The sequence below is a fragment of the Zosterops lateralis genome (assembly GCF_965231275.1).
Source record: "Zosterops lateralis genome assembly, chromosome: 31".
NCBI classification, from domain to species: domain Eukaryota; kingdom Metazoa; phylum Chordata; class Aves; order Passeriformes; family Zosteropidae; genus Zosterops; species Zosterops lateralis.
The window spans coordinates 4,098,404-4,169,808 of record NC_139791.1 but is presented as its reverse complement, the minus strand read 5'-3'; the positions used below and the strand labels follow the sequence as shown (position 1 = coordinate 4,169,808).

Genomic DNA, 71,405 nt, shown 5'->3' with positions numbered 1-71,405 from the left:
ACACAGAGGATCAATACAGCACTGAAGGACAGAGCCTAACTGATGAGTGTAAGCAGTACTTGCAAGCGATCCTAAAGGAGCAAGAAGCTCCAAAAGGCATAACAAACCAAGCCCAATATGACTGTCAGAGTGATATGGAAAGAGGATACTGCTCCTATAATGGCACCCAATATAAAGTGTGTAAATTGGAAGGGGGGATAGTGTCCCACAACCCAAAGGTGAAATCTAAGAACAAGCAGTCAGAAGCTTCTTTCACCCATGCAATACACAAAAAGGGATACAGGAAGAATCACTACTATTCCTATTTGTAACCAATGTAATCGGCCTGTATGGATAGGAGGTAAAACAAAATCAACATTTGTGGGATACTTTCAAGTCAATGACTTACGTTATGACAGCAGTCAGCTGGAAATGTGCCTAATGGGTGGAAAAACCTACTGGGTAGATAAGAATTTGAAACACCGTGAAAAGTCCTCACTAAAGAATGAGCCCATAATGCTTGACCTCCTTAGAAATGATGATGACAGAACATGCTTGCAGTATGACAAAACTTTTTGGTTTTCAAGGAACAAGGAGGGATTAGACCCAGAGAATAGAATGAAGCAGATATCTCAGGAATGGAAAAGACAAGAATCAGAAGCCAGGAAAAAGAGGATGGAGCAGGAAAGGTTAAAAACTTTAAGCCAGCACTATAAGCAATTAAAAAAACAAAATAGTGTCTGCGGTCTTCCTGCTTCTAATCAGAATCTGTTCATAAACTTAATGCAGGAGATTGCAACTGAACTAGGTTTGTCTAATTGTTGGATTTGTGGTGGACTTAAGTCAGCTGAAAAGTGGCCAGCGAAAGGTGAGAGTTTGTGTCCAGAACAACTGCTAAAATGGGATAATGATCAAATTTCCAAAACAGTGCAGAGACCAGAAGGGTGGATTATAGATCAGAAAATAATTGGGATGATTTGTATTAGTAGAGAAAGGAGAGAGTACACTGAAGTAGTAGGGTACACTCCCTGTATATCCACTTTAGCAGTGAATTCAAATAACAAAACCAAAATTTGGCAACCTGAACCCCTGACGAGGTATTGGAGTCGGATAAAAAAGGAAGGTTGTGAGTGGATTGACTCAATTGGATTGTGTTGGCATAAAAGCTCTAGAGCTAACCCTTACCAATCTTTGGAAAATTTAAGAGATTTCTGGAAGGACCCTGGGAATGTGAATATAAAGTGGAAGGCTCCAGATGGAATATACTGGATCTGTGGTAAGAAAGCTTATAGTGAGTTACTCCCCAGGTGGAAAGGATCTTTTCCTTTGGGAATGATCAGGCCTGTCTTCTTTCCACTACCCAGGTGAGAGAGTCATTTATTGGGAGCCCCCCTTTATGAGACATTAAACAGGAAGAAAAGAGGATTGAAGAAAGAACTTCCCACAGCAGAAAGGAGTCAAAGATGGGGGGAGGAAGAATGGCCAGCAGAAAGAATAATAGAATATTATGGCCCAGCAACTTGGGCCCATGATGGCAGTTGGCGATATAGGACCCCAATCTACCTGTTGAATACATTAATAAGACTTAAGTCTGTTGTAGAAATTGTATCAAACCACACATCAGATGCTCTTGCATTATTAGCCAGACAACATTCTCAAATGTGGGCCTATGTGTATCAAAACTGCATAACATTAGACTACCTGTTAGCTGAAGAGGGAGGTGTGTGTGGAAATTCAATGAGTCTGAGTGCTGCATGGAAATTGATGATTATGGAGAAACGATCAGGGGTCTGTGTCAGAGTCTGTCCAAGGATGTGATATGCTTCACAAGTGTCTCCGATGATTGAGGACTGAGACCCCAGACTCTGAAGAGAGCCCCTGGCCTGGCTGAGGTGGAACGTTTGCCAAGTCTCAGAGGACTGGTGTGCATCTCCATGAGAACGGAGTGTGAGAACAATGGAACTGGTCACAGTGGACTGAGCCAAGGCTGCCTGTCTGTTCATACCAGAGGCACGGCTTGCAGCTTGTTCCTGAGCATCCAACCTCAACACAGGTGGTTCCTGCCTTGGTTCTGTGCCCTTCGCTTTGGTGCCCACTTTAACCAATCTATAAAAACTCTGGAGACCCCTGCTCACTTTTGTGATCACCCCACTGGAGAAGATCACATCTATGGGCATCTCTTGGCCGCGAGGACTCATCCCTCCACGTTGGTAGCTATAATCCCCTTCCCCCCTTTCTCTGTCTTTCTCACTATTCTTTATTTCTCTCCCCATTGTCGCATTTGTTGGCACTAAATAAAGGTACATTTTTGATTGAGCAAACTGAGTTGTTCCCCGCTGTGTCTTTTGTGCTCTGAGATCCTTAAAACGAACCATCAGGTTCCCCGCATATGTTTGCGGACTCTGACATTAAATTGGAGTCACGGACAGGATCTTGATAGACTGTGGAGTTGCGGGTTTTATATAGTTTGTAGAAGGGGAAGGACTCTCGTCTCAGCTGCACCCATCACGCCACTTCGGTGAGCGCTGTTAGAAAGGAAGGGGGGTGAGGGAAAATTCCCGCAAACTGTATACACCCAGGCGAATAAGCACTCCCTGTCATCAGGATTTCACAAATGATCTCATTGTGCAAAAGATGGGACTGTAGTTAGTTTTTATGTGTTTTGAGCTGCTTGGTGTAGTTGAGGAGAAAATTATTTGTAATTAAGGATTACCTTCAAGAAGTTTGGGTCTCCTCACCCATTCCAGGGAAGCGAAGGGAAACACAGTTTTAGCTGTGCTTTTGTGTAACTTTAAGAATACCTCCCTGAGAGTGGTCTTGGTGCCTTCACAAAATGACTGAAAACTCTAATGCAAAAGATAAAACTGCATTTTATGCTCCGTTAGAAAAACACAGTGCTAGGCCCTCCCATGGAAGGGAGCAGTGGACACAGGATAATTGATTTAATCTGGAGAGTGTGATTGCTAGAATATGTTTTTTACAATGTGAGACAAAATTTAGATTTGGCCGAGACAAAGCCATAGTTTGTTCAGTTTTAGGGTCACATCTTTTGGCTGCTATTGACAACCGCTTTAAACAGCGTAGTGAAGAAAAAACAATTACAGATTCTTTCCAAAATTTAGTGGAAATTTTGCAAAAAACAATTAGATGAAGAAAGAAATGAAAATCATATGCTATGGGCTGCCCTGAGAGATGAATATTCCAAAAATTTAAAGAATACTGACTCCTTAAAAGAGCCAGAGGAAAAAGAAACTCATCTCATAAATTAAATATATCCTCACAAGGAATTAAAGTTAGTAAATAATCATGGGGAAAACTGCTGTCCTTATTTGAGACCATTGGTCAAAACAGAATATAATTATATTAATGATGAAGATTTTGAACCACATATTACAACTAAACAAATACCATATAGTGCTATTGAGTTGGCTGAGTTAAAGAAAGAATACGGCCGGCTCCCCTAAGACCCAGAGACAGAAAATGTCTTTCGAGTGTCCCTCACTGGAGGAGACCAAATTAAACTAACTGAACAGGAGGCCAGTGGATACTGGGGACATGGAGTTTTCTTAACAACAGGAGACAAAAATAACACGTGTTCCCTGACACAGTGAGCAGCTTTTTGGGCCAGGAGAATTAATCCTTTGGGAAGGGGAGACTCTTTAACTATAGTCAGTACCCCTGACCAACTTTTGGAAAGTTGGGAATGGACTGCTTCTCAGGAAGAAGCAATGCAATTACTGATTTTTGAAGCAACTGCTCACCAAGCCCTTGGCCCTATTCATCCTCCAGATCCCTTCCAGGTGGGACGGGGATTTGCCTCCTCAGGGTTGTCAGTACACATATGGCAAAGGGGTCCTGAAGGCCCGATTAGACCTGTTAGCTCATACTCTTGTGGCCTTAAAGATGCTGAAAAGAAGTACACTACCCGGGAAAAAGGCTTGTTTGTGGTTAGCTTAGCACTCATAGAAGTGGAGAAAATTGCACAACAACAACCAGTTGTTCTCAGAGACCCCTTCAAAGTTAAGTCAGTCACTACTGGGACCCCCCCACCTGACGGGGTGGCCCAGAGGGCCTCAGTAAGGCAGTGGTCTGTCGCCCTGAATTTCTTGCTAGTGAAATTTTGTGCCTTTGCAGCGGCTTTCTCACGCTGCTTCACATAAACAATATTATATTATTAGAACTTTATCTATGTGTTTACATATTTCTTCTCTAGGAGGAGGAATGAGATTGATGGTCAAGCCCACCAATGATGTTCATAAGGTGGTTGTAGAGAGCCTGACTAAAGAATGGCTGCATTCCAAAGGACATATACTATGCGGCTAGTAAAAGTTTAAAAGGTCAAAGTGTCATTGAGGCAGACCTGGTTTAGTTAACAAAATGCAGAAGCTTCCTGAGGAATGAAGAGTAAGCCATAAAGATAAGGATAACACTAACAGTGGGATTAAGACTTAGCAACGTGTGCGTCATTGGCTGAGAGCCAATAAGGAGTTATACTTTTGCCATATGTATGAGCTAGTTATGAAGTGTATAAAAGTGTAAGACAAATTGTAATAAGACGAGATATGCTGACCATGAAAGCATGAGGCATGTCTACCACGGCTCAATAAATCCCTTACAATTGGCGCCCGAATAGCCAATTCCCCTTTCCCTCTTAAAAGAGCTGTGATGGGTTCGGGTAACTAAGATGGCGGATCTCGGCGCTGCGCCTTGCTTCATCGGAAGAAGTCGTCAGGCCACTCCGCCCAGAGGGGTACATCGGTGCACTCTGCCGATACGCGCTGCCGAAGCCTGAGGGTTGCAACGGTACCGAGTAAGCATGGACAGGCAAGCGGCGTATGAACTTTTTACTACTTTTCTTAGGAAGCGGGATATTAAGGGTGTAGATTTAGATAAAGATCTGCCAGCGCTTTTGGCGCATGCGCTCTCGTACGGGTTCTTTTCAGACCCTCATAGTGTTCATGATTTAGCTGAGTGGCGCAGATACGGAGATCGTTTGTGGGATTTAGTGTTAGATGATGATAAGCCAGCAAAAAAGATGAGTAAATTTTGGAAAGTAGTGCAGAATGCGTTACTTATGGTTCAGGCGGAAAAAAGAGCGGCGGAAGGCGCTCGGTTAGCGCAGGCGCGAAACCGGGACTACGATCCTTCTGCACCTAATCCCCCTATGTTCGCGTCGGTAGAAATCCCAGAGCGCCCCCCGCCAGCTCCCCCTTTTCCTGATAATCCTGCCGCTCCTCTGTCAGCCCCCCCCTTTTCTTATAATCCTGCCGTTCCCGCGCCGGTCCCACCGTCAGCCTTGTCCGGCTTGCCGCCGGTACTCCCATCTGCCGTTCCGGTTCCGCTCGGACCACCCCCCTCTCCCAGTAATGCCACGGAGCCGTTCCCCGGTACCCTGTCGGATATCGCGGAGGCTAAGGCAAAAAGGAGAAGGGAGGCATGGGCAGCGTTGGCTAAGCAAGGCATTAATGACGGCGACTTAGATCTGGCAGCGGCGGCACAGGAGCAGGTTCCTGCAATGTCGCTGGCATTCCCTGTTATTTTTCACCAGCGTCAAGGGGCGCCCCCGAGAGCGGACGTGACACAGTTAGATTGGAAACTGCTAGCACAGCTCCGTGCCACTGTAGCTCAGTTTGGGGTCACCAGCGAGCCCGCAAAACAGATGTTAGATTATCTTTTTAACTCCACGGTCTTGTTGCCCGGAGATATTAAAGGCATAGCTCGTTTAATATATACCCCCCACCAGAAAATACTTTTTGAGGCGCGCTGGAAAGAGGAAGCAGCCGCTTCTGTGGCTTTGCCGCGCCCTGCGGGAAATCCTCTTCAAGGAATTACATTAGATGAGCTCATGGGCGATGGTAACCACATTCCTTTAGAACAGCAGGCTGCGTTAGGACCGGAAAAGCTTAGAGAGGCTATGACGGTTGCAAAAAGAGCTATGGATAAAGTTCGGGATCCGGGAGGTCTCCCCATCTATATGGGAATTAAACAAGGTCGTGAGGAACCTCTTGGTGCATTTGTAGATAAGATTATGACTGCTTTATCCAAAGCAGGCGTTGCTGATCACATGCGTGATGCAATCCTGAAACAATGTGTTATTCAGAATGGAAATTCATCCACCCGGTCTCTTATCTCGACTGCACCAGGAGATTGGTCTGTTCGTGACTTGTTAGACAAGGCTGCAGCACTCCCGGCTGGCAGTCAAGTTTTTATGATACAGGCATTAGAAAAAATAGGGGAAAAGATAAGTGAAGGTCTGAATAATCAGGCACAGGCTCAGCAACAGGTATTAGCTGCCCTTGCACCCCTTCAGGCCCCGGCAGTGCAGCGCCGTCCAGCTCCCACAAGAGCTCGGATGAAGTATTTTCGATGTGGACGTACCGGACACATACGTCGTGAGTGCACCGCGACACAAGGCGACAATGGACTGGTATCTTCTTAATTCTTCAGAACTTGCAGAAGCCCTGCTTAATGCCCCTAGCCACATCACCTCAGCACCGCTGGCCCCGAAGCATTTGCAATGGTTAGGACAATGGCAGTGGATTGTTAAACCCCTTCGGGAGGATAAGCCTATCCCGAATGCGCTTACTGTTTTCACTGATGCTGGACGACGATCACGAAAAGCAGCTGTCACATGGAAGATCCAAGAACAGTGGTATCATCACATTATTCAGGCCACTCCACAAGACAACCTGCAAACCTTGGAATTAGTGGCGGTCATTTGGGCCTTTCAAACTTTTGCACAGCCCGTAAATGTTATCTCAGATTCAATGTATACTGTTGGAGTTGCGTCAAGAATAGAAGATGCGAGCATCAAGGAAGTCAAGAACCCACGGCTAGGAAAACTCTTCATGCAGCTACAGAGAACACTACAGAATCGACAGCACCCATACTCCATATTACACATCCGAAACCATAAACTGGAAGAAGGTTTAGGAGAAGGCAATGCCAGAGCAGATAAACTAGTAGCAATACAACAACCAGCTCCTCTCCCGCGCACGACGGCAGCACGAGAAAGTCACAGCATTTTTCATCAGAATGCCAAAGGACTTGCTCGCGAGTTTAAAATTTCACTTAACGAAGCTCGAGCAATAGTAAAAGCATGTCCCACTTGTAGTTTCCACAATGGAGGCCAAGGAATTGGCCTAGGAGTCAACCCCAGAGGTTTGGAGTCTAATCAATTATGGCAGATGGATGTAACTCATTTTGCAGCATTTGGGAAACTGAAGTATATTCATGTTACAATTGATACCTATAGTCATTACATTTGGGCAACCGCACAGGCAGGAGAACAAGCAAAGCACGTTGAGAGACACCTGCATAGCTGTATTGCAGTTATGGGTGTTCCTAAGGAAATCAAAACAGACAATGGGCCTGCCTATGCCAGTCAGAGATTTGCAAAATTAGTTAGTTTTTGGAACATTAAACATGTTAGGGGAATCCCTAATGTCCCTACAGGTCAGGCAGTAGTAGAACGAGCCAATGGCACCCTGAAGCGGTACTTAGAAAAATATACCGATCTACACATTCCAGCAGAAAGATTGCTTAGGGCTTTGTTTGTATTAAATCATCTTTGCCTGTTTGCTGACAGGGATGTGCCCCCTGTCATGATGCATTTTCAGAAGGACCCCGCACCCGTCCCTCCTGTATATGTTACCTATAGAGACCCTAAAACTGGTGTGTGGCAAAGCCCTGCTCAGGTTCTTTACTGGGGAAGAGGTTATGTATGTGTTTCCACCCCTACAGGCTCTCAATGGATTCCTGCTAAATGGACACGTCCTGCAAATCCACAAAAGCAGTCCGGAGGAAAGAAAGCGTCACAGGCTTCAGACAACACTTGCACCATTGCTGCTAACAATACAGAAGCAGTTTGGGATTTCCTTCCACATCAAATCTGAGGAGGACGTGCAGCTCCACGTCATTCCCCTGTTGCATGAACTTAAAAAAATAACTCTGGGTCCATCCATGCCAAGATAAAACAATTGCAGCAGCATACTGCACTGTTACGCAGGGATGATACATTTTTTGGACTTAATCTTGGAGACTGGGGACTTACAGGATGGCTTAAGGGTTTGGTTCAATTTATACTTGTAGGATTAGTTATTCTGTTTATGTTATTGTTACTTTTGCCTTGTATTTTGCAATGTTTGCAGCGCATGTTAATGTCAGCATTTACATCAAAAAATGTTGCCTTACTTGCTGTAAAAGAAAACGGGGGAGATGTAGAGAGCCTGACTAAAGAATGGCTGCATTCCAAAGGACATATACTATGCGGCTAGTAAAAGTTTAAAAGGTCAAAGTGTCATTGAGGCAGACCTGGTTTAGTTAACAAAATGCAGAAGCTTCCTGAGGAATGAAGAGTAAGCCATAAAGATAAGGATAACACTAACAGTGGGATTAAGACTTAGCAACGTGTGCGTCATTGGCTGAGAGCCAATAAGGAGTTATACTTTTGCCATATGTATGAGCTAGTTATGAAGTGTATAAAAGTGTAAGACAAATTGTAATAAGATGAGATATGCTGACCATGAAAGCATGAGGCATGTCTACCACGGCTCAATAAATCCCTTACAGGTGGTGACCCTTTTGGACAATCTTTGGCCTTCTGTACAAAATGTATATAAGGATGGAGTCAGACATTAAAATTTAGTCATAGCTGCTTGACCTGCTGTGGCCTGCGTGTCTTTTGTGTGTCCGACATAGCGACATCTGGTGACCTCGCGTGTGAACTGCACGTCGGGTGGACCCTTCTGTGTCCAGACTGCGCTTGTTTCCAGTGTGGAGACTGCATTTCCTGTGTGGTTGAGGTAACGAGTGGTAAGAGAGATGTCCTCAGAGGACGATGCCCTCGTGCTGGACCTTTGGTTTGAGGTCCTGCGGAAGAAGGGAATCTATGTACCCCAAGAGGACGTTTGCGGGTTGTTTTTTTATGCTAGAACCCATGGTTTCTTTTGGAATCCTGAGGTCGCTTTTTTGACAGCAGAATGGCAGTCCCTGGGAGACGAGCTGCTTCAGGTTTTTACTGAAGAGGGGGGCAGGGAGTCTGTGAGGTTGTGGATTACTTGGAAAAAGCTGGGAGGGGCGCTGGGCATTTTGCAACCTCCCGGTTCTGAGGCCTCAGAGGATGACTCCAGCCTGAATTTTTCTTCCGGGCTGGAGGCCAGGGGAAACGGTGAGGCTGTTTCTCCTGTTCCTGCTCCTCGCAGGCGGTGCTGGAGTGCGGAGGCTTTACTGGATACCTCCCGCGCCCCTGCGAAGTTAGCGGGAAAACCGATTCCCGCTCCACGCAGGCGCAGCAGTGAGGGCAGCTTGCCCTCTGTCAGTGTAGCTGCTGAGGTGGGCTTGGAGTCCCCGGTGCGGACTCCACCTGTACCCGCGCCTCGTAGGCGTTTGGGTGCGGGAGATTCCGGGGCTCGTGGACGCCCTGCGGAACCGACGCACCTGAGTTCTAAGCCGCGGAGGCGGCCGGGGGCTGATCCCTCCACTTCCCCTCCCCGTGCGTTCCCGGCGCTGGAGGCGCCAAAGGCGCGCTTGGACCGGGAAAACGGGATGGTGACTGCGGACTGTCCGCATTGTGGTATCTCTACAAGATACCCGGTGGAGGAAGGTGGCGCGGCCCCGGAGGCGCGCGGCAGGGATCAGCAAAGCACGCGCAGTTCCAGGCAGCCTGGAGCGCAGCCGCAGTCCGTGCGGGGGTTGCAGCCTCAGAGAGGGAGACGTCCACCCCGCAGCGAGGGCGCCGGACCACCACCGTTGGAGTCCGCACAGCCGAAGGGACCTTGTTGGAGGCGGTTCCAATACCCCCCCCGCCTCCTTGCGGCTGCGGCTCCGCCAGACAGGAATCCCGGGATGAGGCGGCATTCAGGTTGCCTTTGGGCAGTTTCTCCGAAGAGCTCATCGCCCTCCCCAAGCCCCCCTCATTCTTGTGGGGATCGCAGCCACTCCCCCATGATTTCTTCTCCCCCCAAATGGCCTGTGCCTGTGAAGGCAGCGCGGGGCAGTGCCGTGGCGAGGCGGGACACGCTCCCCCCAGTGCTGCGCTCCCCCCCCTGCCCTGAGCCGGGGCAGCGCTTCGCGCGCCGCCGCCTCTGACACTGAGGTGGCAACCAGCCCCGCAGTGTTCACTTTTAAAGGACGGGATGGCGCAGCCGATGATAGACAGGTGTTCTCCCGTGGCACGGGGTCTCGAGATGCTGAGTCCCCTTCAGCTGGTCATTGCACCCTGCCCCCATGCCGGGTGACGGTCCGGCCGCGAGACCGCGCACAGTTTTGGGAAGATGTCCATGCCAAGGCTGAAGCTCTGAGCGGCCATGGTTCGGCACAGCGCCCCCTGCAGGGCAAGGATGGATCCTCTAGCTCTGCAGGTGCTGCGAGACGGGCTCTCGCCCCTGTCCCTGTGGAACGTGCGGGACATGATTCAGAGGACGATGATGGTTCACCAGCCAGGCTGCAAGCTTTCCCTGTGGTGAAAGATGCCGGCCGAAAGAAACATGCGCATTTGTCGTGGCAGGCACTGATTGATCTTTGTGATAGGATTGGTAAACACGGTCTGGGGTCTCCGGAGATGATGCAAATGCTACGACTGATAGACACAGACGTGTTACCTCCCTATGACATTTGGTGTTTGGCCAGGGTTCTTTTTCAGCCGGTCGAATATGACATGTTTGAGTCTAAATGGACTCAACTGACTGAAACTGCTGCAGCACAGAATCGGATGGTTCATCAGGATGACCCTAGGTATGGGGTTGGGCCAGACATGTTGCTGGGTGTAGGTGAATTTGTGGATGTGAATAAGCAGATTACCTATGAGCCCTTGGTGCTGGAGCAGTGTCAAAGAACTGGCATGGCAGCCTTGGTACAGACAATGGAGATGTCTGTACCAAAGCAGTCATTTGCCACGATTTTTCAGGGAACAGACAAAACTTTTTTGAGGTTTGCAGAGAGGCTGATGGCTTCAGTTGAGCAACAGGTGAATGATTTCACTGCCAGAGGTGTGTTGCTCACCATTGAGGCAAAGAGCAATTGCAATGCAGAATGCCGGAAGATCATTGAGGCCTTGCCAGGCAAGCCCTCATTCTTGCAGATGGTTGAGGCCTGTTTGAAGATGGGCACCACTGGTCGTAAGGTGGTTGCCATGGCTACCACCCTGCAGCCAATCTGGAAGGGGCAGCAGGATGGGAAGTAGAAATGGGCAAATGCTCAGGCTGGCAAGAAGAAAGGAAAGAAAGGGAAAAAGGGGACCACTGTTTTGTTTTATTGCGGACACTCTGGACGACCGAATCACATGGCCAATGCTTGTAAGGCAACGGTTCATGTGAATGGCAAACCTCTGTCGGGCTCGGGAAACGGGCGGCGGAGCACGAAGGATAAGCGCGCTCAGACACAAGTGTCTTCCCAATCCCCAGAGCTGATGGAGATCTGCTGGGCAAGCTCACAGCCAGCACCCACAGCTCAGTAGGCGTAGACATCTGCACCGCTGAAACGGTTGTCCTGAAGGACAGCACAGTGCATAAAATCCCCCTGGATGCCTTTGGTCCTCTGGGTGATGGTTTGAGTGCCTTTCTTATGGGCAGATCTAGTACCACCATTCAGGGTATCATTGTGCATCTGGGTCTCGTGGATGCAGATTACACAGGAAGGATTTATGCCATGGTTTCTACGTCCACTCCTCCCCTCACTATCCCTGAGAAAACAAGAATTGCTCAACTTGTGCCTTTTTTTAAGTCCTCTGTTCCCAGGGTAGAAAGTCAGGTGAGAGGAGATGACGGCTTCGGATCCACTGGGCCGCCTCAGGTCTTCTGGACTGACGTCCTGACCAAGAAGAGACGTCCCGAGAAGACATGCACCCTGTCCCTTCCTGGTACAACGCCATCAGAAATTCATCTCCACGGGACCCTTGACATGGGTACAGACGTCACGACTGTGTCCATTGCTGCATGGCCCCCGGATTGGCCTTTGGACCCAGTGCGGACGCCTGTTGCAGGACTGGGAGGGACAAAGCATTGCTACGTGAGCCAGAAGCCGGTGACAATCACGAACCCAGAGGGTCAGGCAGCTGTTGTCCGGCCCCATGTCACCGACACCCCTGCCAATCTATGGGGGAGGGATGCTCTGGCCGCGTGGGGGGTGCGCATGGGGACGGATTTTTAATTGGGGCCACTGTGTCGAAGGGCGCCGTGTGTCCGGCGCCTCCTATACGGTGGCTGACAGACAAACCCATTTGGGATCCTCAGTGGCCCCTTCCCCAAGATAAATTGGTCGCCCTTCGTGATTTGGTGCAGGACCAGTTGGACCAGGGTCATTTGGAGCCTTCTACCAGTCCCTGAAACATCCCTGTGTTCTGCATCAAAAAGAAGTCTGGGAAATGGAGGCTGTTGCAAGACCCTCGAAAAGTGAATGCAGTGATGGAAAGCATGGGGACGCTGCAGGCTGGTATGCCATCACCCACCATGCTTCCAGCAGAATGGCCGGTCCTCGTTGTGGATCTGAAGGATTGTTTTTTTACAATTCCTTTGCATCCTGATGACAGACTGAAATTTGCCTTTTCAGTGCCAGAAATTAATAATGCTGAGCCTGCAAAATGGTATCAATAGAGAGTTTTGCCACAAGGCATGCAAAATTCCCCGAGCCTGTGCCAATGGTATGTGGCCTGAGCCTTGTCTGGAGTTCACAGGCAATTTCCTAATGCCCAAAATTATCATTACATGAATGATATCCTGGTGGCTGCATCCAGCCAGGATGAGTTGCAGAGGATTCAGCCTCAGCTGATCTATGCCTTGCATACTAATGGACTGCAGGTGGCTCCGGAAAAGGTTCAGCAGCATCCTCCCTGGAAATATCTGGGTGTCATGATACTGGAGCATACAATCCAGCATCAAGAGGTGCAATTTGAACATTCAGTGCGCACATTGAATGATGCCCAGAAATTGGTGGGTGTCATCACTTGGTTAGGTCTGTATTTAGGACTGACCACAGGACAGTTGTCTCCTCTGTTTGATCTGTTGAAGGGGGACACTGATTTGAAATCACCTCGGACACTGACCCCAGAGGCACGTCAGGTGCTGGAGGAGGTTCAGCGAGCTGTTTCGGCTGGACAGGTTCATCGCATTGATCCCTCCATTGATGTCACTGTGTTCGTCACCACTCCAGATTTACATCCCACAACCGTAATTGGCCAATGGAGTGACAAGTGGTCTGACCCCTTGCATGTCCTGGAATGGATTTTCTTGCCCCATCAGCAGCAGAAGAGGGCAACGGCATTGCTCGAGCTCATGGCTCGTTTGATAACCACATGCCGACAACGGTGTTTTCAATTGATGGGTGTGGATCCTGCACAGATTGTGCTCCCGGTACCACGGGAAGATTTCGACTGGAGCCTTGCAAACAGTGTGTCACTGCAAAGTGCTCTAGAGAATTTTATGGGACAGATCACTTATCATCTGCCCAGCCACAAGCTACTGCAGGTGGCAAAATCCACGCAAATTTCATTGCGGCCCAAACATAGCCAGGAACCAGTGCAAGGACCCACCGTCTTCGGTGACGGATCGGGAAAAACAGGGAAGGCCATTGTCACTTGGAAGGATGGATCTGAGTGGAAGGTCCTGGAAGGCCACGAGGACGGGTCAGCCCAGTTGGTTGAGTTAAGGGCTGCCATCATGGCTTTTCAGAAATTTTCCCAGCAACCCTTCAATTTGGTCACGGATTCCGCTTATGTGGCCGACATTGCTCAGCGGTTGGGTCATTCGGTATTGAGAGAGGTCAGTAATCCTGCCTTGTTTCATTTACTGGAGACCCTGTGGTGTGCACTTCAGGACAGGGTTCATCCCTATGTTCTGCATGTTCGAAGCCACACAAACTTGCCTGGATTTGTAGCGGAAGGCAATGCAAGGGCTGACAAGTTGGCTAACCCAGCGTGGGCGGCACCTCAGCCTGATACACTTGTGCAGGCCAAGGCATCTCATGGGTTTTTCCACCAGAACAGGCATACGCTGCAGAAGCAGTTTCAGTTGACACCAAGTGAGGCCCGTGACATCGTCAAGTCCTGTGATGACTGTCACGTGGTCACTGCACCTTTGCCGGCAGGGGTAAACCCCAGGGGCCTTAAGGCCTTGGAACTTTGGCAGACAGATGTTACCCAGGTTGCCAAGTTCGGCTGGCTCAAGTATGTGCATGTTACGGTGGACACGTTCTCATCTGTGATGTGGGCCTCGGCTCACACAGGAGAAAAGACCAAGACCCACAATGTCATTGCCCACTGGAAGCAGGCCTTTGCCGTTTTAGGTATACCTTCTGCTATCAAGACCGACAACGGTCCTGCTTACATCTCACAGAAGGTGCGGCAGTTCCTGCAGTTGTGGGGTGTTTCTCATAAGTTGGGTATCCCTCATTCCCCCACGGGCCAGGCAATCATAGAATGCGCTCATGGTACACTCAAGAGTGTTCTCCAGAAGCAAAAGCGGGGAATGCAGGGTGAAACCCCGCACAGTCGGTTGCAAAAGGCTTTGTATACAATTAATCACCTTATGGTGCCGCAGAACTCAAATAACCCTGTTTTCCTGAACCACCACCTTTCATTGCAGGATTTGGATGAGATGCATCAGCCTCGAGCGAAGGTCCGGGTGCGAAATCCAGTCACCAAGCAATGGGAAAGTCCCTATGACCTTATCGCTTCAGGGCACAGGTATGCTTGTGTCTCCACAGATACTGGAGTTCGCTGGGTACCTGCAAAGTGTGTTCATCCTGACCTGAGACCGCAGAGACAGAATTTGGCCAACAGACAGCCAGGAGACGGTGACCAACATGAAGGTCAACAAGTGGAGGAACCACTGAGTGACAACTCTGCTGTCAAGGTCACAAGTGATCACTCCGATGGCCCTTCCACAACCAGAAATTGAACATTGTTCATTTTCTTCTTTTTTTTTTTTTTTTTTTTCTTTCTTTCTTTTTTAATGGTAAAAGGGTGAGATGTCACCCTGAATTTTCTTGCCTGTGAAATTCTGTACCTTTGCAGCAGCTGTCCCACGCTGCTTCACATAAACAATATTATATTCTTAGAACTTATCTATGTGTTTACAAATTTCTTCTCTAGGAGGAGGAATGTGATTGATGGTCAAGTCCACCAATGATGTTCATAAGGTGGTGACCCTTTTGGCCAATCTTTGGCCTTCTGTACAAAATGTATATAAGGATGGAGTCAGACATTAAATTAGAATCTTTGCTGTTTGACCTGCTGCTGCCTGCGTGTCTTTCTATGTTCGACATAGCGACAGATTTGCATAAAATCGAAAAGATCACAGACAAAAGATACTCTAACTAGTTAAAGTTAGAAACTTGTGTGCTTTATTCGATGTTGGGCAGCACAGGAGTAGCCTCCTAAAGGTGTGCACACCAATCACAAAGCTCTAGCCCTCTATTTATTTACAAAAGTCTTAAATTACTCAAAATATCTATATATATGCATCATCCTAGCACTGCCTATACCTGCTTAATATTATAATGAGCCTAAAGTCCTTTATGCCTGCACAATTTTTCTCTAAAAATTGGGTCGGTGGACCTTGAAATGGGTCAGTGGTCTTGAAGGATGAAGTCAGAGATGTCTTCCTCAAGGTGACCTTTTTACTTTCATCTTGTTGGCAGGCTACATGACCTTTTGGGCATAGACAAAACTCTCTTGCTTGGTTCAAATAGTTTCTGTGTACAGGTGCAGTCATGGTTTCTTTCACTATCACAATGGTCCATTGTTCTGGTTTGGGTTGAATTAGGGGAGAACCTTCAAGGAATCCCCTAATAACAAAACCTCTACCACCCCTCCCCCCAACCCTGGGTTTGGGAAGGAATCTCTTGAGCACAAAGTGGAAAAAACCGGTTTATTAACAAATGAATAAACACTCCCCGACACAAGGGAAAAAAAAGAACAGAAAAAGCTCAGGTTACTGTGAGGGGAAGGGCGCGCAGCTTCTTTTACAAGCCCCGGCGATCCTCCTCGGACTCCTCCAGCCAGATCAGCTCCGGGTGCCGGTCCTAAATCTTAAAGAGGGGGGGGGGGAAGGGAGAAGAGGAAAAGGGAAAAAAAAACAAACAGAGCACAGAGGCGGCAGAAAGAAAGGGAGGAAAAAAACCAAAAGAACGAAAGGGCAAGAAACTAGCAGAAAATTGCAAGACAGCAAGCGCCTAGAAGCAGAAGCCAAAGCCGAAGCCAAAGCCAAAGCAGCAGCGGAGCCAGCCAGCAGCCCAGTGCCCGCCCCCCCTAAAGGGGACGGAACACCTCTTAGACATAACAAGGGAGTCCACGATATGGGATTATGGGATAGAGAGCACTGTCAACCCAGGACATTCCACCCCTTATCCCATATCGTGGACACACAATAAAAAAAACTTCCATCTCACTTACTCAGCCCCTTGACACTTACACATTTCCATTCATCTTACTTGCTCAAACCTTTGACACTTACACGTTTCCTTCTGTTTCATCCCACATTCAGATCTCCCTGAGGTACACATCATGTTGTTCCATCTTTCTGCATTATCCACCACGTATAACCTGGTCCTTGAGCAGAGACAATTCCACGGATGGGTTTGTCTGTACTCGAGGCAGGGTTGATCCATACTGTCTTTCCCAACAAACCTCTAACATGGGCCACTGGGGCTTTATCTCCATCTACTATATTAAGGAGCTGGGACTGAGCAGGACCCGCTCGGTTGGTAGAACCTCGGGTGTTAACTAGCCAGGTGGCCTTCGCTAAATGCTGTTCCCAGTTTTTTAAGGACCCCCCACCCAATGCTTTCAGGGTGGTTTTTAACAACCCATTGTACCTCTCCACTTTACCTGCAGCTGGTGCATGGTAGGGGATATGGTACACCCATTCAATGCCATGTTCCCTCGCCCAGGTTTTAATAAGATTATTTTTAAAATGAGTCCCGTTGTCTGACTCAATTCTCTCGGGAGTACCGTGCCTCCAAAGGACCTGCTTTTCAAGGCCCAGAATAGTATTGCGGGCTGTAGCATGAGACACAGGGTAGGTTTCCAACCATCCCGTGGTGGCTTCTACCATGGTCAGCACATGGCGCTTGCCTTGGCGGGTTTGAGGCAGTGTGATATAATCAATCTGCCAGGCCTCCCCATACTTGTACTTAGACCACTGCCCTCCATACCAGAGGGGCTTCATCCGCTTGGCTTGTTTAATGGCAGCGCACGTCTCACAGTCATGGATAACCTGAGAAACGCTGTCCATGGTTAGATCCACCCCTTGGTCTCGTGCCCACTTATAGGTGGCATCCCTACCTTGGTGACCTGAGGCATCATGGGCCCATCGTGCTAGGAACAACTCTCCCTTGTGCTCCCAGTCTAGGTCTATCTTCAACTCTCCTATTTTTGCAGCTTGATCTACCCGCTGATTGTTTTGCTGCTCCTCATTAGCTTTACTTCTGGGGACATGGGCATCTACATGGCGAATCTTCACCGGTAGTTTCTCTAACCGGGCAGCAATATCTTTCCACTCTTCAGCAGCCCAAATGGGTTTTCCTCTACGTTGCCAGTTGGCCTCTTTCCATTTCTTCAGCCATCCCCACAGAGCGTTGGCTACCATCCAAGAATCAGTATACAGATAGAGCCTTGGCCATTTCTCTCTTTCTGCAATATCTAGGGCCAGTTGAATGGCTTTGAGTTCAGCAAATTGACTGGATCCACCCTCTCCTTCAGTGGCCTCTGCGACCAGTCGTGTGGGGCTCCAGACAGCTGCTTTCCACCTCCGACTCATCCCTATGACGCGGCAGGAACCATCGGTGAATAAAGCATAACGTGCTTCCTCTGCCGGCAGCTGGTTGTATGGCGGAGCTTCCTCAACCCGAGTCACTGGTTCTTGTTCATCTGCGACGCTGAAACTTTCACCTTCAGGCCAGTTCGTGATTACTTCCAAAATTCCAGGACGATTCAGTTTCCCAACTCGGGCGCGTTGTGTAATGAGGGCAATCCACTTGCTCCAGGTAGCGCTGGTGGCATGGTGGGTGGAGGGAACCTTTCCTCTAAACATCCACCCTAGCACTAGTAGTCGGGGTGCCAGGAGCAGTGGTGCTTCCGTACCGATCACCTCTGAAGCAGCTTGGATTCCCTCATAGGCGGCCAAGATTTCCTTTTCCGTTGGGGTGTAGTTTTCTTCAGACCCCCTGTAGCTCCGACTCCAAAATCCCAGTGGTCGGCCTCGGGTCTCACCAGGTACCTTTTGCCAAAGGCTCCAGGACAGACCATGACTCCCAGCTGCAGAGTAGAGCACATTCTTCACATCTGGTCCCGTTCTGACTGGGCCGAGGGCTACAGCATGAGCAATCTCCTGCTTGATCTCGGTGAAAGCTTGCTGCTGCTCAGGACCCCAATAGAAATCGTTCTTCTTGCGGGTAACCAGATGAAGGGGCCTCACAATCTGACTGTATTCCGGAATGTGCATCCTCCAGAAACCTATAGCACCTAAGAAAGCTTGTGTTTCCTTCTTATCCGTTGGAGGGGACATAGCTGTAATTTTGTTAATAACGTCCGTAGGAATCTGACGCCGTCCATCTTGCCACTTCACTCCTAGGAACTGGATCTCTCGAGCAGGTCCCTTAACTTTACTTTTCTTAACAGCAAAGCCGGCTTCCAGGAGAATTTGGATGATTTTCTCTCCCTTTTCGAACACCTCTGTTGCTGTGTCTCCCCACACAATGATATCATCAATATATTGTAGATGTTCTGGGGCCTTACCCTTTTCTAGTGTGGCCTGGATCAGCCCATGGCAGATGGTGGGGCTGTGTTTCCACCCCTGGGGCAGTCTGTTCCAGGTGTACTGCACTCCCCTCCATGTGAAGGCGAACTGAGGCCGGCATTCGGCTGCCAGAGGAATAGAGAAGAATGTGTTTGCAATATCGATAGTGGCGTACCACTTCGCTGCCTTGGACTCCAGCTCATACTGCAGTTCCAGCATGTCTGGTACGGCTGCACTCAGAGGTGGAGTCACTTCATTCAAGGCACGATAATCCACAGTCAATCTCCATTCTCCATCAGATTTCTGCACCGGCCAGATGGGGCTATTAAAGGGTGAGTGGGTTTTGCTGACCACCCCTTGGCTTTCCAGCTCTCGAATCATCTTATGGATGGGGATCACAGCATCTCGAGTGGTTCTATATTGCCGCCGATGCACTATTGAAGTGGCAATTGGTACTACTTGTTCTTCTCCCTTCATAAGTCCTACGGTGATCGGGTTCTCGGACAGTCCAGGCAAGGTGTTCAACTGTCGAATACTTTCTGCCATCACAGTCGCTACTCCAAAGGCCCACCTGAACCCTTTCGGGTCTTTAAAATACCCACTCCGGAGGTAATCTATGCCCAAGATGCATGGGGCCTCTGGGCCAGTCGCAATAGGGTGTTTCTTCCACTCATTCTTAGTCAGGCTCACATCTGCCTCCACCAATGTATAGTCCTGTGATCCCCCAGTCACACCAGCAATAGAAATCAATTCTTCCCCTACACATCTCGAGGGGATCAAGGTACACTGCGAGCCGGTGTCAACCAAAGCCTTATAGTCTTGTGGCTTCAATGTGCCAGGCCAACGAACCCACACAGTCCAAAATACCCAATTTTCCCTAACCTCTACCTGGCTAGAGGCAGGGCCCCTCTAAGCATGGTTATCCTTCTTCCCTGGGGTATATGTCTTAGAGGTTCCTTCAAGGGGATCGGACATGTCATCATCAACATCATACTTGACATCCTGGCTGCGAATAACTGGAGCTGCTCTCTGTTTATTGAGACTTCCTCTTTGAATCCTACCTTCCTTCAAATTACGTACCCGTTGTGCCAGAGCAGCAGTGGGCTTTCCATCCCATCTCCTCATGTTCTCTCCAGATTCACGCAAAAAGAACCACAACTCAGCTCGTGGGGTGTACCTTCTCTCCCCATCAAAGGAGCGCCTGCGTTGGATACCAGGGCCTCTAATTTGCACAGCCGAGATTTGGAGGAAGTCCTCCTTAATCTCTTCCCTGAGTTTCCTATGATTCTCCTCTATTTTGTCCTCTAATTTCTGCAGTCGTGTTTCCACAGCTGCAATTCTGGCATGAGTTGGGCCATGTACAGCGTCAGCATATGCTCAAAGCTTTTTCGTCATATCGAGCACAGTCTCATCTGTCTCCTCTCGCTTCATTATTGCTAGGGCAGAGGCGTATTCAGATGGCCCAAGTCGCACAAGTTTCCTCCACATTACAGGTGTACATGCTACCAGGTCTGGATTCCTAGTTGTTACGTCATCTGAAAAAATAAGCTCTGCTACTGCCATCTCTCTCAGACGTTGGATCCCCTGTTCTATGGTCCTCCACTGTGTCTGCTGCAAATAAAGGTCATCTGCACACAGGTATCTTTGTGCTACACCATCCAGAATCCGTTCCCAGAGGCTGTGAGGGCTAGCCTCCCTCATCATGCCCTGATCAATAACAGGGTCTAGCGACAGAGATCCCAAATGCCTCGCTTCAGTGCCATCCAGAACTGTAGCCTCCCCTGCAGCATCCCAAAGGCGGACTAACCAACTTATTATAGATTCATCAGGTTGTCGTCTGTAATCTTTTCTCAGGCCTCGAAGGTCCTTTAGGGAAAATGAATCAATATTGGCTCCAGAATCTACACCCCTCGATGTAGTTTCTGATTTTGGTGAAGGTCCTTCTCCTGGATTATCATCATCATCCTCCACCTTGCGATCGGTCTTAGTTGTACACTTTCCGCCTCTTCTATTAGCAGCAACAGCCCTCGGTTGAGCCCTGCTGTCTGATTCAACTGCTGGCCTGGAGCCTGGGATACTAGCTGCAGCCTGAGTGATTGGGATAGTAACTAGCTTATCTCCCTGTTCCCTGTTTTCTGTCTGCTGCCCTTCAGTATCTAAGAGAGTGCGATAAACATATGCCAGGGCCCAGCTCACTGTAATAATCCTTTTCTCCTTGGTATTACCCTGGCACCTCTCTTTCAAATACTTAGCCACCTCGGCTGGGTTCTGAATTTGTTCAGATGGAAAGTCCCAGGCTATAGGGTTGGAAAATTCCTTTAAAATTTGGCCCATATCTTCCCATTTCCCACTCCACTCAAGATTTCTCCTACTTGGCCTTGCCCCTAACTCAGAAGTCTCATTAGCCCCTTTGGAAATCTCAGCTTTCAATTTGTATAAACTGCAGACAATATAGAGAATGCTTATTAAATTAAATGTCAGAAAGATGGTCTCTTTGACACTCAGGGGAAACTGAACATTTCCTAATAAAGATATAAACAATTCAAAGGAGAAGAGGGAAAACAGAGGCTGAAAAACCTCTTCCCCTGCTTCTCCCCTAACAAACTGAGTGCCCAACCATAACAACGAATCATCAAACATATTTACAACCTTCTTGTAAACCATCACAAACAATCCGAGCCCGGTCAATATTCTGGTTAGTGCCCCACGGCAACATAAGTTACGTATAAGAAGAAATGCTAAAGCTATCTCCGGGTAAGGAAATAACCCTACACACCACAGAGGTAATAAAACCTCAAAAAACCCTAGAGACCAGAAATATTGACAGGCTTTCACCCCGAATGCCATTACGAGTCCAGAAAAAAGCATCCTGATACACCCACCAAACAATTAGAATCACTAGTATTATTATTAAGGTTTTTTCCACTTTCTTTGACTCGGTTTCCCGGGCCAACGCACCAAAATATGTTCTGGTTTGGGTTGAATTAGGGGAAAACCTTCAATGAATCCCCTAATAACAAAACCTCTACCACCCCTCCCCCCAACCCTGGGTTTGGGAAGGAATCTCTTGAACACAAAGTGGAAAAAAACGGTTTATTAACAAATGAATAAACACCCCCCCGACACAAGGGGAAAAAAAAAGAACAGAAAAGCTCAGGTTACTGTGAGGGGGAGGGCGCAGAGCTTCTTTTACGAGCCCCGGCGATCCTCTTCGGACTCCTCCAGCCAGATCAGCTCTGGGTGCCGGTCCTAAATCTTAAAGGAGGGGCGGGGGGGAAGGGAGAAGAGGAAAAGGGAAAAAAAACCAAACAGAGCACAGAGGCGGCAGAAAGAAAGGAAGAAAAAACAAAAGAACGAAAGGGCAAGAAACTAGCAGAAAATTGCGAGACAGCAAAGCGCCTAGAAGCAGGAAGCCAAAGCAAAAGCAGCAGCGGAAAAAAAAAACCAGCAGGCCAGTGCCCGCCTCCCCTAATGGGGACGGAACACCTCTTAGACATAACAAGGGAGTCCACGATATGGGATTATGGGATAGAGAGCACTGTCAGCCCAGGACAGAGGGAAATGGTGGGGTCGGGGTAGGGACAAAGTGTGATTGATTGTCAGCCATGAAGGGTCTTGATTTTCAGATCTATTCAGACTGCACTAGGAGGTGCTGGTGATCAATATCAACTGGGGATTGCTGATTACAGTCTATGTACAGGGAAAAGGAAACTAAACAGGACAAAACAATTCTCTCTTCATTCTTTTCAACTTAGTATATTCCTTTTGAATGCACTTCTGAAATCTGTCTAATAAACCACAAAAGAATTGAACAGTTCAGTTATTCCCAGGGCTTGCCTTGTTTGGGTGTTTTGAACAAATGTTAATGAGCCTTTGTCAAGGAATTTCTCAACTGAAGAGCTGAAGAAAGAAAAGGCCTCTGGAAAAGGAAAGTTCATCAGCAACCTGCAAGTGGCTGAGGATCCATCCTGATCAGAGCAGCAATGAACAGAAATGGGCAGAGCTTTGTGGCTGCCCCAGCTCTGGGATGGGCCCTGGGCCTGGAGCAGGAACAGCTCCTGAGGGCCACAAGGGCACAAGGGGCTGTTGTGCTGGCCTGGGCAGATGGGATGGCAGCAGGGGCTGCAGAGCTCTCAGGATCTCCTGCAGAGGAGAGCAGGGCACCCAGGGAGCCTCCTTTTCCTTTGGCCAGGCAGGTTCCCCCATGGCTGGGGCTGAGCCCTGTGTGAGCTGCAGCTGCTGCTGTGCCCTTGAGAGGGGCTGAGGCCGTGGGGCCCCTGCCCAGAGCAGCCTGGGCTGAGCAGAGCTGTGGGGCCAGAGCCGGCTGGGCTGTGCTGGGGAGAGGCCCTTGGTGCTGCCCAGAGCTCAGGGCAGCTGGCAGAGCTGGCAGGGAGCTGGGCTGGGCTGAGAGAGCCTGGCCCAGAAACCATCAGTGTCCATCTCAGCCTGTGTGACCGTGCAGGGACCAAGAAAAGCACCTCAGAGTCCACAAGTTCTCTGTGTGGGAGCTGAGCTTGTGACCCCTGGAGCCCTCCTGAATCCTGGGGCTGCACCTCCAGCTCCAGAGGAGATGGGACAGACAGAGGCAGAGGCAAATGATTCCTGTTGGATTCTTTATCGTCTTTGTTTCTACAGGTGACCTGGATCCATACGTAGAGGAGATGTTTTGTGTCAGATAACATGGGCAGAGTGATAAGAGCAATATTTTTTTAGCTGGAAATAGTATTTCATGTATAATACAGAATGAGAAAAAAAAATATGCATATGATCAGAAGAGCATCTGTATTTTTCAGATGATGAGAGATTCATTAATATTCCAGTAGTCAAACCTGTTCAAATCCTTTCCTCAGGGCTTCCGTGAGATGAGAGGTGACCCCCAGAGGCCAAGGCCAGCCAGAGCTCTCTGTCCTGGCAGCTTTTGCCTGGGAGAACTCTTGCAGATAGGGAATTTTTCAGGGGGAATATCAATTTTGGCCATGGACACCTGGAAAGAGGGATGATTCTTTTCCAGAGGAAGGAAAATATTGAGCCCTCCAGTTCTCCAGGGGCTGATGAGAGGCAGCCCTCAGCATTCTAAGATCAGCTAGACCTGTCAGGTGGCCCCTGGGAGGCCAAACCAGCCAGATCTGTTCCATGTTCCCTTGGTTCCATGAGGCCCCAGAGTGTCACAATGTTCTCCTTGCTTCTGAGGTGTCACAATGGCCCCTTTGCTTCCATGAGGCCCAGCAGGGTCACAATGGCCCTTTGGTTCTGTGGGGCCCTGCAGTGTCACCATGGTCTCCATGATTCCAGGGGAATGCCACAATGGTCTCCATGGATCCACAGTGCCCTGCAGGATCACAATGGCCCTTTGGTTCCACAAGGCCCTGGAATGCAACAATGGCCTCTTGGTTCCACAAGGCCCTGCTGCTTCACACTGGCCCCTTGGGACCATGCAGCCCAGCAGTGCCACAGTGATCCCCTTGGGTCCATGAATTCCCACAGTGTCACAATGGTCCCTTGGATCCAGGAGGCCCTGAAGTGTCAACATGGTCTCCACTGGAAGGAAAACACAGAGCCCCAGTGTTTCAGGGGCTGATGAACAGCAACCACCAGAGGCCAAGGACAACCGGAGCTGTTTGGTCTCGCAGCTTTCATCTGGGAGCAATGAAATAAATATCTTGCATTCCGTATCTCAGATATATTGAATTTTGATACATTGAATTGGGAGCAAAATTTGAATTTCAGCCATGAGCACCTGATGAGAAGGTCAGTTCTTTCCCATAGGAAGGAAAGCACAGAGCCCCTGTGTTTTCAGGGCTTAGATTAGAGACAACCACCAGAGGCCAAGGCAAGCCAGGCCTGTCTGTCCTGGCAGCTTTAGTCTGGGAGAAACCCTTGCATAGAATGAATGTTGGAGAAGGACCAGTTTTGGCCGTGGGTGCCTGGGCAGGAGAGATGGTTCTTTCCCATGGAAAGGAAGTGCAGAGCCTCAGTAGTTCAGAGGCTCCTTGAGAGAGACCCCCAACATGCCAAGGTCAGTTGAGTCAGTCAGGTCAAGCCAACCAGACCTGTTCCCTGTTCCCTTGGATCTGCAGGGCCCCACAGTGTCACAATGGTGGTGTCATATTGGATCCTTGGTTCCAGGAGGCCCCGATATGTCACAATGGTCCCTTGCTTCCATGGGGCCCCACAGTGTCACAATGGTCCCTTGTTCCATGAGGCGTTGCTGTGTCAGAATGGTCCCCTTGGTTCCATGGAGCTGCACAATGACACAATGGCCCGTTTGGTTCCATGAGGCCCTGCAGTGTCACAGTGACCTCTTGGTTCCATAAGTTTCTGTACTATCAACAATGGTCCCATTGTTCAAACAAGGCCATGCTCTGTCACAATGGACTCTTGGTTCCATGAAGTCTTTCTCTGTCACAATGTACTTTTGATTCCATGAGGTTCCAGAGTCTCACAATGGTCTCCTTGGATCTGCAGTATCACAACAGACCACTGTTTCCATATGGCCCTGCTGTGTCAAAGAGGATTTTGGTTCTATGAGGTTCCAAACTGTCATGGTAGATTCCTTGATTCTGTGAGGCCTCTCTCTCACCCAATTTACAAAATATCAGAATAAGACTCCTTAATGCTAATTTGCAATTAACATCACTTATGCAGCCTTGAGGTCTAAGGTGAGATAACTCATAACGTTACATGGACATGTGATTCTAAAAGAGTGTTACTTATATACAGTTGCTACATGTGAATTACAATTTACCCATTTCCATAGAACCCACCTCAAGCTCCCAGATTCAGTCCTTGTTTTTTCTATCACTGCACGCATGAGCCAGATGTCTTCTACTTGTCGTGCAACCATCCATGCAAGGGAAAGCAGGCCCTGCATGATTTTTCCTGTGCTAAAATTTCACAGGAACAGTAAAAGTTGAATTAACCCTCCTGGTTCCAAGACCAAAGCTCTGTGGAGCCAGGCAGAGGCAGGCAGGACACAGAGCTGTCAGCAAAGGAAGGGCCCAGCCAGGTGGGGCAGCCGGGGGATGACAACAGCCTGCAGGGACAGAGGCGCAGGGCATGGACACCGTAGGACAGCCTGGGCTGCACAGGGCACAGGGATGGGCAGCAACTGCAAGGCCCTGACACAGCCAACTCCTGCAGCACTTGGGCCATGGCTGCTGGGCCTGGGCCTGAGCCGTGAGCAGGAGACAAGTGACCCTTGCAGCCCTGGGGCCTCATTGCCTCCTTGGCCCTGCTCAGCAGCCTGACAGGGGCCGCCCCATGGTCCTGCCCTTGGCATTGCACATCCCCACATCCCAGTGGCCTGGGAAGAGCCCTGAGCACTGAGGGAGGGACAGGATGTGCCTTGGCAGGGGCTGGGGCTCAGGCCTTGGCGCTTTGCATTCCTGAAACACATGCAGGTTTGGTCAGCATCAGAGACACCTTTGCCTTGTTTGTCCCAACTTGTCATCACTGCCTGCAGTGTTCTGCTCTAACTGGATCCTGGGGAACACTTTCTCCGTTGTGTCCCTCAATGGGACCCATTAAAACTTCAAGAAACTTTGGAGTTTATTATGACTTTGAATTCTTGAGAGGTTTCTCTAACTGACTCTCAGAGACTCAGCACTAAACCTCCAAGAGGCTCATTAAATTCCTTGTGCTTTGTCTGTGCTGCTGAGCTGGGCTGGGCTCCTGGCACAGAGGCAGTTCCTGGCAATCAAGTGGAGCTTCAAAAAGACATTTCTCCTGAGGAGCAGCTCCTCTTCCAGCCCAGAAGGGCTGAGGGCACTGCCTGCAGGCACCTATAACGAGTGAAGCAGACAGAAAAGAAACTGGAAGGACAAATCTGGAAGATTATTCACAGAGAAATCTTCACACCTTTTGAAAATTCTGAGCCCATTCATGGAGAAATCTTCTGACACAGTCAGTCTGTGGCTGCAGGGATCTCCTAAAGCTGACCCAGGACAGGACTGACAGCACTGTAAGGATGGCTCTGCTGCCCTTTCTGCGTTGGGGGAGGATGTGCTCCAGAGCAGGGCTGCCCTGGGCACCGTCAGAGGGACAGGGCAGGACGGCTCCTGCTGCCAGGGAGGGCTGCAGGGGCTGAGGCTGGGGCTGCAGCCAGGGCTGCCCAGGGCTGTGGTGCAGAGCAGGTGATGCAGCCCTGAGGGCTCTTGGCCAGGCCAGGGGATCTGCCACCTGCCAGGGGCAGCTCTCAGCCTGCCTGGGAGCTGCCCATGGATAGTGGAGGGGAGCTGTGTGTACAAGGAGTGGCTCCTGGGAGGGCAGGTCCTGCTGCTGTGGAGAGGGTGCTGTTTGGGCCAGGGCTGCTCAGAGCTCCAGCTCATGCCCAGGTCATTTCTGAGGTGACTTGTCATAAGCACATTCAGGGCAGGAGTTTCCTGCTTGAGACTCTGCTTTCCTCCATCTGTGCTCCCACTTTTCCCTGGCTCAGCTTGGTGGGAATGGAAACTCAGCTGTGCAGGGCAGAGCAGGGGCTGAGGCTCTTAAACCATCACACTGAGGATTCCTGGGAACCTCAGCAAGTGCCTCCACCTCCCCAGTCTCCAGATCCATCCAGCATCACCTTTCCATGGTGCCTGGGCCTGAGGGAGCTGTTCTTTAATCCCTGCAGCCCCGAGCAGCTGCAGGGCAGAGCTGGCCCAGGGGCTGGGCTGGGCTCTGGCAGCACTGGCAGGGAAGGAGCCCGGGCCCACAGGAACAGCTCGGGCAGCAGCAGAGCCGTGGGCAGGGAGGGAGGGAGGCAGTGCTGAGGGAAGCCCTGCTGCAGGGGACATGTGGCACCTCCCGGCCCTGCCCTGCAGGGCACACACTGCTCTGAGCAGCACAGCTCCTGTGTCCCCTCCCAGCCAGCACAGCCCTCAGCCCGGGGTCTCGGGGCCCTCAGTCCCCTCCTGGGCCAGCAGAGCAGCCCCAGAGATGAAGGGCATCTCTCCTGCCATGTGCCCATTCCCTGCTGACCAGGGCCTCAGGGCCACTGTCCTGCACTGCTGCTGCCTGGGAGGGGCTGTGCAGGGCTGGGCAGGGAAAGGCTTTTCCTCAGGGCCCAGCTCTCTCTCTCCTTGCCTTGCCCAGGTGCTCCTGGCATTGCTGATGGGCTCTCTGGGAATGGCAGTTGCAGCTGCAGGCTCAGGCCCAGCCCTTGGGCTCCTCCTGTGCAGGCTGAGCACAGCAATGGGGTGTCCCAGCTCCCTCTGTCCCGGGGAGCTCTGGGCAGGGCAGGCTGGCAGGCTGGGAATGAGCTGACTGTCCCTGAATTTGGGAAAGGCAGGAGGCACTTTGTGTGCCAGGGATCCCTCTGCTCTCAGCAGTGTCTCCTGGCTTTCCAGGGTAACACAGGAGGGGAGCTCAGACAGGTGCAAGTCCAGGGCAGCTGGGAACAGGAGAGAGGGACAGAGCAGCTCCCCTCAGTCTGCGCTAAGACTGCGACAATCCTCCTGCTTCACTGGACTCTCTGTTCTCCCCAGGTGCAGCAGAACCTCTCATTCTGCCTCCTGCAATTCCCATCCCTTTGCCCTGGCAGCTCCTGTGCCTTAGGAGGAGGTTCTTTATCCAAGTTCAAACACCAGGAATGGCCCCTTCTCTCACTGTTCCCCTGCACAGACTGGGGCTCAGGGCTGACTCCCAGGTGTCCTGCAGGTCAAGGTCAGGCTTCTCCCTGAGCACTGGCCAGCAGCAATCAGGACTCCAGTAACCAAATTTAAGGAAGTTCTCCTACATGTAGAAAAGGGGGTAGTGTTTCGTGGCAAGGAATGGTCTATGAGAAAGGGCTTTGACTTTTCTGTGAGAAATCTCCCCTCAAATGTCACTGTCTTTCCTCCTTTTGCAGGTTGGGATGCCTAGACACAGCAAATGTCCAACAGCAGCTCCATCAGCCACTTCCTCCTGCTGGCATTGGCAGACACACGGCAGCTGCAGCTCCTGCACTTCTGCCTCTTCCTGGGCATCTCCCTGGCTGCCCTCCTGGGCAACGGCCTCGTCATCAGCGCCGTGGCCTGCGGCCACCACCTGCACAGCCCCATGTTCTTCTTCCTGCTCCACCTGGCCCTCACCGACCTGGGCTCCATCCTCACCACTGTCCCAAAAGCCATGCACAATTCCCTCTGGGACACCAGGACCATCTCCTACTCAGGGTGTGCTGTACAGCTATTTATGCTTGTCTTTTTCATTTCAGCACAATTTTCCCTGCTGACCATCATGTGCTACGACCGCTACGTGTCCATCTGCAAACCCCTGCACTACGGGACCCTCCTGGGCGGCAGAGCTTGTGCCCACATGGCAGCAGCTGCCTGGGCCAGTGGCTTTCTCACTGCTCTTCTGCTCACAGCCAATACATTTTCCCTGCCTCTGTGCCATGGCAATGCCCTGGGCCAGTTCTTCTGTGAAATTCCACAGATCCTCAAGCTCACCTGCTCCCAATCCTACCTCAGGGAATTTGGGCTCGTTGTGCTAAGTGCTTTTCTATATTTTGGCTGTTTTGTGTTCATTGTTTTCTCGTATGTGCAGATCTTCAGGGCTGTGCTGAGGATCCCCTCTGAGCAGGGAAGGCACAAAGCCTTTTCCACCTGCCTCCCTCACCTGGCCGTGGTCTCCCTCTTTGTCAGCACTGGCACATTTGCCTACCTGAAGCCCCCCTCCATCTCCTCCCCATCCCTGGACCTGGCAGTGTCAATTCTGTACTCGGTAGTGCCTCCAGCCCTGAACCCCCTGATCTACAGCCTGAGGAACCAGGAGCTCAAGGCTGAAATGTCAACACTGATGTCTGGAAAAATTCAGAAACATTAATCTGCTGCCAATTTCTGCCAATCACTTGTATTAAAAGTCACCTTCGATTTTTCATGTTGCTTTGCTTGTGACATTTTATTCCCTTTTTTTTTTTTAATACTGTCTACAAAGAAAGGTCATTATGCCCTTTCTCATTTTGTTCCTTTCCATCTTGACTGTGGCCTCCAGACTGTTTCAATAAAGGGCTGTGATCTTGGTGGCTTTAAATTAACAGAAGGATCTCTGAACAAAATTTTCAACTTAGATCCCCTTTTTCTTCTCTCCTTTTAGGCTGCAGCAGCAATGTCTGTGTGCAGAGCTGGGGGCAGATCAGGGCTGGCACAGCAGCTGTGCCCAGCACCAGCAGCCCTTGGTGTTGCCAGTGCTGCTCCCGTGGCCCTGCCCCGCTGCCCTCCTGGCCCTGGTGTTGCTGTAGGGCCTGAGGGCTCTCGGGGCCGGGCACAGGGCTGGGGGTGGCAGTGCCGGGGCTGCAGCAGGGACAGGCCATGGGCACTGCTGGGGCAGCGCTGACGCCTCAGGGCAGGGCCTGGGGGCTCCAGGCTCCTTGCCCAGGCTCTCTCCAGAACACGCCCAGGCCAATGCTCAGCACAGAAAAGCCCCGTGAGCAGCCCCAGGGTGGCTGTGGGCAGGCTGGGGACAAACAGCATGGCTGGGGCTCTGCAAGGGCCCTGGGGGAGATGGGAAGGAGCAGCAGAGCAGGGGCTGATCCCTCCCCACTGCACTGGACACCCCAGGGCAGCGTCCCAGAGCATCCTCATGCACCTGCCAACAACATTCCCCCTCTGCAGCCCTGGCCTCTCCCCCAGCTCACACAGGTGCAGGAACCTTGCAGGCACAGACATGGCAGCACTGGCTCAGGAGCCCCTGTTTGCAGTGCCCAGAGCAGGCCTGAGCACCCCCATGGTGTTGGTGAGAGGAGATGAACCTGAGGGAGCACAAATGCCATCAGCCCCTGGGGCCAGGAAGGGCTATGGGATGGGAGGGTGTTGGGGATTAGGTTTGCTCCTTTTTTACTTTAAAGAATTTTTTCCCCATAAGTTACCAAGGTGACTAATTGTTGGATATTTAGAGTCTTGACCAAAAACAAAGAGATGGCCAAAAGCTCGGTTGGACAGGTTGTTTTCTTATCTGCTGTAACTCAAGAAGGGAGGTGGTAACTGCCTTCCCTGATAACAAGCCCGCTGTTAAAAGCCGGTTGGGGTATTATCTCTTATCTCTGCTCAGTCTTTTACTATCCCCATGGGAATATCTTCTGTTAACACACCATTAAACTCAGGCATGGTATGACACATTTCATCATCCTATTGTGAGATGCTCTACCAGAGAGCAGAAGACAAACCATTTCTACCGAGATAAAAAGGAGCCACAAGTGTCACCATGCACTGCGGTGTTCCCATGAGACTGCCAAAGGAAGACCAGACCCACTTCAGGACCCCTGGCTCCACAGGACCATCATCTCTGCTTCCAACAGGACACATCTGCCTCTCCAGGAGGGCTGACTTTGGACTGTTTCCAACACCCTGACCAACAGGGTGTGAGGTTGTTTTTTTGACTCTGTCAGGGTTTTCTGGGATTACTTGTTTGTTTGTTTGCTTATTCTTTTGTACCATAACATTTGTGTTTTTTTTTTTAATATCCCTAGTAAAGAACTGCTATATATACACCCCTAAAATCTTTGCCTGACAGCCTTTTAATTGCAAATTTATAATGATTTGAAAAAAGGGGAGGGGCTTACATTCCAAGGGAGACTCCAATCTTCCTTGGCAGATACCTGTCTATTCAAACCAAGATAGATTTTGGTGCCCAACATGGGGCCCGAGGGCAATGAAATGAAAAAGGAATAGCAGTTCTTAGGTGACCTAAGTTCCTGTGCATAGAAGTCTTGTTGGACAGCATTATGTGGTCGAGCTTTCCCTGCTTTGGGTAGCACGTGGCTGTGGCTGTATTTCTGCCATTTGCAGGCCCTTATCTAAACATGGGCCCTATAACTAAGGCTACTGTGGCTGTCATCCAGTTTATTTTATGGGTAATAAAGTGAGAAAATTAGGATTTTTAATTTCCTCTGGAAGGCAGGCACCTGGATTCAGGGCTATCATACACTAATTGTGTGGTTTTGGGGTTACTTTACAAAGGTACTTTCTGTGAGGGAAGGACAGCAGGGGAAGTTTTCTCCCAATCCTTCACTCAGCCCTTTGAGTCTACCTCACCAGTTTTTGAAGGGTTTAAATCTTCTCTGAATGCTAATTATTTCGTACAGTGGCTGGTGTTGCTAATAAGCCTATTCTATTTAGAATTCAGAGATAAGGGAAGATTGACCTGGATAACCAGCTGATACCTACCCCAGAGAATAGGGATTCAACCCCAGAGCCTGACCCTGTCCCACAGCCTGCCTCAGAAAGGACTCACCTGGACTGGGTTGAGGTTCTGGTAAAAGAGATGCACGAGATGGGGCAGATGCTGAGGGAGTACATTTGCCCAGCTCATGGGAAACTCTCCCCCTGCCCTGAAAAGGCAGAGTCTGATGGTGCAGCAATGGAACCCACAGATGTTAAACCATCCAGGTTCCAGCTGAATCACAGGGGCAGCCACAGCCAGCAGCAGTCGCCCCTCTGGAAACAAGGAGGTCTGAGATGAAAGCGATGCAGTCTGCTGGTAAGGATAAGAAAGAAGGGCCTTCACAATCCACAAGAGAACCACAACTTGAGATCATCACTGAGTCCCTGTCATATGAAAGTCTACGTAATCTGCAAAAAGATGTTGTACGACGGGGATGTGAGGCTTATACAGCCTGGCTACTTTGGGTCTGGGACCTTATGGGTACAGGCGTACAACAGGATGGTAGTGAGGCAAGGAATTTGGGAGCCTTGACCCAGGACTCAGGTATAAATCACATATTTTTAAGGGACCAAGGGCCCCTTTCCCTTTGGGAACAACTTTTAACAAGTTTGAGAGAGAGATCTGTCCACAAAGACAGAACACAGGAGCACAACAGTAGACTGCACTGGAAAACCCTTGAAGAAGGGATCCAACAGCTGAGGGAAGTGGCACTATTGGAAGTACTTTTGCAGAGGACTGGACAGCATGATAATGACCCCAACAAGGTGAGAAGCACAGGGCACATGTTGTGGAATCTGGCAACTCATGGGCCATCTCAATACGCAACATTCCTCACAACAATTAATGCTGAGGACAGCCAAGAAACAGTGGGTTCTGTCGCCAAGTATGATCAGTGGCCCAATGCAGGCTCATGTCTGCTGTGGTGAAGGAACTCAAAGAGGAGATGAGGGAGATGAGGGAGGAGATGAGGAGAAATGGTTCCCACGTAGCACCGGTGCAAGTCACAGGCCCCAGAGTCAGAGCCCAATGCTCCCCAGCTAGAGAAAGAGGGTACACCCCATGAGCTGACCTGTGGTTTTATCTACACGACCGTGGGAAGGACATGGGAGTGTGACATGGGAAACCCACATCTGTCCTGGCAGCACGAGTACTTGAGCTTAAGGAGAGAAGCACTCACCGAGGGGGATCCACAAAAATGAAGGTAGCCTCAGACTCCCATGACCAAGCTACCAGGTATTACGGAGGTGGGGATGCTCTGTCGGACCCCCTTGAAGGAACCTCTACCATGTATATCCAGGAAGAGAATGATAACCAGTGCTAGAGGGGCCCTGCCTCTAGCCAGGAAGAGGCACGAGAAAAATCGGATTTTTTGGACAGTGTGGATTCGATGGCCTGGCACATCAGAACCACAGAAATATGAAGCTTTGGTCGACACTGGGTCTCAGTGTACTCTAATGCCATTGGAACATGTTGGGGCAGAACCAATTTCCATGGCTGGGGTGACAGAGGGATCACAGGAATTGACTCTGTTGGAAGCCAAGGTGAGCCTGACCAGAAACATCCAATTGTGACCGGCCCGGAGGCCCGGAGGCCCCATGAATTTTGGGCATAGACTTCCTCAGGAATGGCTATTATAAAGACCCTAAAGGACTCAAATGGGCTTTTGGGATAGCTGCTGTAGAAGCAGAGGGAATTAAGAAATTGAACACCTTGTCTGGACTATTGGAGAACCCATCTGCAGTAGGACTCTTGAAGGTAGAAGTGCAACAAGTACTTGTTGCAATCTCAACGGTGTACCGCCGGCAGTATCGGAGAAATGGAGATGCCGTGATCCCCATCCACAAGATGATCCGAGAGCTGGAGAGCCAAGGGGTGGTCAGCAAAACTCACTCACCCTTCAACAGCCCCATCTGGCCTGTACACAAGTCTGACGGAGAATGGAGACTGACTGTGGACTACCGTGCATTGAATGAAGTGACTCCACCGCTGAGTGCTGCTGTGCCAAACATGCTGGAACTCCAGTATGAGCTGGAGTCCAAAGCAGCGAGGTGGTCTGCCACTACTGACATGGCCAGTGCATTTTTCTCCATTCCTCTGGCTGCAGATTGCACGCCTGTTTGCTTTCACCTGGAGGGGCGTGCAGTACACCTGGAACCGACTGCCCCAGAGGTGGAAATACAGCCCCACCATCTGCCACGGACTGATCCAGGCTGCACTGGAAAAGGGTAAGGCTCCAGAACATCTACAATACATTGATGACATCATTGTGTGTGGGAAGACTGCAGCTGAAGTGTTTGAGAAAGGAAAGAAGATCATCCAGATTCTCCTGGAAGCCAGTTTTGCCATCAAGAAGAGCAAAGTCAAGGGACCTGCCCAAGAAAATCCAGTTCCTAGGAGTAAAGTGGCAGGATGGACGGCGTCAGATTCCCACTGAGGTCATCAACAAGATCACTGTGATGTCCCCACCGACCAGCAAGAAGGAAACACAAGATTTCATAGGCGCCATAAGCTTCTGGAGGATGCACATTCCTGAGTACAGCCAGATTGTGAGCCTTCTCTACCTGGTTACCCGCAAGAAGAACGATTTCTGGGGCCCTGAACAGCAACAAGCCTTTGTTCAGATCAAACAAGAGATTGCTCACGCAGTAGCCCTTGGCCCAGTCAGGACGGGACCAGATGTGAAGAATGTGCTTTACTCTGCAGCCGGGAACAACGGTCTGTCCTGGAGCCTGTGGCAGAAGGTGCCTGGGGAGACTCGAGGCCGACCATTGGGATTCTGGAGCCGAAGTTACAGAGGCTCCGAAGCCAACTACACTCCCACAGAGAAGGAGATCTTGGCTGCCTATGAAGGAGTTCAAGCTGCCTCAGAGGTGATTGGCACAGAAGCACAACTCCTCCTGACACTCTGACTACCAGTGCTGGGGTGGATGTTTAAAGGAAAGGTCCCCTCTACCCACCACGCCACCGATGCCACATGGAGCAAGTGGATTGCTCTCCTCACACAGCGCGCCCATATTGGAAACCCAAGTCGCCCTGGGATTTTGGAAGTAATCACTAACTGGCCAGAAGGTGAAAACTTAGGTCTCACAGATGAAGAGGAGCAGGAACAAGTGACAAGGGCTAAAGAAGCTGCTCCATACAACCAATTGCCAGCAGAAGAAACACACTACGCTCTTTTTACTGATGGTTCCTGTCGCATCGTAGGGATCAACCGGAAGTGGAAAGCAGCCATACGGAGCCCCACACGACAGGTCGCAGAAGCCACTGAAGGAGAAGGTGGGTCAAGCCAACTTGCTGAACTCAAAGCTGTTAAATTGGCCTTGGACATTGCTGAAAGAGAGAAGTGGCCAAAGCTCTACCTCTACACTGACTCGTGGATGGTGGCCAGTGCTCTGTGGGGTTGGCTGGAAAGGTGGAAAAAAGCCAACTGGCAGTGTAGGGGAAAACCAATCTGGGCTGCTGATGAATGGAAAGACATTGCCACTCGAGTAAAGAAGCTACCTGTAAAAGTCCGCCATGTAGATGCCCATGTCCCCAAGAGTTGGGCTAATGAGGAGCACCGGAACAACAAACAGGTAGATCAAGCTGCGAAGACAGAGGTGTCAAAGATAGATTGGAAAAACAAGAGAGAGCTGTTCCTAGCTCAATGGGCCCGTGATGCCTCAGGTCATCAGGGCAGAGATGCCACCTATAAGTGGGCACGAGACCGAGAGGTGGATTTAACCATGGACAGTATTTCCCAGATTATCCATGACTGTGACACATGTGCTGCAATCAAGCAGGCCAAGCGGATGAAGCCCCTGTGGTATGGTGGGCAGTGGTCCAAATATAAGTATGGGGAAGCCTGGCAGATTGATTACATCACCCTTCCCCAAACCCACCAAGGAAAGCGCTACGTGCTGACCATGGTGGAAGCCACCACTGGATGGCTGGAAACCTACCCTGTGCCTCATGCCACTGCCCAGAACACCATCCTGGGCCTGGAAAAACAGGTCCTGTGGAGACACGGCACCCCTGAGAGAATTGAGTCAGACAATGAGACCCATTTCAAAAACAGCCTTATAAACACCTGGGCCAGAGAACATGGTATTGAATGGATATATCACATTCCTTATCACGCACCAGCTGCTGGAAAAGTTGAACGGTGCAATGGACTACTAAAGACTGCCCTGAAGGCACTTGGCGGGGGGACCTTCAAGAATTGGGAAATGAACTTAGCCAAAGCTACCTGGATGGTCAACATCCGAGGGTCTATTAATCGAGGTGGTCCTGCCCAGTCTGAACCCTTGCACACAGTGGATGGAGATAAAGTCCCTGCAGTACATATGAAAGGCATTTTAGGGAAGACTGTTTGGATTAATCCCGCCTCAGAAAAAGGCAGACCCATCCGTGGGATTGTCTTTGCTCAAGGACCTGGTCACACTTGGTGAGTAATGCAGAAAGATGGGGAAACCCGTTGTATACCACAGGGAGACGTAATTTTAAATGAGAACAGTGTGTAACGTTTTATTCTCTATGTGTATGCATATCTTTGTAAGAATGTATTAATTTGGATATGATGTAGATGGTAATAGAATAAGGGGTGGATTATGTCCTGGGTTGTAGTGTAGGATGTACACAACGTATTTATTCTATCACCATCTTCATGACCTGTTAAAACCAAGTGGGGCACTACTCTAGTGTTGGGCTGTCTCCTGCTAATGGCCCAATGACTTGCCCATGACTCACAGGTAACTCCTTCCAGGAGTTATCTCTGTTTAATGGGCCATCAAGGACCCACTTCACAACTCATCATCCCATTGTGAGATGCTCTGCCCAAGGGGAGGAGCCAAGCATTCTCGCCTGGATATAAGCTTATAAGCTGGTATTTGGAACAGTGCAAGCAGCCCTTACCCACTGGATTCTCAGAGGACCAGAGCTACCAGACCTTACTACAGGATCACTGCTTCAGGAAGAGCACTTCACCTGGACTGCTTCCACCATCCTGCTCAGGTTGTATTCTGACTCTGTCAGTGGTCCTTTGTGTTATTGAATATATTTTATTTTATTTTTACCTTTTTACCTTTCTTCTTATTAAATTGTATTTCTGACTTGGAGCCTCTCACTCGTTTTGCTTTCAAACCACAACAGAGGGTTGGACTGGGACAACACAGATCCGACCACTGTGGTTAATTCTATGTTGTCCCTCTATTTAATCTAAAATGGCAGGTTATATATTCTTCTCGATAGTTTACAAATCCAGACACATTTCCATTGGCACACAGCACAGAGAAAGTGTAAATAGATATTGTTTCACTTGTTTCTTAAGGTGGCTAGAGGATTCACACTAATAACTATATCTATTAACACCTGGAAAACCCACTATCTCCCATTAACACCTTAACATCTAATTTTTAGCTGAGCCACAGAGTTCACGGTTGGCCTTGGTGTGGGGCCCAGGATGGGTAGTTCAAACCTAATTCCAAAAGACCTACATACAACACTGTACTATGAGAATAATATCTGATTTCAGTGGCTTCAATAACTTCAATTCCTTTTTACCCTGACTTGAGCTTAAACGTCAATAAACTTTAACTTCAATTCAAACTCTGACCTATTTTTGCTCAAGCTTTGACTTAAGGCTCCCTGCGTGGATTTCTTTTGCACTCCCTCTTTGAAGTCCCATCTCTCATTCTTACAGCACCCACCCAGTCTAAGGCTCAGCTCTGGCCAAGCTGTGGCTTTGTCTGGTGGCAGAAGTGTGCCATCAAGCCCTGCCAATCTAGGTCTTACTTCTGGCCAGGCTATGGCCCTGACTGGCAGGAAAGCATCAGACCCAGGGGTTTCTGTGCTCAAAATGAGAGCAAGTCACTTGGACTAACTAATTTGGCTTTAGAGAAGCTGAACCCTTTTTCTTGTGAGATAAATATGAACAGCTTCATTTAGAAGAGGCTCTTCAAGTCCTCTGTTACCCTACACCTTTAGAGGGGCAACACGTTGTGAGGTGGGAGCAGACCCTCACAGAGGACAGCATGCAGCAGCTTGGTGAATCATGGAATGCTCCTTTATTATCTGACTCCAATAGGCTTATATACATTTTGTACAGAGGGCCAAGATTGGCCCAAAGAGGTTACAACCTCTTGACTCCATTGGTCAATATGACCATCAGTCAAGTTCTCTCTCAGAGAACAAGAATGCAAATCATACAGATAATTTCTAAGAATACAATATTGTTTACATGAAGCAGCGTGAGAAGCTGCTGCAAAGACTTAAACACTTGAAAGCAAGAAATGCAGGGACGACATCTCACCCTTTTTACCTTAAAAAAAGAAAAAAGGAAAAAAGAAAATGAACTTCAGTTCAATTTCTGTTCCCATGGGAGGACCAATGGTTCCTCCTCTGTTGACCTTCATTTGGTCACGGTTTCTTGCTTTTCACATTGCAGGGTTAGTGAAATTCTGTGGCACCTGTAAGGTGCTCCATGGCACGCAAAGCCTTTGCCAATTGAATTTGCGGGGTTTCACCCTGCGTTCCCCGTTTTTGTTTTTGAAGAACCAGGCTTCTGTGGCACAACAAAAGGTTCTTCAGCAAATGGAACAAACAACATTGCTGACTCCCTTTAAATTGAACAACCCATCTGTGTGCCATGTCGACCACAGAAGTTGAATCCGTGACTAAATGAAAAAGTTTCTGGGAAAACTGTGGAAATGCCATGACAGCAGCCCCAAACAGCCAAATGCGCTGCCCATCCTCAGGGGCTTCCAAAACTTGCCCTCAAAATCATCCTTCCAAAGAACACTGGCCTACTTCATCTTCCCAAATCATCTGTAAAGACAGTGGGCCCTTGCACTAAATTTCTGAATAGTTTTGGGCCGCAAAAAGAAATCCAAAGGATTCTTGCCACTCGCAACAGCTCATGGCTCCAGAGCATTTGGCAGAAAAACACTGCTTGCAAAGCTCCAATCAAATTCCTCCCATAATACTGAGAGTATGAATTTTACAAAAATCTGCACCCATCAAATTCACAAGCATTGTTGCCTGCATTATCAATCGAGCAATGAGCTCATACAAAAATGATTGATTGCCATTTTTGCGGCTGAAATCGAGCAATTATTAGCTCAAACAAAAAAATTGATTGTTTGTTTGTTTTTTCAAACAATATTTTGCCGCCTTGTGGCAGATGGGGCAAAAATGACCCATTCCAGAATGTGCAAGGAATTGGACATTCATCATCAGCCAGTGATACCTGCAGGATACAAATGAATCACAGAAAACAATCATTCAGATTCAGAACTGAGGATTGGCTTTTTTGGAGGTGTTATAAAAACCCTCCAGTCCCCAGAGTTCTGTTTCGATGCAGAACACAGGATCATCCCAGGACTGGTTGAAATTTCCAGATGATCCTGGTCCATCAGCTCCCAAACAAGTCACAAAGGGCGATGAATGGATCTTGAAAGACAGTCCATTCCAGCTGCTAAACAGCAAAGGAAAAAATCGCAATGTCTGTTCCAAATTGTTCCAGGACAGTCTTTGATCAGAGCAACAGTCCAATGAAATCCAGGCAGCTCAATACTTCAGAGCAACTGCCTTCTCACCACCGACTCTTTGTCCTGTGAACAGAAAACTCAAACACAAATTAAACAATTTTGGTCCCTTCAGGGACACTGACAGGGAGAGGTGGGTATGGGATTGGACTTTCCCCACAAAACTCCATCGGCTGTGGGGAGTGGGAAGACTCTTCTGTCCGAGCACGCTTCCTCTTTGCACCCCACTGCCCTTTTGACAGAGGTTGGCCTTTCACATGGCTTGCCTGGCAAACATCTGACATGTGATTTGGCCGTCCACACCTTCCACAAAGAAACAAGGGAGTGATTCCTCTTTTTTGCACTCTCTTTCTTTGTTTCTTGTTGGCCTTAGCATTAGATGAGGCATCATGTACCTCTGATTCCCGTCTCGTGTGTTTCACAGAGACAGGGGTGAGAGCTTGTCTCACTGCACCTGCAGAGATGGGGAATCCATCCCTGCCCTGCAGGGGGCGCCGTGCTGACCCACGGCTGCTCACAGCAGCAGCCTCGGCTGGGACATCACCCGAGACTGGGGGAGATCCGGGACCCCGAGACCCCTTGTAGCGGGGAAACACCTGCTTGTGGCCGCGCTGTCCCTTTAAAACTGACAGATCGGCCGCAGCTGCCTCCGCCACGCTGCTCATGCTCAGCGCGGGGGGGGAAAGCAGCACTGGGAGAGGCATGTCCCACTTGCCAAGCGCTGCCACCACGGGCGCGGGGGGAGTGCCCCGATCGGCAGGGAGGGGCGTGTCCCTCGGCACCGCTTTTGGACCGGCAGCCGCTGCCCGCCCCGCGCAGCGCGGGGCTGGCACGGGAGGAGATCGCAGCGCTGCAGGAGGCGTGTCCTGCCTGCCATTCACAGCTGCGGCTGTGGCTCCAATGCCGGACGGCTTCGCAGCCGCTCGGCGCGGGGCTGGCCCACCCTTTCTCAGGGGCGGCGCCAGCCCCTGCGGGGGCTGGGCAGGCTGCATTGCCCGCCCCGGGCCGGCCCTGCCGCTTCTGACCGGCGGCACCGGCCGCTGCGGGGGGGTTTTCCCCCGCCCCGGGGCCGTGCGGGGTGGCCCTGGGCTGGCCCCTTCACTCCTTGGGGCCGCCTCGTCCCGTGGGGGCTGGGCAGGCTGCATTGCCCGCCCCGGGCTGGGCCCGCTGCTTTTCGGGGCCATCCCGCCCCACGCAGGCTGGGCAGGGCCCCACCCCCGCTCCGGCGGGGCACTTGGCTTGTCGCCAAACTGCGGGGACCTGTGTGTGCCCTGCAAGTCCCCGCCGCGGGGGGGAACGGCCGCCCTGCCTGGCCTCCCGGGACGGCGCGATCCCGCGCTGCCCCGCCGCACGGAACATTCCACCGATGCCCCACAGTGCGGACAATCCACAAAAAACACCCTGCCCGCCCGATCCAAGAGTGCTCCCGGCGCTTCCAAGGCCGGGAAAACATGGGGGGGGAGGGAAGTTGAGGAGGCAATCTTTGGCCTCCGCCGCCATTTTCTCGGCACGGGGCTGGGAGGGGGGGCCGATCCCGAGGGGCTTTCAGAGGCCCCGAGGTTTTCCACACTCCAGCGCCGATAAGGCGTGGGTGGGAAAGGGGTCTGCTCTGCAGAAGACCCCGTGCCCGCCTCAGCAGCTGTGCTGAGAGCAGGCAGGCTTCCCGCCATGCTGCTGCGAGGAAGGGGGGTCGGCTGTCCTGCCCGTCTCCGCGGAGCTGGGACAGGAGGAATGATTCCACCATCTTCCCTGGAACCCAGCCTGATGGGGCTGGAGCTGTCCTCAGAGCTGGAAGGCTGCAATTTAGGCAGCACTTTCTCCAGCCTGCTCCAGGTGGCTATCAGTTTCAAAAGCTTCAGACTGCAATCTGCAAAGAAAACCTGGAGCAGATAGTCACCCAAAGACTTCCACTCTGCTGTAGAAAAAACTTTTTCAAGGCTGCAAAAAACCCCATGAGTTCTAGCATAATAGAACAATTTCTGGAGAGCATCTCCAGGAAAGGAGACTTCTTCTCTCCGCAGGACCTCAAGGCAAAGGTCCAACATGAGGGTTTCCTCATCTGAGGAGGGTTTAGAGATCATTATCGCTTACCACAATTGCCTCAGGCAGAGCAGCTCAGTCTCTCACTGGGCAGACAGGTCCACTGACGTGCAGTTCTCTTGCAGTCAGAGGTCACCAGTGTGACCTGTTCTCCCACGTCAGGAGTCCGTTCAGACACGGACAGTGTCCAGATGTGCCGTTCAGACACAAAGGGTCAGCAGATGTGACCCAGCTGCAGTCCAGACACGGAGGGGTCACCAGATGCACTGGAGACCCTCTTCTCACACGTCCGGGGTCACCAGATGCACTGGAGACCCTCTTCTCACACGTCCGGGGTCACCAGATGTTACCTTTAGAGGCAGGGACGTTGTGACGTGGGAGTGGAGCCTCACAGAGGACAGCATGCAGCAGCTTGGTGAATCATGGAAAGCTCTTTATTATATGACTCCAAAGGCTTATATACATTTTGTACAGAGGGCCAAGATTGGCCCAAGGAGGTTACAACCTCCTGACTCCATTGGTCACTATGACCATCAGTCAAGTTCTCTCTCAGAGAACAAGAATGCAAAACATAGAGATAAATTCTAAGAATACATATTGTTTACATGAAGAAGCGTGAGAAGCTGCTGCAAAGACTCAAACACTTGAAACCAAGAAATGCAGGGACGACATTTTGCCAATGAGAAATGTAACTTTTCCACGCTTCCCTTGCACATTCTTGTTTTCCAATTAAACAAGTGTGAAATGGATTGGAAGGCATGGCAAGTGATAAACACAAACTATCCTGACCAGATTGATTAACCCAAGTGACCCACATGTTTTGCCTTTTGTCTATTTTTGGTAGCTCTGCGAGCCCAGCGGCGACAACACATATCCTAGTCAGCAGGATCCACCTGATGCATATGAGGTATTCCCACCCCATATTTGCAGGTTGTCTGCAATATGCGAGTAGCCTTTTGTGCCAACAGGCAACACACCTCTTTTTCTATTAAAAATACCAATTCCAGCCTATCTCTTTGACCTAAATCTTGAACAAGGTTTACTGCTTCTGGCACAGTATTGCACCCTGTATAATTTTTTATGGCTGTCTGCCAATTATAACGATGCCAATAAAAGGAGCAGTGTGGGCACCATGGCTGTGCAAGCTGCTGTTGAAAAACCCACCATTGTCTGCAACAAGCCCCACAATATATTTTTACCCAAGCACCACAGTTAGGCTTGTCACAGTGCAGACAGTTAGAACTCTTAATTAATTGTAGTCGGGTGCTTTGTAGTTTATGCAACAATGTTAGTACATCAGTTCTATTTTCTACTATTAGAGGATTAGGCCACACTGGCTGGAGCCGAGCTATCACAGGTTGAAGGATCAGGAGCAGGCGATGCCGTTCTCGTTCTGCTGGACTGCTGGGTGCTGTCATTCAGTGCTCGCATCCAGCGGCTGATAATCCACACAGGACCTGTGGGTGTAAGCACACTTTAGCAGGTCCAGTGTTAAGAATGCTGATCCTCCTGTAGAGTCAAAACCATAGTATCCTCTTTGTGTTTCCGAGCAATGTTCCGGAGCCAAGGTCGAAAATGGTAACAATTGAGCTATCCAGGTGCCAGCTGGAGTGAGCACTGGAGGATACAGTGTCCGTGCTAAAATACAAATCTCGCCTGTAAAATCAGCATCAATAAATCTCACAGTAATGTCCAAGCCTTTTAAAAAAGTAGAAGATCGTCCCAATAGTAAAGCAGGAACCGACTGTCCCTGATAGGTTACTGGTCCCTTTACTCCAGTGGAAATTGGCACAGGGCGATTGTCCTTAATAGATATGTTCACTGTGGCTGCTAAGTCTAGGCCGAGGCTTCCGGAGGTGGCGGGGTGCAGGTCGCTGGCTGCTGTACAGCTGCTATTTGTGTCCCAGTGCGGCAGCTGGATGGCGCGCTGGTTTTACCGTTTCCTGATTTCCTCCACAACAGTAGCACCTTTCTCGGTCTTCTCCGCCTCGCTTCGGCTGACTTGCTGTAACAGCAGCTTGGAGTGGAGCAAGAGCAGCAAAAACTTGAGCCTGACTACTCTCTGTTTCTGAAGTGTTTCACTTAGCCCTTTAATAGCCTCGACAATAAATGCCTGAGGCCCAGAGGGTACAAATGCTGCTTTCTCTAGAGCCTCTTCTACAGACCAATTAGCTCCCAAGGTGTTAACTAGGTTTTTTGTAGCCTGGTTACCATTTTGGAGTATACACTGTTTTAACATAGCTCCTTGCATATAGAGTGGCACTCTAGCTTTTTCTATTCCCTCTACTAGTCGATCTACAAATTTGCCTAATAGTTCTTCCCTACCCTGTTTTATTCTCATATATACAGGGGTTCTATGTGGATCTTTTATCCATAGCAGCTCTAGCGAGCCTCATGACTTCTCAACATTTTTCTGGTTCTAACAGAGCCTGTGCCTCTGTCTTTATCCAATTGCCTATCTCCGGCAATTCATCTAAGGTAACCCCATGTAGAGGATCCCCAGGTTGTCTCTGTGTGGCAACTGACTCCTGCGCTAGGGTTTGCCAGTGAGCTTGAAATAACAAAAGTTGGTGGGGTGTATACACAAGCTTAGAAATACCCCGACAATCTGCTGGCAACAGCAAATACGTACTCCAGATATAATCTAGCATTTGTTGAGCAGGCTCACTGTTTACTCCATATTGGTTAACAGTGGAGCGCAATGGGGAAAGTAATTTCCAATCAAGGGAAGTCAGTTGGGCAGTGACACCTCCTCCCGGTGCAGGATTATATATTACTGGGCATGCCATCGAGTTCCCTGCTTCTATCATCTGTGCATTCCTTTGTTCTACTCCTTCTTTAGCTAGTGCACTCCATGCCTCCCTCCGATTCTTGGCCACTACCTCTGTCAAATCTGATTCAACTTTCGGAATAGTTTCATCGCTCTCCCCAGTCCATGGTAATGGACATGAACCTGTCAGCTGACCCACAGCGACTGGAGGCATTGGGGGAGCCGATGGTACAGAGTCTGCAGCCACCGTGTCCCCTCTGGTGGCACCCATTTGCTCTGGAGGCACATGTACTGTTGTACATGCAGGAGGCAAGGGAAAGTCTGACTCTGATGAATACATCAGATTCTTTCCCTGGGCTGCTACTGCCTGCTGAGCTGCCCGTTTTTCTACTTGGTGGTGCAGCAGAGCATTATGTACTGCTCGCCACTGTTTCCCTAACTTCTTAGCTGTTTTATCATAATCTAAACTTGCATCCCATAGTTTATCCCCAAATTTTCGCCATTCAGAAATCTCATGTACTGAATGGGGGTTCATAAAACACCCCTTATCATACCCATATGCTAGCAAGCCTGGCAACTCCTTTTTAATATCTATACCCTGGACTTGCCATTTTTCTAGCATACAGGCAAATAAATCATATGCTGCTTGCCTCTCCATGATAGTCAGCGCTGTGCAGCTCCCAGAGGTCTTCAGCAGCACGTATCAGCTGGCCCCACCGATGTGAGCACCGGGGCGCGGAAGCTCTTCTTTCGCCGTCTGAGAGCTATTGTGTCCCTTATCCTCTAACCATTCCTCAGCTATCTCCTCCACAAAGTCCTCTGCCTGAGTCACATGATCAAGGACATCCTGTGGGGTGGGGCTGACGGATGTGCTCAGACCATGAATCAGACAGTTGTAAATGCTGAAGAGGTTTGCAACTTTGGTGGGCTTTTGAGATGGGAGGGATGGGATTTCTGGTTTTGCCTGTCCTGCCCATTTGAAAGCCTGGATTGCTGCCGCAGCCGCTTTTTTCTCAGCAGAGGCAACTTGCAAGGTACAATGCACCTTTCGCCATACAACACCAAGCTCACGGGCACTCTTTCCATCTTTCCCTCTGGAAATTGCCGAGTCCCAAAGCATTTCTCCAACCTCCCTCCATTCCGCGGTACTGAACATCAAGGATAGCTTATGTAACTTTCCTTTTTTCCTGGCCCACGGGACCAATTGCTCTAACTCACTTTCCTTCACTTTTTCTCCTCTCCTAAAGAGGATGTTTAACAAAAGCCGCACTGCTGCACTGAGATCAGCATCCATGCTTGCTCTGATCCTTCTCTCCCCACTGCGGCTCACCTTCCTCCATGAGGTGGCGATGATGCTTTTCTTAAGGGTCAGACGACCATCGCTGTGGTTCCAACCCCCCGCTCCTTTCCGCTCAGTCTGTCGGGTCTCAGTCCGCTCAGCTTACAAGCCTGGTCCGAGTCAGGTCCAAGCAAGGAGTCTTCCAGTGACGGTTCTTCCTGTATTTAAGCTAGAACCCTCGAGGATTCTTCCCATATTTAAACTAGAATCCTCAACAAAACTCATGTCTAGACGATTTCCACATTTAAGCAATCAAAACGCATTTAAGCGAAGGTTGTCCCTGGTTTTCGGGCACCACTGTCTTGCCAGGGTTACCTTAAATATAAGAAAGGGTTGGACGAAAGCAACACAGGTCCAACCACTATGGTTACCACTATGTTCTTCTTTTATTTAATTCGGAAAGATGGCTTATATACATTTCTACATGGTTTACAAATCCAATAGCTTTTTCACTGGCATACAGCAGAGGAAAGAATGCAAACACACACTATTTAGTTTACTTCTAAGGTGGCTAACACGTGCCTATTAACAACTCTATTCAGTGACCTTCAAAACTGCATTATTTTTCCCTGACACCTTAATATCTAATTCTAACTGCGCCCCAAATTTACTAAGTAATTTTAACTGTGTCACAGGCTTCAAGGCCTCAGCATGGCCTCAGATCAGGCCTCAGCTAGGGTAGTTCAAGATCTAGATATAAATCATGTCCTCCTTCCCTGAGCAATTCCGTAACAAGGACACACTTAAAATGACTACACATGATAAAATAACAACAATAAACACGGACTTGCCCCAAACTGTTTGCGAATTTGCCCCAAACCACTAGTGAGCCCTTTAAAGCTTGACAAAACTCTCTGCTGGCAACCAAATCCCACTGTAGCTCACAAGAAGACTACATGGGCTTGAGCTGAGCTGTGAGATGTCTTCCACAACTTACCAACAGCCTCCTGACCACACGTACGCCTTATAGGCATCAATTTTCAATTTTTAAACAGACCTTTTTTTCCAGAGTTCTGGCAGTCCTTGTCTGTCCCCAGTGAACAGACGGGGAGCAGAGCCCTCTCTCCAGGGAGATCCCGGGGAGTGCCCCGAGGGGTCCATGACCCAAACTGCTCTCACAGCCAAACAGAACCCAGTCCTGCTGTGGTCACCAATTGATTTGCATGAAAGTGATAAGATCACCGACAAAAGACTCTCTAACTAGTGGAAGTCAGAAAGTGGTGTGCTTTATTCGATTTTGGGTGGCATGGGTGTAGCCTCCTAAAGGCCTGCACACCAATCACAAAGCTCTACCCCTCTATTTATTTACAAAAGTCTTACACATTCATTCAATTACTCAAAATGCCTATTTATAGGCCTAATCCTAGCACTGCCTATCCCCTCATTATATTAAAATGAGCCTAAAGTCCTTTATGCCTGCCCAGTTCTTCTCTCAAATTGGGGCAGTGGACCTTGAAATGGGTCAGTGGTCTTGAAGGATGAAATCAGAGACTTCTTCCTCACAGTGACCTTTTTACTTTCAACTTGTGGGCAGGCTACATGACTTCTTGGGCACAGTTTGAGTGATCCTGCTCGGTTCCAATTAGTTTCTGTATCCAGGTGCAGTCAAGGTTTCTTCCATTATCTCAATGGCCCATCTATCTTATTTCCTTCTACAAACACAACTAAAAGGAACAAGTAATATGTTACCTATACTCTAGTTTAAGCATCTAATAATTATTAACTCTTCCACTTCATCTCTACTCTTCCAACTTAAATCCTAATCAATATAAATTGCTCCTGTCCCTTAGCTAAATTCTTAACTCTTTATAATCTTAACTCAAGGCACTGCAGGACCTTGCAGACAGTTCCTGAAGCACTTGGAGGATGATCCTGCTCCCCAAGGGACGTTCTCATGGTGCCAACTCAGGAACTGAAATGGGGAGTGGGGTCAGAGAGGAAAGAGATAACAGGAATGAGATGTTTGCAGGAGAAGGGACAAAAATGGGTAGTAGGAAGAAATCTGGACGAGGAAAGAGGAAAGAAAACAAAGGTGAAGCAAAGGAAATGCTCAGGATGGACTGGGGGTGGCTGCCAGGCAGCCCTGGCTCTGAGCAACAATGCCTGCAGTGGGACAGGAAAATCACAGCTCATGAGAACAAACTTTCTGTGTGACCTCAGAGGCCACAACAAAAGTGAGGTTTTTTTCCCTCCTGTCCCCCATCCCTTCCTGGCCCCAGGGGATGATGGCATTTGTGCTCCCTCAGGTGCATCTCCCCACACCAACACCATGGGGCTGCTCAGGCCTGCTCTGGGCAGTGCAAACAGGGGCTCCTGAGCCAGTGCTGCCCTGTCTGTGCCTGCAAGGATCCTGCACCTGTGTGAGCTGGGGGAGAGGCCAGGGCTGCAGAGGGGGGATGTTGTTGGCAGGTGCATGAGGACGCTCTGGGACGCTGCCCTGGGTTGTCCAGCGCAGTGGGGATGGATCAGCCCCTGCTCTGCTGCTCCCTCCCATCTCCTCCAGGGCCCCTTGCAGAGCCCCAGCCATGCTGTTTGTCCTTAGCCTGCCCAGGGCCACCCTGGGGCTGCTCACGGGGCTTTTCTGTGCTGAGCATTGGCCTGGGCGTGTTCTGGAGAGAGCCTGGGCAAGGAGCCTGGAGCCCCCAGGCCCCACCCTGAGGCGTCAGCGCTGCCCCAGCAGTGCCCATGGCCTGTCCCTGCTGCAGCCCCGGCACTGCCACCCCCAGCCCTGTGCCCGGCCCTGAGAGCCCTCAGGCCCTACAGCAACACCAGGGCCAGGAGGGCAGCGGGGCAGGGCCACGGGAGCAGCACTGGCAACACCAAGGGCTGCTGGTGCTGGGCACAGCTGCTGTGCCAGCCCTGATCTGCCCCCAGCTCTGCACACAGACATTGCTGCTGCAGCTGCAGAGAAGGGAACAAAAGGGGGCTCTTGAGTGAGAACTTTGCTGGGAGATCCTTTAGTTCATTTACAGCCACTGAGAGCACAGCTCCTCATTGACACAGTCTGGGTTCACAGTGAACTTGGAGGGAATCAAAATAAGAAATGGCACAAACAATGGATTTTCTTTGTTGACACTGGAAAGACTAAAATACAGGGAAAAAACCCCACAACCAAACCAAGGAAAACTGTACAAATGGCTTTTATTACAAGTATTGGCAGAAATTGGCCGCAAATTTAATGTTTCTGAAATTGTCCAGTGATCATTATCCACACTGCAGCCTTGAGCTCCTGGTTCCTCAGGCTGTAGATCAGGGGGTTCAGGGCTGGAGGCACCACCGAGTACAGAACTGACAGGGCCAGATCCAGGGATGGGGAGGAGATGGAGGGGGGCTTCAGGTAGGCAAATGCGCCAGTGCTGAGGAAGAGGGAGACCACAACCAGGTGAGGGAGGCAGGTGGAAAAGGCTTTGTGCTGTCCCTGCTCAGAGGGGATCCTCAGCACAGCCTTGAAGATCTGCACATAGGAGAAAACAATGAACACAAAACAGAAAAAATATAGAAAAGCACTTAGCACAATGAGCCCAAGTTCCCTGACATAGGATGTGGAGCAAGAGAGCTTGAGAATCTGTGGGATTTCACAGAAGAACTGGCCCAGGGCATTGCCATGGCACAGGGGCAGGGAAAATGTATTGGCTGTGTGCAGCAGGGAATAGAGAAAGGCACTGACCCAGGCAGCTGCTGCCATGTGGGCACAAGCTCTGCTGCCCAGGAGGGTCCCGTAGTGCAGGGGTTTGCAGATGGACACGTAGTGGTCGTAGCACATGATGATTAAGAGGAAAAACTCTGCTGAAAAGAAAAAGACAAGCATAAATAGCTGTGCAGCACACCCTGAGTAGGAGATGGTCCTGGTGTCCCAGAGGGAATTGTGCATCGCTTTGGGGACAGTGGTGAGGATGGAGCCCAGGTCAGTGAGGGCCAGGTGGAGCAGGAAGAAGAACATGGGGCTGTGCAGGTGGTGGCTGGAGGCCACGGCACTGATGACGAGGCCGTAGCCCAGGAGGGCAGCCAGGGAGATGCCCAGGAAGAGGCAGAAGTGCAGGAGCTGCAGCTGCCGCGTGTCTGCCAATGGCAGCAGGAGGAAGTGGCTGATGGAGCTGCTGTTGGACATTTGCTGTCTCTGGACATCCCAACCTGCAGAAGGAGAAAAGACAGTGACATTTGTGGGAATGTTTCTCCCAGAAAACTCAAAAGTCTTTCTCACAGACACTAAACACCGGCCCCCTTGTCTATGTCTAGGAGAACTTCCTTAACGTTGGTTGCTGGAGCCCTGATTGCTGCTGGCCAATGTACAGTGAGGAGCCAGAGCGTGGCCTGCAGGACACCTGGGAGTCAGCCCTGAGCCCCCAGTTAGTGCAGGGGAACAGTGAGGGCAGCGGCCAGTCCTGGTTTTTGATCTTGGATAAAAAATCTCCTCCTAAGGCACAGGATCTGCCAGGGCCAAGGGATGGGGATTGCAGGAGGCAGAATGAGAGATTCTGCTGCACCTGGGGAGAACAGAGAGTCCAGTGAGGCAGGAGGATTGTCTGAGCCTTAGTGCAGACTGAGGGGAGCTGCTCTGTCCCTGCAGCATTTTCCCAGATGCTCTGGGAACCTTTCTAGTAACCTGGACTTGCATCTTTCTCAGCTCCACTCCCATGTTACCCTGGAAAGCCAGGAGACACTGCTGAGAGCAGAGGGATCCCCAGCACACAAAGTAGCTCCTGCCTTTCCCAAAGTCAGGCAGTCAGCTCATTCCCAGCCTGCCAGCCTGCCCTGCCCAGAGCTCCCCGAGGCAGAGGGAGCTGGGACACGCCATTGCTGTGCTCAGCCTGCACAGGAGGAGCCCAAGGGCTGGGCCTGAGCCTGCAGCTGGAACTGCCATTCCCAGAGAGCCCATCAGCAATGCCAGGAGCACCTGGGCAAGGCAAGGAGAGAGAGAGCTGGGCCCTGAGGAAAAGCCTTTCCCTGCCCAGCCCTGCACAGCCCCTCCCAGGCAGCAGCAGTGCAGGACAGTGGCCCTGAGGCCCTGGTCAGCAGGGAATGGGCACATGGCAGGAGAGATGCCCTTCATCTCTGGGGCTGCTCTGCCGGCCCAGGAGGGGACTGAGGGCCCCGAGCCCCTGGGCTGAGGGCTGTGCTGGCTGGGAGGGGACACAGGAGCTGTGCTGCTCAGGGCAGTGTGTGCCCTGCAGGGCAGGGCTGGCAGGTGCCACATGTCCCCTGCAGCAGGGCTTCCCTCAGCACTGCCTCCCTCCCTCCCTGCCCACGGCTCTGCTGCTGGAGCTGTCCCAGCCCGAGCTGTTCCTGTGGGCCTGGGCTCCTTCCCTGCCAGTGCTGCCAGAGCCCAGCCCAGCCCCTGGGCCAGCCCCTCTGCCCTGCAGCTGCTCGGGGCTGCAGGGATTAAAGAACAGCTCCCTCAGGCCCAGGCACCATGGAAAGGTGATGCTGGATGGATCTGGAGGCTGGGGAGGTGGAGGCACTTGCTGAGGTTCCCAGGAATCCTCAGTGTGATGGTTTAAGAGCCTCAGCCCCTGCTCTGCCCTGCACAGCTGAGTTTCCATTCCCACCAAGCTGAGCCAGGGAAAAATGGGAGCACAGATTGAGGAAAGCAGAGACTCAAACAGCAAAGTCCTGCCCTGAATGAGCTCATGAAAATTCCCTTCAGAAATTACCTGGGCATGACCTGGAGCTCTGAGCAGCCCTGGCCCAAACAGCACCCTCTCCACAGCAGCAGGACCTGCCCTGGCAGGAGTCACTCCTTGCACCCACAGCTCCCCTCCACCATCCATGGGAGCTCCCAGGCAGGCTGAGAGCTGCCCCTGGCAGGTGACACATCCCCTGGCCTGGCCAAGAGCCCTCAGGGCTGCATCACCTGCTCTGCACCACAGCCCTGGGCAGCCCTGGCTGCAGCCCCAGCCTCAGCCCCTGCAGCCGTCCCTGGCAGCAGGAGCCGTCCTGCCCTGTCCCTCTGACGGTGCCCAGGGCAGCCCCGCTCTGGAGCACATCCTCCCCCAAAGCAGAAAGGGCAGCAGAGCCATCCTTACAGTGCTGTCAGTCCTGTCCTGGCTCAGCTTTAGGAGATCCCTGCAGCCACAGACTGACTGTGTCAGAAGTGGTGGAGATCTCCCCATGAATAATCTCAGAATTGTCCGTCTAGTTGCTCTGATCCTCTGTCTGCTTCACTGCTCTCAGGTACCTGCCGGCAGAGCCCTCAGCCCTGCTGGGCTGGGAGAGGAGCTGCTCCTCTGAAGAAGTGCCTTTTTGAAGCTCTTCTTGATTGCCAGGAGCTGCCTCTGTGCCAGGAGCCCAGCCCAGCTCAGCATCACAGACACAGTACAAGGACTTTAATGAGCCTCTTGGGGCTTTGGTGTTGTTTACAGTGTTGTCAGTCCCCTAGAGGGTCTTCAAAAAACTTCTTACTGACTTTTCAATAAATTGAAACTGCAAAGTTTCTTGAAGTTTTAATGGGTTCCACTGAGAAAGTGTCCCCAGGTTCCAGTTAGAGCAGAACACTGCAGGCAGTGATGACAGGTGGGGACAAACAAGGCAAAGGTGTTTCTGAAGCTGAGCAAACCTGGATGTGTTTCAGGAATGCCAAGGGCCAAGGCCTGAGCCCCAGCCCCTGCCAAGGCACATTCTGTCCCTCTCTCAGTGCTCAGGGCTCTTCCCAGGCCACTGGGATGTGGGGATGTGCAATGCCAAGGGCAGGACCATGGGGCGGCCCCTGCCAGGCTGCTGAGCAGGGCCAAGGAGGCAATGAGGCCCCAGGGCTGCAAGGGTCACTTGTCTCCTGCTCACGGCTCAGGCCCAGGCCCAGCAGCCATGGCCCAAGTGCTGCAGGAGTTGGCTGTGTCAGGGCCTTGCAGCTGCTGCCCATCCCTGTGCCCTGTGCAGCCCAGGCTGTCCTACGGTGTCCATGCCCTGCGCCTCTGTCCCTGCAGGCTGTCGTCATCCCCCGGCTGCCCCACCTGGCTGGGCCCTTCCTTTGCTGACAGCTCTGCCTCCTGCCTGCCTCTGCAAAGCCTTGATTCCAAAATGTTTGATTACATTTTTACCATGCCTGTGAAGTTGTAGCACTGGGACAACTCATGCAGGGCCTGCTGTCTCAGTGAGGATGGTTGGAAGACAGGAAGTCATCTGGCTCAAGAGTGCAGTCACAGAGAAAACAAGGACTGAATCTTAAAACTTTGGGTATGTTTTATTGAAATGCGTAAAATGTAATATGCATTTAGCATCTGTATATAAGAGAGACAGTTTTAGAATCACGTGTCAGCATAAGATAGGAGTTAGGAGTTATCCCATGTTGGACCTCAGCCCTGTATTAATGATGCTCTGCTCTGGCAGAGAAATTCCTCTCTTCTTGTGTCCAGTCTGGACCTGCCCAGGTGTTGTGTGTGGCAATATTTCTTTCTCAGGCTGTTTCTTACACTGAAAAAGAGCTCCAGAATGTCTGAATCCACCCTTCAAGCCCTATCAGGCTACTCCTATTCTGTCCTCAGTCTTCACTCCCTCATTCTCTGTGGGTCATGTGCGTGAGGCCTCCAGATCCCATCTTGGGGGATTTTTGGGTCCTTGCAAGGTCTTTTCAGATTAAAACATTGTGGTCATAGTCCATGAAAAATTGAAATATTTTATAGGCCTGTAGTGACAGAGGAAGGGGCAAAGCCTTTAAAATGGTTAAGCAGAAATTCAGATTTGATATAAGAAAGAAATATTTTAGGATGAGGCTTAGAAGGTGGAAACAGGTTGTCCACGAATGTCCATGCCACATTCCAAAAAGTGTTCAAGGTCATGAGCTTTGACCATCTGTTGCAGTGGTAGTTGTGCCTTCCCACATCAAGGGAGCTGCAGTAGATGATATTTTAGGGCAATTACAATTTTAAAAACAAACTATAAAAAAAAAAATTCAAGGAAAGTTCTGACATCTCCTCATGAAGGACTCACAAAGGGGGTCATTGGCAGAGATTTCCTGCATAACCTTGACAGCTGAGCATGGGGGGTTCTGCATCGGGGTCTGAGACTCAGGATGGAAATCCACAAGGGGCATTTGGGGAATGTGCAAGATTTCCCATGGGATGTCTAAGAAAGGACCCCAGGAAGGGAGAGGATGGGGGATCAAGGTGGTTTGCTGGGAGGTGATGCTCAGTGCCCATCCCTGGCCATGCCCCACAGCTGATCCCCACAGCCTGTGGCATTTTCCTAAACCCTCCATTGCCAAGAACTGTCTGGGATAAGGCAGCTCTCTCTGCTCTGGGTACCGAGGGATGTCTCAGTGCCAGATACTGGAGTGGGGACCACAAACCATCAGCTCCTGTGTCCTTTGGGGGCCCAGGCACTGGTGAGACTGGTGTGTTTGCACACAGCACTGGTGTGTGTGGGGCTGGCTGTGACCACCAGGAAACATCAAACCAGAGCAGCCAGAGAGCAGCAGAGGCCTGGGAGCTGCTGTGGGAGATCAGCTCCTGCAGGGATCCACATGGTCTGGGTGTCTGTGCAGCTCTGCATCTCATCCTGCCATGGCAGAGCACACAAACAGCCCCTCCCTGTGCCCCTTTCTCCACTGACTGTGTTTTGGCCTGGCCTGGAAACCTCCCGAGGTCCCTCCCAGGAGGAGTCCCTGTGCATTTCCCTCCCCCATGGCTCTGCCCTTCCTGATCCAGCAGCTGTGGGGCAGCAGAGCTGGGGCAGTGCAGGGACAGGGCTGGCTCTGACAGGGCTGTTGTGGGTTAGGAATGGTGCTCTCCAATTTACTACTCCCACTACAAAGACCATGTGTCTCCCCAGATTTATATTCCCACCACTGTCCTCAACACCACAGGGGCTTTCCCTGCCTGGCCCTGCTTGATCTCAGCCCACGTTTCACACTCATGGATAACCTGGAGATGGTGTCCTTGCTCACCAGCCCATCTGGAGGTTGCATCTCTGCCCTGATGACCTGAGGTGTCCTGGGCCCATTGAGCCAGAAATAATTCACCCTTTTGTGGCCAGTCCAGACCCACCTGAGACACTTTAATCCTGGCAGCCCCATCCCCCTGTCCATTGTTGTGCTGCTCTTCAGTGCCCAACTCTTGGGTATGTCAGCATCCACAGGAGGGACTTTCACAGCCAACTTCTCCCATGGGCAGAGATGTCTTGCCCCACTCCAGGAGCCCAGATGGGTTTCCCTCTGTGCTGCCAATTGTCCTTTTTCCATTGTTCCAGCCACCCCACAGAGCATTTGCCACCATCCTTGAGTCAGTGCAGAGGTGCAGCTCTGGCCATTTCTCTCCTCAGAGCTCCGGGTATGGTCCCAGTATTGCAGTGACTGCAGGACAGGGGACCCCACAATGGGACATTTCTTGGCCAAATACAGACAGAAAGAGGGACAAACTGTCTGTGACTCGGGGTTTGGCCTCGCGGCCGCCGCCGTGGTTTGCAGGGAGCTGCAGTGTGGCCCGGCCCTGGCTGTGCCCGGCAGCGCTGCCCTGGGAGAAGGTGTCGGTGCCAGCTGGCCCAGGGAGCTGCAGCGTGTGGGGAACGAATTCCTGCTGGCCTCCTGTCCCAGGGGGACTCTGCAGGGTCTGGTGGAGCCAAGGGGTCATTGAGATACTTCTTAACCAAGGGGCTGGTGTGAATCGACAAGGGCCTATGAAAGTGATACTGAAATCAGCTGGATAGAAATTTTTAACACAGTTTGACTATTAGAAACTGTTCTGCCCATTGAGAGGGGCAATTTAAAGAACACAGATACCAATGGAAAGAATGACCTTATTTTAGTATGAATATAAAGGCAACACAAAAGTAAAATTATATATTCAATGAAACTACATACTCTGCTTTAGCAACAAACAAATGTCAATAAGGTAATGCCCCTTATCATTACTATATGACAGAAAGGATAGGGATTGAGAAAGATACATCACCAATTGCCTAAATAAGTTACCACTGTCCAGAGTCTGCAGTTGCTGGGGAGCCCCATTTCACAGCAAGGATCTGGAAAACCCTTCCCAGAAATTGGCAAAATCCTGCATTATGCATCCACTCATAGGTGAGGTCTCCAAATTCACCCTGAAAATGGGTCCAGCTTTTATAGGCCCAAATCAGCAACTCCTCACAGAGTGGGCTATGACATCACAGAGAGGGTTATGTCAGGTCATTGATCAGTTATGGCATAATAGTGGGGACTTGTTTGACATAACTGAGGGCTGTGTGACATCAGAGAGCAGGCTTTGACATCACAGTGCAGGCTGTGTGACATCACAGTGCAGGCTGTGGCATCGCAGAAGGCTGTGTGACATCACAGCAGGGCTGTGTGAGGTCACTGGGTTGGTCACTCTGCCCCAGCTCCACTCACATTTCCCCCCAGAGAAGTCTCCCCAGCTGCTCGTGCCCAGCAGGGTCCCCTGTCCCCCTGGGTCCCCCCTGCCCCCAGCACTGCAGCCTCCCCCAAGGATGTTCCACAAATCAACCCCCAGAGCCTGACACAGGGACAAGGGGCTGGGCTGTGTGACCAGGACATCAAGAACAGGGATTATCCAGGTCACTGCGGCCTGGGTTGGGTTCCCCAGGGCAGGAAAGATGTCTGGCAGCTGCAGCAGGGTTAGGGAAGGGCTCCAAGGTGGGGCTGGAGCCCTTGGGCTGTGAGGAGAGGCTGAGGGAGCTGGGCTTGTCCAGCCCTGAGCAGGGAAGGCTGAGGGGCTCCTGATCCCAGCCTGGCAGTGCCAGCCAGGAGGTGATGGAGAACACAGAGCCAGGCTCTTCACTGGGGACCTGGTGGGATAAAAAAGACAGTGGGTGGAAGGGGCAAGAGGGGAGGTTCAGCCAGGACAGGAGGAGATTAAATAAGTCAGGTTGGTTTCAGCATTTCCTCACCCCAATAGCAGCCTGACCCCCTTCTCCATCCACCACTGACAGCTTTGCAAATGAGGAGTTGTTCAGGATGGTTTATCCCCACTTCACACAGAACATCCTGATTCAACAACTGAACTGTGTTTATATCTATCACAGAATCATCTTTGTCTAAAATTGGTTTTGTGCAGGAATCCCTTGTGAATGGTGGACATGTCAGATGTTGCTGGGCTGTCTGACATTGCTGAGGGAAGAGTTTCAATGTCTCTTAAATTTTATCAGGTTAACATATTTTATGTTGGCAATGAAGAGACATTTTCTGTGCCTCTGAGTCCCACCAATTCTTGACCCAAAAGGACACAAACCTGGTGTGAGTTTTGGTTCCCACTCCAGTGGTTGCACTTGCACCTCCCTCCACACCCACAGCACAGCTGCCTTGTCCCAGAAAGTCCCTGGCAATGCAGGGATGAAGGGAACAGGACAGGCTGTGGGGATCAGGGGCAGGCACAGCCAGGGATTTGGGGTGGTTGTGAGCCCAGGGCAGGAGCTGGCCCTTGGCCTTGCTGAACCTCATCCAATTGTCCTGGGCCCATGGCTGCAGCCTGTCCAGATCCCTCTGCAGAGCTTCCTGCCCTCCAGCACAGCCACACTCCCACCCAGCCTGGGCTCACTGGGAACTGACTGAGGGTGCCCTCGGTGCCTCCTCCAGATCATCCACCAAGAGATTTAACTGACCTGGCCCCAATCCTGAGCCCTGGGGACACCCCTGGATGTGACTCCATTCCTCAGCTGCTCCGAGTCCCAGGGGCTGGATGAGGGAAATGGTGGGGTGGGGGTAGGGACAAAGTCTGATTGATTGTCAGCCATGAAGGGTCTTGATTTTCAGATCTATTCAGACTGCACTAGGAGGTGCTGGTGATCAATATCAGCTGGGGATTGAAGATATCAATCTATAAACAGGAAAAAAAATGAAACAGGACAAAAATTTTTTTTCATTGTTTTCAAAAGAAGTATATTCACTTTGAATATACTTTTGAAATCTATCTAATAAACCACAGAAAAATTAAAGACTTGAGTTATTCCCAGGGGCTTGTCTTGTTTGGGTGTTTTGAACAAATGTTAATGAGCCTTTGTCAAGGAATTTCTCAACTGAAGAGCTCAAGAATGAAGAGGCCTCTGGAAAAGTAAAATTCATCAGCAACTTCCAAGTGGCTGAGGATCCATCCTGATCAGAGCAGCAATGAACAGAAATGGGCAGAGCTTTGTGGCTGCCCCAGCTCTGGGATGGGCCCTGGGCCTGGAGCAGGAACAGCTCCTGAGGGCCACAAGGGCACAAGGGGCTGTTGTGCTGGCCTGGGCAGATGGGATGGCAGCAGGGGCTGCAGAGCTCTCAGGATCTCCTGCAGAGGAGAGCAGGGCACCCAGGGAGCCTCCTTTTCCTTTGGCCAGGCAGGTTCCCCCATGGCTGGGGCTGAGCCCTGTCTGAGCTGCAGCTGCTGCTGTGCCCTTGAGAGGGACTGAGGCCGTGGGGCCCCTGCCCAGAGCAGCCTGGGCTGAGCAGAGCTGTGGGGCCAGAGCCGGCTGGGCTGTGCTGGGGAGAGGCCCTTGGTGCTGCCCAGAGCTCAGGGCAGCTGGCAGAGCTGGCAGGGAGCTGGGCTGGGCTGAGAGAGCCTGGCACAGAAACCATCAGTGTCCATCTCAGCCTGGGGGAGCGTGCAGGGGCAGGACTCAGCCCAGGCCTTGTGGGGCAGGGCCAGCGCCTGGGGAAGGCATTGAAAACAGGCAGGTGGCCCAGAGAGGAGGCTGCTCTGTGCCCTTGGTGGCACGGACAGAGCAGGAAGGGGGCTCAGGACATTTGTCCCCAATGGCAGCCTCTGTCCCCAGGCGTTGGCAGCCCTGGCTGCTGGGCCCAGGTCTGGGGGCACTTTGGCTGTGGCCCAGCTCCATCCTCCTGCGGGGCTCAGGGCTGTTCCCGGCCATGGCCAGCCCTGCCCGGCCTCTCTGCTGGCCCAGAGCCCGGCAGAGCCCGGGGCAGGGCTGTCTGTGCAGGCCCACAGGGGCCACGGGCTGTGCAGGAGCTGGCAGAGGCTGCCCAGCAGGGAGGCCATGGGGCACAGAGCCCCAAGGCTGCCGTGGGCACCACGGCACAGGGGCCGTTCCCACCCGCAGGGCTCCTGTCCTGCCCTGGGCCTGCACAGGGGCTGTGGCACCATGGCTGGGCCAGCGCGGCACAAAGGGGCCACGGAGCTGCTGCTGGGGGGGGACAGCAAGGCCAGGCACAGACAGGGAATTGCTGGGCACTGCCTGGGCTGGGCAGGGCTGGCTGTGGGAAGGGCAGAGCTCAGCTGGCCTTGGTGGCTGCAGGAAAAGTCCAGAGCCCAAAGAGCCTCCATGGCTGTGCTGGAGACCAAGGCTGGAGTAAGTAAATTATGGCTGCTGCAGGATGGGGAGGGAGATTGAGTTCTTGCAGACACTGATATGCGGCTTAGGAAGTCTTGGAGAGAAGAGAAGCTTCACAAGCCCCTACACTGGTGCTGAAATCAGCAGGAGGAAGGAGATAACCACAGAAGAAATACACCAATAAACTGGGCTAAGTGCCCAGGTGTTCCTGTGGCTGATGGAAGGGGCTGGAAGGAAGGTCAAAGCCCTGGGGCACCTTCTCACACTGGCCATGCCACCAAGGCCACAGACCGACCTCCTAAATGCTACACCTGCCTGTGTGAGATCCCTGCCAGGGGACTGGCACAGCCCCACACACCTGCTGGAACGTGTCCTGGCCCTGCAGAGTGACACAGCTCAGCTGACATGGGTGGGTTTTATCTCCTGGGCACTTCCCAGCTCAGCCCATTCTGGGTGAGCCCCATGGCAGTGCCTGCTCTGGGCTGCTCCAGCACTGGGTGCACTCACCCCACAGCCCTGGCCCCCTTGAAGGGCTCAGCAGCTGCTGAGGGGCACAGAGGGAGGTCAGCCTCCACATCAGCCCCAGGGCTGGAGCTCCCCAGGGCAGGGGAAATGGAGCTCAGGGACAGTGCACAACTCCTGCTCCTGGCTCCAGGAGATGCCCAGCACAGGCTGCCTCTGCCCACCCAGTGCCAGCCCCTCTCCCCAGGCCAGCACAGCAGCCCTGGGCAGGGGAGAGAGGGGCCTGGCCAGAGCTGGGGCCTGCAGCAGCAGCTTCCTCTGCATTCCTCCCTGCAGGCACAGAAACACTCCCTTGCTCTTCTCCCTGGACATCCCTTTCCCCAGCTGGGTGTGCCCTGGCTGCCTGGGCTGCCTTGTCCTGCTGCCCCAGCCCTGCTCCCCACAGGGCCCTGAGCTGGCTCTGCTGCTTGGGACACACCAGGTTCTGCTGCTGTCCATGGCCGGGGCTGCAGGGAAGCAGCAGCTCCAGGGGAAGGTGTCAGAAAGTCTCTGGGCACTGAGGCTGAAAGGGGCACCCCAGGGTGTGCAAGTTCTCTGTGTGGGAGTTGAGCTTGTGACCCCTGGAGCCCTCCCAAGGGCTGGGGCTGCACCTCCAGCTCCAGAGATGTGACAGATGGGAGTAGAGACAAAGAATTCCTGCTGGATTCTTTATTGTGTTTGCTTCTACAGGTGACCTGGATCCATAAGTAGAGGAGGTGTTTTGTGTCAGATCACATTGGCAGAGTGATAAGAATATTATTCAGCTGAAAATGATATTCAACGCATAATGCACAATAAGAAAAAAAGACACATATGATCAGAAAAAGATCTGAATTTTTCAGAGGATGACAGATTCATGGATATTCCAGTAGTCAAAACCTTTCAAATACTTTGCTCAGGGTTTTCTTGAGATCAGAAATGATCACCAGAGGCCAAAGCCAGCCAGAGCTCTTGGTCCTGGCAGCTTTTGTCTGGGAGAACCATTACAGACAGGGAATTTTTAAGGGGGACTATCAATTTTGGCCATGAGATTTAGAAAGACAGATGGTTCATTTCCATCCCATGGTGACTCATAACTTTAATAGACATGTGATTCTAAAAGAGTGACCTTATATACAGTTGCTACATGGTATTACAATTTGGCCATTACCATAACACCCACCCCAAGTTCCCAGATTCACTCCTTGTTTTACCTATCCCTGCACTCCCAAGCCAGATGTCTTCTACTTGTCTTACAACCATCCTTGCTGGGAAAGCAGGCCCTGCATGACTTGTTCCTTATGTTAAAAGTTCACAGGCACAGTACAAGTGGAATGAACCCTCCTGGTTTCAAGCCCAAGGCTCTGTGTGGCCAGGCAGAGGCAGGCAGGAGGCAGAGCTGTCAGCAAAGGAAGGGCCCAGCCAGGTGGGGCAGCCCGGGGATGACGACAGCCTGCAGGGACAGAGGCACAGGGCATGGACACCGTAGGACAGCCTGGGCTGCACAGGGCACAGGGATGGGCAGCAGCTGCAAGGCCCTGACACAGCCAACTCCTGCAGCACTTGGGCCATGGCTGCTGGGCCTGGGCCTGAGCCATGAGCAGGAGACGAGTGACCCTTGCAGCCCTGGGGCCTCATTGCCTCCTTGGCCCTGCTCAGCAGCCTGGCAGGGGCCGCCCCATGGTCCTGCCCTTGGCATTGCACATCCCCACATCCCAGTGGCCTGGGAAGAGCCCTGAGCACTGAAGGAGGGACAGGATGTGGCTTGGCAGGGGCTCGGGCTCAGGCCTTGGCCCTTGGCATTCATGAAACACATCCAGGTTTGGTCAGCATTAGAGACACCTTTGCTTTGTTTGTCCCCACCTGTCATCACTGCCTGCAGTGTTCTGCTCTAACTGGAACCTGGGGACACTTTCTCAGTCATATCCCTCAGTGGGTCACATTAAAACTTTAAGAAACTTCAGTGTTTCAAGTTAATTTTTGAGTTGAGTAATTTTTTGAACACGCTCTCAGGGACTGATGTAAACAATGCCAAAGTCCTGAGAGGCTCATTAAAGTCCTTGTGCTTTGTCTGTGCTGCTGAGCTGGGCTGGGCTCCTGGCACAGAGGCAGCCCCTGGCAATGAAGAAGAGCTTCAAAAAGACATTTCTCTTGAAGAGCAGCTCCTCTCCAAGCCCAGCAGGGCTGAGGACACTGCCTGCAGGTACCTGAGAGCAGTGAAGCAGACAGAGGACTAAAGAAACTGGAAGGACAAATCTGGAAGATTATTCACAGATAAATCTTCACACCTTTGGAAAATTCTGAGCTTCATCATGGAGAAATCTTCACCACTCCTGACACAGTAAGTCTGTGGCTGCAGGGATCTCCTAAAGCTGAGCCAGGACAGGACTGACAGCACTGTAAGAATGGCTCTGCTGCCCTTTCTGCTTTGGGGGAGGATGTGCTCCAGAGCGGGGCTGACCTGGGCACCGTCAGAGGGACAGGGCAGGATGGCTCCTGCTGCCAGGGACGGCTGCAGGGGCTGAGGCTGGGGCTGCAGCCAGGGCTGCCCAGGGCTGTGGTGCAGAGCAGGTGCTGCAGCCCTGAGGGCTCTTGGCCAGGCCAGAGCATCTGCCACCTGCCAGGGGCAGCTCTCAGCCTGCCTAGGAGCTCCCATGGACTGTGGGGAGAAGTTGGAAGGTGGAAGGAGTGACCCCCATCAGGGCAGATTCCTCCTGCTGTGGAGATGGGGCTGCATGGCCAGAGCTGCTCTCAGCTTTCTCCTAAAGGGAAGGGAAAGGGGCTGTCAGGGTTGTCTGTGTCACTGAGACTCCTGCACTGTCACCCTGGGGATCAGCAGATCTGCCTCAGATCTCCCTCAGAAAGTGCCTCCTCACCCTCCTCTACCTACAGACAGCACCAGCAGCACCTTGGTTTGCAGCATCTCTGTTTGTCTGAGCTGCCCTTAAGGCCCTGGTGCCAGGGAGATGCCCCTGGCCAGTGGCCTGTGCTGGGAGGGGTGTGCAGGGCAGAGCTGAGCTCCCAGGGCTGGGCTGGGCTCTGGGAGCACTGGCAGGGACAAGGCTTGGATAGGGAGAACCAGCTGCCAGTAGGCACAACTCCAGGCAGCAGAGAGGCAGACCAGCTCTAGGTATCCCTTCCTTTCCAGCAACACAGGAAAAAAAAGCAGAGAAGAATTTATGGAAATTTATTTTGAAATTGCAGCTTTCAGAAAGTCCATTTTTTTTTCAAGTATGTTTTAAGTTCTGTCATTCTGAAATAGAAAGATATTTTATTAACAAAACTCCCCTGTGTGGGACCAGCAGGTCTGACTGCACTGGGGCACAGGTAGCCCTGTTTTCCCTCTGGGCTCCCCAGTCTTCAGGTTGAGAGTGATGCTTAAGATGAGTCTGTAACTCAGCAGCACAAACATGAACGCAAAATCGTAGCAAAATTCCCTTGCAGGAAGAGAAGTGAATTTGAGGGGATTCCAAATACAATATATAGGATTGACTCAAATAAATTAGTCCCAAATTGAAAATGTCTTCTTTCAACAGCCGACCATGCCCAGAGTGAAGAAATGTCCAACAGCAGCTCCATCAGCCACTTCGTCCTGCTGCCATTGGCAGACACGTGGCAGCTGCAGCTCCTGCACTTCTGCCTCTTCCTGGGCATCTCCCTGGCTGCCCTCCTGGGCAACGGCCTCGTCATCAGCGCCATGGCCTGTGGCCACCACCTGCACAGCCCCATGTTCTTCTTCCTGCTCCACCTGGCCCTCACCGACCTGGGCTCCATCCTCACCACTGTCCCCAAAGCCATGCACAACTTCCTCTGGAACACCAGGAACATCTCCTACTCAGGGTGTGTGGCTCAGCTATTTCTGTTTGTATTTTTCATTTCAGCAGAGGTTTCCCTCCTGACTGTCATGTGCTATGACCGCTACGTGTCCATCTGCAAACCCCTGCACTACGGGACCCTCCTGGGCAGCAGAGCTTGTGCCCATATGGCAGCAGCTGCCTGGGCCAGTGCCTTTCTCAATGCTCTGCTGCACACAGCCAATACATTTTCCCTGCCCCTGTGCCATGGCAATGCCCTGGGCCAGTTCTTCTGTGAAATGCCACACATCCTCAAGCTTTCCTGCTCCAAATCCAACCTCAGGGAACTTGGGCTTGTGGTGCTAAGTGCTTTTCTATATTTTTGCTGTGTTGTGTTCATTGTTTTCTCCTATGTGCAGATCTTCAGGGCTGTGCTGAGGATCCCCTCTGAGCATGGACGGCACAAAGCCTTTTCCACCTGCCTCCCTCACCTGGCTGTGGTCTCCCTGGTTCTCAGCACTGGCACATTTGCCTACCTGAAGCCCCCCTCCATCTCCTTCCCATCCCTGGATCTGGCAGTGTCATTTCTGTACTCAGTGGTGCCTCCAGCCCTGAACCCCCTGATCTACAGCCTGAGGAACCAGGAGCTCAAGGCTGCAGTGTGGACATTGATTACTGGACGATCTCAGAAACATTAAATTGGTTGCCAATTTCTGGCAATCACTTGTAATAAAAGTCATCTTTGATAGCACTTGTTGATTTGCTTGTCAGGCTTTTTCCCTTTCAGTTTTTAATACTGGCTAGAAAGAAAATTCTTTGTTCCCTTTCTCATTTTAGTCCTTTCCATCTTGACTTTGACCCACAGACTGTTTCAATAAAGCGCTGTGATCTTGGTGGCTTTAAATGAACAGAAGGTTCTCCAAACAAAGTTTTTAACAAAGATCCCCATTTTCTTCTCTCCTTGTGGGCTGCAGCAGTCATGACTGCACACATGTGTGTGCAGATCTGGGGTCAGATCTGGGCTGGCACAGCAGCTGTGCCCAGCACCAGCAGCCCTTGGTGTTGCCAGTGCTGCTCCCGTGGCCCTGCCCCGCTGCCCTCCTGGCCCTGGTGTTGCTGTAGGGCCTGAGGGCTCTCGGGGCCGGGCACAGGGCTGGGGGTGGCAGTGCCAGGGCTGCAGCAGGGACAGGCCATGGGCACTGCTGGGGCAGCGCTGACGCCTCAGGGCAGGGCCTGGGGCTCCAGGCTCCTTGCCCAGGCTCTCTCCAGAACACGCCCAGGCCAAGGCTCAGCACAGAAAAGCCCTGTGAGCAGCCCCAGGGTGGCCGTGGGCAGGCTGGGGACAAACAGCATGGCTGGGGCTCTGCAAGGGCCCTGGGGGAGATGGGAAGGAGCAGCAGAGCAGGGGCTGATCCATCCCCACTGCACTGGACACCCCAGGGCAGCATCCCAGAGCGTCCTCATGCACCTGCCAACAACATCCCCCCTGTGCAGCCCTGGCCTCTCCCCCAGCTCACACAGGTGCAGGATCCTTGCAGGCACAGACAGGGCAGCACTGGCTCAGGAGCCTCTGATTGCAGTGCCCAGAGCAGGCCTGAGCAGCCCCATGGTGTTGGTGTGGGGAGATGCACCTGAGGGAGCACAAATGCCATCAGCCCCTGGGGCCAGGAAGGGCTAGGGGATGGAAGGGTTTTGGGGATTAGGTTTGCTCCTTTTTTACTTTAAAGAATTTTTTCCCCATAAGTTACCAAGGTGACTAATTGTTGGATATTTAGAGTCTTGACCAAAAACAAAGAGATGGCCAAAAGCTCGGTTGGACAGGTTGTTTTCTTATCTGTTGTAACTCCAGAAGGGAGGGGGTAACTGCCTTCCCTGATAACAAGCCAGCTCTTAAAAGTGGGGTGGGGTATTATCTCTTGTCTCTGCTCAGTCTTTTATAATCCCCATGGGAATATCTTCTGTTAACACACCATTAAACTCACGCATGGTATGACACATTTCATCATCCTATTGTGAGATGCTCTACCAGAGAACAGAAGACAAACCATTTCTACTGAGATAAAATGGAGCCACAAGTATCACCAGGCACTCCGGTGCTCCCATGGGACTCCCAAAGGAAGACCAGACCCTCCTCGAGACCCCTGGCTCCACAGGACCATCTGTGCTTCCAACAGGACACATCTGCCTCTCCAGGAGGGCTGACTTTGGACTGTTTCCAACACCCTGACCAACAGGGCATGAGGTTGTATTTCTGACTCTGTCAGGGTTTTCTGGGATTCCTTGTGTGTTTGTTTGCTTATTCTTTTGTACCATAACATTTGGCGTTTTTTTAAATATCCCTAGTAAAGAACTGCTATATATACCCCTAAAATCTTTGCCTGACAGCCTTTTAATTGCAAATTTATAATAATTTGAAAAAAGGGGGGGGGGGCTTACATTCCAAGGGAGACTCCAATCTTCCTTGGCAGATATCTGTCTATTCAAACCAAGATAGATTTTGGTGCCCAACATGGGGCCCGAGGGCAATGAAATGAAAAAGGAATAGCAGTTCTTAGGTGACCTAAGTTCCTGTGTATAGAAGTTTTGTTGGACAGCATTATGTGGTCAAGCTTTCCCTGCTTTGGGTAGCACGTGTCTGTGGCTGTATTTCTGCCATTTGCAGGCCCTTATCTAAACATGGGCCCTATAACTAAGGCTACTGTGGCTGTCATCCAGTTTATTTTATGGGTTAATAAAGTGAGAAAATTAGGATTTTTAATTTCCTCTGGAAGGCAGGCACCTGGATTCAGGGCTATCATACACTAATTGTGTGGTTTTGGGGTTACTTTACAAAGGTACTTTCTGTGAGGAAATGACAGCAGAGGAAGTTTTCTCCCAATCCTTCACTCAGCTCTTTGAGTCTACCTCACCAGTTTTTGAAGGGTTTAAATCTTCTCTGAATGCTAATTATATCATACAGTGGCTGGTGTTGCTAATAAGCCTATTCTATTTAGAATTCAGAGATAAGGGAAGATTGACCTGGATAACCAGCTGATACCTACTCCAGAAAATAGGGATTCAACCCCAGAGCCTGACCCTGTCCCACAGCCTGCCTCAGAAAGGACCCACCTGGACTGGGTTGAGGTTCTGGTAAAAGAGATGCACGAGATGGGGCAGATGCTGAGGGAGTACATTTGCCCAGCTCATGGGAAACTCTCCCCCTGCCCCGAAAAGGCAGAGTCTGATGGTGCAGCAATGGAACCCACAGACGTTACAACTGTCCAGGTTCCAGCTGAACCACAGGGGCAGTCACAGCCAGCAGCAGTCGCCCCTCTGGAAACAAGGAGGTCTGAGATGAAAGCGATGCAGTCTGCTGGTAAGGATAAGAAAGAAGGGCCTTCACAATCCACAAGAGAACCACAACTTGAGATCATCACTGAGTCCCTGTCATATGAAAGTCTACGTAATCTGCAAAAAGATGTTGTACGACGGGGATGTGAGGCTTTATACAGCCTGGCTACTTTGGGTCTGGGACATTATGGGTACAAGTGTACAACTGGATGGTGTAGAGGCAAGGAATTTGGGGCCCTTGACCCAGGACTCAGGTATAAATCAGATATTTGCAAGGGAGCAAGGGCCCCTTTCCCTTTGGGAATGACTTTTTACAAGTGTGACTCGAGAGAGATCTGTCCACAGAGACAGAATACAGGAGCACAACAATAGACTGCACTGGAAGACCCTTGAAGAAGGGATCCAACAGCTGAGGGAAGTGGCAGTGTTGGAAGTACTTTTTGAGAGGACTGGACAGCATGATAATGACCCCGACAAGGTGAGATGCACAGAGCACATGTGGAATCTAGCAACTCATGGGCCATCTCAATACGCAACATTCCTTGCAACAATTATTTCCAAGGCCAACCAAGAAACAGTGGATTCTGTTGCCAACAAACTCAGAAATTATGAAAGTATGATCAGTGGCCTAATGCAGGCTCATGTCTCTGCTGTGGTGAAGGAACTCAAAGAGGAGATAAGGGAGATGAGGGAGGAGATGAGGAGAAACGGTTCCCACGTAGCACCAGTGCAAGTCACAGGCCCCAGAGTCAGAGCCCAGTGCTCCCCAGCTAGAGAAAGAGGGTACACCCCACAAGCTGACCTGTGGTTTTATCTCCGTGACCATGGGGAGGACATGGGAGTGTGGCATGGGAAACCCACATCTGTCCTGGCAGCACGAGTACTTGAGCTTAAGGAGAGAAGCACTCACCGAGGGGGTTCCACAAAAATGAAGGTAGCCTCAGACTCCCATGACCAAGCTACCAGGTATTACGGAGGTGGGGATGCTGTGTTGGACCCCCTTGAAGGAACCTCTACCATGTATATCCAGGAAGAGAATGATAACGAGTGCTAGAGGGGCCCTGCCTCTAGCCAGGAAGAGGCACGGGAAAATCGGGTTTATTGGACAGTGTGGATTCGATGGCCTGGCACATCAGAGCCACAGAAATATGAAGCTTTGGTCGACACTGGGTCTCAGTGTGCTCTAATGCCATCAGAACGTGTGGGGGCAGAACCAATTTCCATTGCTGAGGTGACAGGGGGATCACAGGAATTGACTCTGTTGGAAGCTGAGGTGAGCCTGACCAGAAAGGAATGGCAGAAACATCTGATTGTGACCAGCCCCGGAGTGTATTTTGGGCATAGACTTCCTCAGGAGTGGCTATTATAAAGACCCTAAAGGACTCAAATGGGCTTTTGGGATAGCTGCTGTGGAAGCAGAGGGAATTAAGAAATTGAATACCTTGTCTGGACTATCAGAGAACCCATCTGCAGTAGGACTCCTGAAGGTAGAAGTGCAACAAGTACCTGTTGGCACCTCGACGGTGCATCGCCAGCAGTATCGGAGAAATGGAGATGCTGTGATCCCCATCCACAAGATGATCTGAGAGCTGGAGAGCCAAGGGGTGGTCAGCAAAACCCACTCACCCTTCAACAGCCCCATCTGGCCTGTACACAAGTCTGACAGAGAATGTAGACTGACTGTGGACTACCGTGCATTGAATGAAGTGACTCCACTGCTGAGCACTGCCGTGCCAGACATGCTGGAACTCCAGTACGAGCTGGAGTCCAAAGCAGCAAGGTGGTCTGCCACTACTGACATCGCCAGTGCATTTTTCTCCATTCCTCTGGCTGCAGAATGCAGGCCTCAGTTTGCTTTCACCTGGAGGGGCGTGCAGTACACCTGGAACCGACTGCCCCAGGGGTGGAAACACAGCCCCACCATCTGCCACGGACTGATCCAGGCAGCACTGGAGAAGGGTGAGGCTCCAGAACATCTACAATACATGGATGACATCATTGTGTGTGGGAAGACTGCAGCTGAAGTGTTTGAGAAAGGAAAGAAGATCATCCAGATTCTCCTGGAAGCCAGTTTTGCCATCAAGAAGAGCAAAGTCAAGGGGCCTGCCCGAGAAAATCCAGTTCCTAGGAGTAAAGTGGCAGGATGGACGGCGTCAGATTCCCAATGAGGTCATCAACAAGATCACTGTGATGTCCCCACCGACCAGCAAGAAGGGAACACAAGCTTTCATAGGCGCCATAGGCTTTTGGAGAATGCATATTCCTGAGTACAGTCAGATTGTGAGCCCTCTCTATCTGGTTACCCGCAAGAAGAACGATTTCCACTGGGGTCCTGAACAGCAACAAGCCTTTGTTCAGATCAAACAAGAGATTGCTCACGCAGTAGCCCTTGGCCCAGTCAGGATGGGACCAGATGTGAAGAATGTGCTTTACTCTGCAGCCGGGAACAACGGTCTGTCCTGGAGCCTGTGGCAGAAGGTGCCTGGGGAGACTCGAGGTTGGCCACTGGGATTCTGGAGCCGAAGTTACAGAGGTCCGAAGCCAACTACACTCCCACAGAGAAGGAGATCTTGGCTGCCTATGAAGGAGTTCAAGCTGCCTCAGAAGTGATTGGCACAGAAGCACAACTCCTCCTGACACTCTGACTACCAGTGCTGGGGTGGATGTTTAAAGGAAAGGTCCCCTCTACCCACCACGCCACCGATGCCACATGGAGAGGGTGGATTGCTCTCATCACACAGCGCGCCCATATTGGAAACCCAAGTCGCCCTGGGATTTTGGAAGTAATCACTAACTGGCCAGAAAGTGAAAACTTTGGTCTCACAGATGAAGAGGAGCAGGAACAAGTGACAAGGGCTGAAGAAGCTGCTCCATACAACCAACTGCCAGCAGAAGAAACACGCTACGCTCTTTTCACTGATGGTTCCTGTCGCATCGTAGGGATGAAACGGAAGTGGAAAGCAGCCATACGGAGCCCCACACGACAGGTCGCAGAAGCCACTGAAGGAGAAGGTGGGTCAAGCCAACTTGCTGAACTCAAAGCTGTTCAATTGGCCTTGGACACTGCTGAAAGAGAGAAGTGGCCAAAGCTCTACCTCTACACTGACTCGTGGATGGTGGCTAATGCTCTGTGGGGTTGGCTGGAAAGGTGGAAAAAAGCCAACTGGCAGTGTAGGGGAAAACCAATCTGGGCTGCTGATGAATGGAAAGACATTGCCACTCGAGTAAAGAAGCTACCTGTAAAAGTCCGCCATGTAGATGCCCATGTCCCCAAGAGTTGGGCTAATGAGGAGCACCAGAACAACAAACAGGTAGATCAAGCTGCGAAGACAGAGGTGTCAAAGATAGATTGGAAACACAAGGGAGAGCTGTTCCTAGCTCAATGGGCCCATGATGCCTCAGATCATCAGGGCAGAGATGCAACCTATAAGTGGGCACGAGACCGAGGGGTGGATTTAACCATGGACAGTATTTCCCAGATTATCCATGACTGTGACATATGTGCTGCAATCAAGCAGGCCAAGCAGATGAAGCCCTGTGGTATGGTGGGCAGTGGTCCAAATATAAGTATGGGGAAGCCTGGCAAATTGACTATATCACCCTTCCCCAAACCCGCCAAGGAAAGCGCTACGTGCTGACCGTGGTGGAAGCCACCACTGGATGGCTGGAAACCTACCTTGTGCCTCATGCCACTGCCCAGAACACCATCCTGGGCCTGGAAAAACAAGTCCTGTGGAGACACGGCACCCCTGAGAGAATTGAGTGGGACAACGGGACCCATTTCAAAAACAGCCTTATAAACACCTAGGCCAGAGAACATGGTATTGAATGGATATATCACATTCCTTATCACGCACCAGCTGCTGGAAAAGTTGAACGGTGCAATGGACTACTAAAGACTGCCCTGAAGGCACTTGGTGGGGGGACCTTCAAGAATTGGGAAATGAACTTAGCCAAAGCTACCTGGATGGTCAACACCCGAGGGTCTATTAATCGAGGTGGTCCTGCCCAGTCTGAACCCTTGCACACAGTGGATGGAGATAAAGTCCCTGCAGTGCATATGAAAGGCATTTTAGGGAAGACTGTTTGGATTAATCCCGCCTCAGGAAAAGGCAGACCCATCCGTGGGATTGTCTTTGCTCAAGGACCTGGTCACACTTGGTGGGTAATGCAGAAAGATGGGGAAACCCATTGTGTACCACAGGGAGACTTAATTTTAAGTGAGAACAGTGTGTAACATTTTATTCTCTATGTGTATGCATATCTTTGTAAGAATGTATTGATTTGGATATGATGTAGATGGTAATAGAATAAGGGGTGGATTATGTCCTGGGTTGCAGTGTAGGATGTACACAAAGTATTTATTCTATCACCATCTTCATGAACTGTTGAAAGCAGGTGGGCCAGTGTTTTCCCAAGCCCCCTGCCTCTTCTGCTAATGGCCCATTAACGCCTTTGGGGTGTCTTCTGCTAATGACTTTTGGGGTGTCTTCTGCTAATGGCCCATTAACGCCTTTGAGGTGTCTTCTGCTAATGACTTTTGAGATGTCTTCTGCTAATGGCCCATGAGTCACAGGTAACTCCCTCTAGGGGTTATCTCTGTTTAATGGGCCATCAAGGACCCATTTCACACTTCTCATGCTATTGTGAGATGCTCTGCCCAGGGGGAGGAGCCAAGCATTCTCACTTGGATATAAACTGGGATTTGGGACAGTGCAAGCAGCCCTGACCTACTGGATTCCCAGAGGACCAGAGCTCCCAGACATTTCTACAGGATCACTGCTTCAGGAAGAGCACCTCACCTGGACTGCTTCCACCATCCTGCTCAGGTTGTATTCTGACTCTGTCAGTGATCCTTTGTGTTATTGCATTTATTTTTTTACCTTTTTACCTTTCTTCTTATTAAATTATATCTCTGACTTGAAGCCTCTCATTCATTTTGCTTTCAAACCACAACACTGGGGAACACTGGGAATGCTGTGGGAGACACTGGGACATACTGGATACACTGGGAACGCTGTGGGAGACACTGGGACATACTAAGAGTGATACTGGGACAAACTGGGACAAACTGGGGACAATGTGAACACT

The 71,405-nt window shown here is 51.0% G+C and overlaps 1 protein-coding gene and 1 pseudogene across 2 annotated transcripts; one reads left to right on the top strand and one right to left on the bottom strand.

Annotated features, from left to right (window-relative positions):
- Positions 1-28,545: 28,545 nt before the first annotated feature.
- On the top strand, positions 28,546-29,495 carry LOC310920754 (olfactory receptor 14A16-like; annotated as a pseudogene). Its single transcript has one exon. The product of its transcript is annotated as an olfactory receptor 14A16-like (transcript).
- A 19,184-nt stretch (positions 29,496-48,679) lies between these two features.
- LOC310920597 (olfactory receptor 14I1-like) lies at positions 48,680-49,612 on the bottom strand (the record flags this gene model as incomplete). Its single annotated transcript, XM_083880653.1, has 2 exons — positions 48,680-48,958; positions 49,319-49,612. The coding sequence occupies 2 exons, from the start codon at positions 49,610-49,612 to the stop codon at positions 48,680-48,682; spliced, it is 573 nt and encodes a 190-aa protein (XP_083736779.1).
- Positions 49,613-71,405: the final 21,793 nt, after the last annotated feature.